This window comes from Artibeus jamaicensis, unplaced genomic scaffold (genome assembly GCF_021234435.1).
Source record: "Artibeus jamaicensis isolate MK-2021 breed Jamaican fruit bat unplaced genomic scaffold, CSHL_Jam_final contig_264, whole genome shotgun sequence".
Taxonomy (NCBI): Eukaryota; Metazoa; Chordata; class Mammalia; order Chiroptera; family Phyllostomidae; genus Artibeus; species Artibeus jamaicensis.
Genome location: NW_026521576.1, coordinates 4,323,548 through 4,395,636, shown reverse-complemented (window position 1 = coordinate 4,395,636; position 72,089 = coordinate 4,323,548). Strand labels below are relative to the sequence as shown.

Below are 72,089 nucleotides of genomic sequence, written 5' to 3'. Positions count from 1 at the left end.
GAGAAGGGGCGCCTTGGATTCCCAGGTTGCTGGGTTGTGACGCTGTATGTGGGGGCGTGGCCAGAGCGGGGAAATGGCGACCCCCTCTGCCGCTTCTCACAGCTGGGTGCAGAGGAGCAGTGCCTTAGGTGGTTCACGTGGGCCGGGCCACTCAGAGTTGCTGGGGTATGTGGAGGTGGGGTCAGAGCAGGGAAATGGAGGCGCTCTCTGCTGCCTCTCGCCGCTGGGGCCTGCTGGGTCTCTTCTAACCACCCACTTCCTTGCTGGTCTATCTGTGCACGAATGTGCAACCACAGTCAAATCTCAGCCCTGCTCCTTCGCTGGTTCCCCGTGGTCACTCTGAGTCGCTCATCAGGTCCACCCATTGCAACCCTGTGCCTGGATTCCGCGCACCTGAGTCCATCTGACCGAATTTTCCTGTGTAACCCGCTCCACCAGCTGCTGGCTTCGCCCCTCTTACTGGTCAGGCTGAAGAATTTGTTGTTAACAGACTTCCGAAAAGTTCAATTTTCTGTGTTCTGGCTGTGTTTTCTGTTGCTAACATTTAGTTGTCTCTAAACTTGGTTGTGTGAGAAAGCAAGACGTCTCCATCTATGCCTCCATCTTGGCAGAAGTTCAACTTCATTTTTTAACCTCACGTATTTACTTTCATTTATTTTTGTGACAACATTTAAGTTCTATTCTCAGAAAACTTGATACCATAAGTCACCATGATATACAATAGATCCTCAGGTCTTTATCTTGTAACCGAAAGATTGTACCCTGTTACTAGCCTCTCCCCACTATTTTCACCAGTCTCAGCCCCTGCCAGTTACTTTTAACTCTATTAGTTCACTTTTATTTTAGATTTCTCATATAAGTGACAATATGCAGTATTCATCTTTTTCTGTCTGGTTTATTTACTTTAGTATAATGCCCTCCAGATTCATCCATGTTGTTGCAAATTTCAACTTACTTTTCCCTACATACTAAGTTTTTTATTTTCATCAGGAGGGGTAGAAATTACTAAATTTTGACTCTTTAATTTGTTACTGTTTTCATTAACCTTTGCCATCTTCATTCAGAAAGACTGACACAAACGTTTAAATCAATGATTTCTTATTTAAAATTTCCCAAAATATGTATAATAAAAGATATACTATAAAATACGTATAATAAAAATATACCAAAAAAACCTGTGAATGATGTTTTATGTTAGTAGCACTTATACTTCTGAGGTTAGAAAAAGCTTCATGGAAACTAATGGGACATGCTCTACACACACACACACACACACACACACACACACACACACACATACACACGCTCATATTCACATTCTGACAGACCATATTTTCTAATCCAAGAATTAAGCATTTCATCATTTTCTTTAAATCTTTTGTTTCTTCTTCATCCTGTCTTTTCTTACTCTACCCCTAATAGACATTCTCCATTCTCCAGAGGTTAGAAACCTGTGTGCTACTTCCAGAAGCCAGGAATGTGTTAGTGGAGCTAAGGTTCTGATCTTTGGAGTGGACATTAGGACTGGGCCACTAAGGCTTGGGTTTGAGTCTAGTCAACCAGTCTTTTTTGTTATTCCTAGTGCATTCTATGCCTATTCACTTTTTCAAAGCATGCTGTACTTTCCCTCTCATGCCCGAGGCAGACCTAGGACCTCCAGTTTTGCCTGTACCTTACAGAGAGAGATTTTTGAGTCCCATAGGTTAATTCCCTTGTGACATCACTGAATATCCCTTTGGACAGCAGGAACTGGGGTTTACTTAGGAAATGCACTTTTTAATCACTACATGGTTAATTTTTTTCTTAATAATTAGAATATAGGCTTGAAAATAATGTATATTCTCTGTTGGTCATAAATGTTTATACAACTTTAAGGAGAAAGAGTGAATTTACTTGGCTGACTATTGTGAATGTGCAGTTCAAGAGCACATCTTCAGCATCAATTGCTGTTTTCATCTGTCTTCAGTCTCTTCACCTTTTATGAAATTGTCAATAGGGCGTGACACCCCCTAGTCAGGACAACAAAGGCATCTAGGGAACATGGAGAGTCCTGATCTGGACAACTAGGATCAATAGGGAGCAGGGCAGGCCCTGATTTCTGCTTCATTTTCAGGCCACCTTATGACTAGAATGTGGGTCTCATCTTCACCTAGAAAATCAAGCTTGGGTATGTAAGGATTTACCATCCAATATGATCTGTGAGAATAAAATATATATACTCCTGGTTCTTGGCACAGAGCTCCTGAAACCCTTATAATTTTTTAAGTGATAAGAGCACTGGGAACATCTTTAATTCTAATATTTTGTCTTGGACACCAGTTCCTGACACAGAGCTCCTAAAACTCATGTAATTTCTTGGGTGACAGGAGTGTCTTTTCTTTTAATCAGGTGACTCTGTGGGCTCCTGGATGGGGGCTGGTCACCTGAAAGACCAGGCCATGAAAACTTGAAATTTTTCACATCATGAAGTTTAAGTTCTTGCAAATAAACCTCACATTGCATACACAAGAAATTCGTAGAACCTCAGTAGCACAGCTTCTCATAGTGCATGTGTGTCTATCCCATGAGAGACCCTGAGTTACATTTCATAGCTTACAGTCTTTATGAACCCCATGCCCATCCACCTTTTCTAACCTCATTGTAAGGAAGTAAAGTGGGGGGGCACTGTGGTCTACTAGGAGACTGCTGGGAGCATGAGTTCAGTGGGCAAGAAAAGAGCCATTAACATACAAGGCTCCTCCTTTGCACTTACCAACCTAGAAAGCCACTGGAAGAGCAGAGACATAATTTCCTGGCTGCAAATGATTGACTCTACGAACTCTTTGGTACATGGGAATGCGTAGATAGGTGATTTTATCATTATTACAAAATTGTACATACACACACTTAGAGCTTATAAGAAGAATATCTTTTACTTGATAAAAAGATAATCCTGGTTATACTATAAGAGGTTTGGTTAAGTTGTTTTTATTATACTAAGTTGGTAAATTTATTTTCAACTTAGCATGTTTTTATCTCAGAATAATTTGATGCATTGTTACCTCTCATGGTAATCATTAAAGCAATGTTTAATGTCTTTCTCAATGGATGAAATAATTTTATACTTAATACATCAAACAGGTCTTTTTCTGGAGCTGGGACTAAAATTTAAGTCTGCTACATTATTGACTCATATCACCAAATGCTGTAGGGACAAATTAAGAAATACATAGAAGCATATCAAGAAAGGTGGTAGGTACTGAGAAGTTATTTTATTTACTTTATATTTAAAAACCCTTTCATGGCAGTTATGAAGTATGAGAAATGGTTCCAAATATTCTTAAAATATTCTGTTCAATATTTTAATAGTTCCAGTGTGGCAAAAACTATGTATGTCTGTGAGACCTGAAGCAAAAGGGAGCACGATAAGCAGGTCCAGAGTTCCCATCAGCAATGAATCAAAGCAGAGCTATGCATTTTGTCTGGGTATCTTACTAGCACATTCCCAGGGCATCACTTTTCACCAAAAAGGTTTGTGTACTCACCACTTCTTGAAGGTGCAATGCATTTCAACTCTGTTTTGCTATTTTGATGAAGTCTTTCCTTTTCTCTGCATCTTTCCAATAGTTCTATAACATCTTTAGCATAATTCAAAGTCCAGTTCCATAAAAATATTCTTTAAAAGAATTTCACATAACCACACAAAGTAAAATTTCTCACACGCCTCATTCCTCTTCTATTAAACCACTTTATAGCATTTACTTGGTAGGAGAATCATCTATGGTGATGTCTTATTTTTTCATAGATAGCAAATTTCTGCAGAGCAGAAACTAATTTGGACAGGCTCAAGCAACATGGAGAAACCTTGAGATTCTGTGGGCCTAGGCATACCTCTTCCAGGTATAGTTTGAGCCTATTACACAGTCTCTTGACTGTGAGACTTGTATTTTTTGCACCACACACAGGTCAACACAATTTTGAATTGACTGTTCTGAGATAATAAGAATTACCTTACAGTAATAAGCCAATAAGTTAGCTAATGAGCACTAAAATATATCTAGCATAACAACATGGGACTAAGAAGAAAATAAGGAATAACTAAAACAATATTTTTATTAATTTTTCCCAGATAAAATATTTTCATCTTTATTCTTAAAACAAAGTACCATTGAGAGGAAATTTAGAGTACCTTTATTCATTTTTGAACTGAAAGTGATATACATTGTCATTGGACCTCAAAACAATGTATGTATTCACTTTAGTATCACAAATATTTTCATCTTCTTTGTGCTATATTTTGTATTTTGTTTATGATTTATTTATGAATTGCACATCTATGTTCATGAAAAAGACTTTGGCTTTTCTTGAAATGGAAGGTTCCCCATCTCAATAGCTATACCATGAACTCCACATTCTGCCAGTGAGTCCTTTTCCATGGTCTCAGCATTCTCTGCTGTGAAGTGTAGTGCTTGGGTTGTAATGCACGGTGAATTCCAGCAGGTGGAAGGAGTGAAAGAGAATGGTAGATACCTTCCACTACTACAGAAAAGAAATGAAAAATCTTAGGGAAACACAAATGGACACAAAAATCATTACAGAGTTTGATTGTATGAAGAAAATGTTTCCATATTGAAAAAATGTTACATATCACATTAACAGATTAAAGGAGAAAAATCCAATGATTACCTTAGATACAGAAAAAGAATTCTGTACCATTCAATATCTTAAGTGACTTATTTTTCCCATTGTATCATATTCTTCAAAATCCTAATTTAGCTTTCTTATGAAAAACAAACCCTATCTAAAACCTAATCCTATTCAGTGCTTGTTCTAGAGTTACAAGTTCATTTCTTATGAAGCTCTTAGGACTCTTTATTTATTTTTAAAAATTTATATATATATATATATATTTTTTTTACTGATTATGCTACTACAGTTGTTCCATTTTTTCTTTTTTATTCCCCTTCACCCTGCACCCTCCTGCCGACCTGCATTCCCACCCTACTTAGTTCATGTCCATCAGTTATACATATAATTTCTTTGACTTATACATTTCCTATACTGATCTTAACCCCCCACTGTCTATTTTCTACCTACTATTTATGCTTCCCTGTGCCTTTTCCCCCATTAACTCCCTTCCCCTCCCTTCTGATAAACCTACATGTGATCTCCATTTCTGTGATTCTGATCCTGTTCTAGTTGTTTGCTCAATTTGTTTTTGCTTTTGTTTTTGCTTTAGGTTCAGTTGTTGAGAGTTGTGAATTTGTTATCATTTTACTGTTCATAGTTTTGATCTTCTTTTTCTTAGATAAGTCCCTTTAACATTTCATATAATAAGGGTTTGGTGATGATGAACTCCTCGAATCTGACCTTATCTGGGAAGTACTTTATCTGCCCTTCTATTTTAAATGAGAGCTTTGCTGGATTGAGTAATCTTGGATGTAGGTCTTTGCCTTTCATGACTTGGAATACTTCTTTCCAGCCCCTTCTTGCCTGTAAGGTCTCTTTTGAGAAATCAGCTGAGAGTCTTATGGGAACCCCTTTGTAGGTAATTATCTCCTTATCTCTTACTGGTTTTAAGATTCTCTTCTTATCTTTAATCTGGGGTAACTTAATTATGATATGCCTTGGTGTGTGCTTCCTTGGATCCAACTTCTCTGGGACACTCTGAATTTCCTGGAAGTCTATTTGCTTTGCCAGATTGGAAAAGTTCTCCTTCATTATTTGTTCAAATAAGTTTTCTATTCCTTGCTCTTCTTCTCCTCCTTCTGGCACCCCTATGCTTAGGATGTTGGAACTTTAAAGTTGTCCCTAGGGTCCCTAAGCCTCTCATTTTTTAAAATTCTTGTTTCTTCATTCTGTTCTGGTTGAATATTTATGTCTTCCTTCTGCTCCAAATCATTCATTTGAATCCTGGTTTCCTTCCCTTCACTGTTAGTTTCCTGTATATTTTCCTTTATTTTACTTTGCCTAGCCTTCACTTTTTCCTCTGTTTTGATACCATACTCAACCGTTTCTGTGAGCATCTTGATTACCAGTGTTTTAAACTCTGTATCTGATAGGCTGGCTATCTCCTCATCGCTTAGTTCTATTTTTGGAGCTTTGATCTGTTCTTTTATTTGAGCCATATATATATATATTTTTGTCTCAACACTCCTGTTATGTTGTAATGGGCAGAGCCGTAGGTGTTCACCTGTGTGGGGCAACCCACTTTGTTGCATTGTGGTGCTGTATGTGGGGGAGGGGTGCAAGAGGCAACAGTGCAGCTTGCTCACTTCTTGGCCAGCTTTCAGTCACTTTCCCTGCTACCCATGTACAATTGAGCCATTCTGGTGCTGACTCCCAGGTGGGTGGGTTTATGTACATTCTAGGACCCTGTGGGTCTCTCCAATGATCTCTCCTTTGAGGCTGGGAGTTTCTCCTGATGTTGCAACCACCACAAATTTTTATGGCCAGAGTTTTTGAGGCTTTATTTCACCACACTGGAACCCTGGGTTGTGTGGTCTGTCTTGCTCCCCAGTTGTTCCTCCCCGTTTATCTGTGCATGAATGTGGGTTCGCCCATCATCACCTTGCCCTCCCAGTCCTGCAGCCACTGCCTTGCCAGGCATCCTCCCCACCCTGGCTGCCTGTGTCTATCCTCTTTCCAGTCTGAATGAATGTCTATTCTTTAACTCCTTTGGACTTCCATACAGTTCAAATTTCTGGCAGTTCTAGTTATTTTTTGTTTTTAAATTTGTTATTGTCCTTTCAGTTGTGCAAGGAGGCAAAGTGTATCTACCTATGCATTCATCTTGGCTGGAAGTTCCAGAATAACTTAATTTGAATCCTTGTCCTTTAAAACTGCATTTCTATGTCTATGCCTTCTGTTACTAAAACTGTACACTTTCTTTAAACTTAATCTGAACTTTTGACTCTTAACCTCAATTTCCAATGATAAACAAAAAGTAAGCAGCCAGCATTCCTTAGGTTCACTTTTATGAACACATTTTATGACCAATTAAAAACATAGGTTCCTCTACTGGTGAACACACTTTTACTTTAATTGAAGGTCTTTTCCAGGTAGTGGGGCCGGGCACTCTGGGATTCATGAGAAAAGAACGAATGAAATAAATTTTGGTGAAGTTTTTAGTGGTGGGCTTTCCTGCCATACCTAGGACAGTGCAAGTTTTGGAGGAAAGGTGTCCACAGAAGGAGATAAGGACGGAGTAGGCAGCCCGAGTATCTAACACGATGGTTATTGTCTTAACTGCCATATCCATGCATATCATAGGCTCCAGTTCAGTAATGATGACCTTGTGAAGTGGCGATGACTGGGGCAGGCAGCTTCAGTCCCAAGTACCATCTCAGGGCAGTGTGGCAGCCTCAGGCTTGAGGACCCTTTGGCCCAACAGACAGAGAGCTACCTAATGGCTTGCAGCCTTGCATTGGTAGCAGGAAACTTGAGCAGGCTTATTATGATTAGGATACTTCTTTGCCCAATGCCCCACATTTAGGCACACATCAGTCACACTTAGTGTCTTTTTTTAAAATTATTTTTCAAGTACATTTTTTTTGTCTATTTCTCCCATCCCAAACTCCCCTGCCCGTCTCCCCACCTCCCTCCCATCCCCCCCCCGTCCTCATCCCTGTGTCTTTCATACTTGTTCCTCAAAATCCCTCCCCATTTTTCCCCTTAAACTCCCTTCCTTCTCCCCTCTGGTCACTGCCCACTTGTTCTCTATATCAGTGTCTTTCTTTTTATTCTGTTTGCTTGTTTGTTTTATTGTTTAGCTTCCTGTCAAAGGTGAGATCATATGGTATTTGTCCTTCATTGCCTGGCCTATTTCACTCAGCATAATGCTTTCCAGTTCCATCCATGTTGTTGCAGAGAGTAGTAGCTCCTTCTTTCTCTCTGCTGCATAGAATTCCATTGTGTATATGTACCACAATTTTTGGATCCATTCATTTACTGATGGGCACCTAGGTTGCTTCCAACTCTTGGCTATTGTAAATTGTGCTGCTATGAACATTGTGGTGCATAGGTTCTTTGAAATTGATGTTTTAGGATTTTTAGGATATAATCCCAGCAGTGGAATTGCTGGGTCAAAAGGCAGGTCGATTTTTATTTTTCTGAGAAAATTCCATACTGTTTTCCATAATGGTTGTACCAGTCTGCAATCCCACCAACAGTGAACTAAGGTCCCCTTTTCCCCACAACCTCTCCAACATTTGTTGTTTGTTGCTTTGTTTATTATAGCCATCCTGACTGGTGTAAAGTGGTATCTCATTGTGGATTTAATTTGCATCTCTCTCACAGCTAACGATATTGAGCATCTCTTCATGTGTCTCTGGATATTCTGTATGTCCTCTTTAGAGAAGTGTCTGTTCAAGTCCTTTTCCCATTTTTTAATTGGGTTCGATGTCTTCCTAGAGTGGAGTCGTGTAAGTTCTTTGTATATTTTTGAGATTAAACCTTTGTCTGAGGTATCATTGGCAAATATGTTTTCCCATACAGTTGGTTGTCTTGCTAATTTAATACTGTTTTCTTTAGCCCTGCAGAAGCTTTTTATTTTGATGAGATCCCATTTGTTTATTCTTTCCTTTATATTCCTTGCTCTAGGGCACATATCCGTAAAAATGTTGCTGTGTGGAATATCTGAGATTTTCTTGCCAATGTTCTCCTCTAGGACTTTAATGGTGTCACGGATTATATTTAAGTCTTTTATCCACCTTGAATTTATGTTGGTGTATGGTGTAAGTTGGTGCTCAAGTTTCATTTTTTTGCACGTAGCTGTCCAGTTCTCCCAACACCATTTGCTGAAGAGGCTATCTTTACTCCATTTTATGTTATTGCCCCCTTTGTCAAATATTAATTGACTGTAGAGAGTTGGGTTGATTTCTGGGCTCTCTGTTCTGTTCCATTGGTCTATGTGCCTGTTTTTATGCCAGTATCAGGCTGTTTTGATTACAGTGGCTTTGTAATACAGTTTGATATCAGGTATTGTGATCCCTCCTACTTTGTTCTTCTTTCTCAAAAGTGCAGCTGCTATTCGGGCTCGTTTATGATTCCATATAAATTTTTGAAGTGTTTGTTCTATGTCTGTGAAATATGCCATTGGTACTTTAATAGGTATTGCATTGAATGTGTATATTGCTTTGGGTAGTATGGACATTTTGATGATGTTAATTCTTCCAATCCATGGGCAAGGTATATGTTTCCATTTGTTTGTGTCTTCCTTGATTTCTTTCTTCAGTGATGTGTAGTTTTCTGCATACAGGTCTTTTACCTCCTTGGTTAAGTTTATTCCTTGATATTTTATTTTTGTTTTTGCTATATCAAATGGGATTTTTTCCTTGATTTCTGCTTCTGCTGATTCATTGTTAGTATACAAAAATGCCTTTGATTTCTGGATATTGACTTTGTATCCTGCTGTTTTGCCAAATTCATTAATTAGTTTGAGCAGTTTTTGGGTAGAGTCTATAGGATTTTCCATGTATACTATCATGTCATCTGCAAACAGTGACAGTTTTGTTTCCTCCTTTCTTATTTGGATGCCTTTTATTTCCTTTTCCTGCCTGATTGCTGTGGCCAAAACTTCTAATACTATATTGAATAGAAGTTGTAAAAGTGGACATCCTTGTCTTGTTCCTGATCTTAGTGGAAAAGCTTTTAGTTTTTGCCCATTGAGTATGATATTGGCTGTATGTCTCTCATAAATGGCCTTTATTATATTGAGGAATGCTCCCTCTATTCCCACTTTGCTGAGTGTTTTTATCATAAATGGATGCTGTACCTTATCAAAAGCTTTTTCCGCATCTATTGATATGATCAAGTGGTTTTTGTCTTTGCTTTTGTTTTTGTGATGAATTACATTTACTGATTTGTGAATGTTGAACCATCCTTGCATCCCTGGGATGAATCCCACTTGGTCATGGTGTATAATCTTTTGGATACATTGTTGGATGCGATTTGCCAATATTTTGTTGAGGATTTTAGCATCTATGTTCATCAGCGATATTGGCCTGAAGTTTTCTTTCTTTGTTGTATCTCTATCTGGTTTTGGAATTAGGATGATGCTGGCTTCATAAAAGGAGTTAGGGAGTTTTCCATCCTTTTGGATTTTTTGGAATAGTCTGTGAAGAATGGGGGTTAGCTCTTCCTTAAATGCTTTGTAGAATTCTCCTGTGAACCCATCTGGTCCCGGGCTTTTGTGTGACGGGAGTTTTTTTGATTACTGCTTCAATTTCTTTTGCTGTTATTGGTCTATTCAGGTGTTCTACTTCTTTTTCATTGAGTTTTGGGAGATTATATTTTTCTAGAAATGTGTCCATTTCCCCTAGGTTCTCAAGTTTCTTGGCATACAGTTCTTCATAGTAATTTCTTACAATCCTTTCTATTTCTGTGGTATCAGTTGTAATCTCTCCTCTTTCATTTCTGATTGTGTTTATTTGTGTCTGTTCCCTTCTTTTCTTGATGAGCCTACTTAAAGGCTTGTCTATTTTGTTTATCTTTTCAAAGAACCAACTCCTGGATTCATTGATCCTTAGAACTGTGGTTTTAGTCTCTATGTCATTCAGTTCTGCTCTGATCTTAGTTATTTCCTTCCTTCTACTTGCTTTGGGCTGTCTTTGTTGTTGTTCCTCGAGTTCTTGTAGGCATAAAGTAAGGTTGTTTGTTTGAAATGTTTCTATCTTCTTTAGGTAGGCCTGTATTGCTATAAACTTCCCTCTCAGGACTACCTTCGCTGTGTCCCGTAAGTTTTGGGTTGTTGTGAGATCATTTTCATTTGTTTCCAGAAACTTGTTGATTTCTTCCCTAATTTCATTCTTGACCCATTCATTGTTTAATAGCATACCATTCAGTCTCCATGATTTTGGGTGTTTTGGGTTTTTTCCTTTGGGGTTGGTTTCCAGTTTCAGTCCCTTGTGGTCAGAGAAAATGCTTGGTATGATTTCAATATTCTTGAATTTGTTGAGGCTTGTTTTGTGCCCTATCATGTGGTCTATCTTTGAGAATGTTCCATGTGCATTTGAAAAGAATGTGTATTTAGCTTCTTTGGGGTGAAGAGCTCTGTATATATCAGTTAGGTCCATTTCATCAAGGATGTTGTTTAATGCCGCAGTGTCTTTGTTGATGTTTTGTTTGGAAGATCTGTCCATTTTTGATAGTGGGGTGTTAAAATCCCCCACTATAATTGTGTTGCTGTCTATATCTTTCTTGAATTCCTCTAAGATTTTCTTGATATATTTGGGTGCTCCTATGTTGGGTGCATATATATTTATGATGTTAGTGTCTTCTTGGTGGATTCTTCCCTTGAGTATTATGAAATGCCCTTCTGGGTTACTTTTTATGGCTCTTTTTTTGAAGTCTATTTTGTCTGATATGAGAATTGCTACCCCAGCTTTTTTTTCTTGTCCGTTTGCTTGGAAATTTGTTTCCAGCCTTTCACTTTTAGTCTGGGATGGTCTTTTGTCCTGAGGTGGGTCTCTTGTAGGCAGCATATATGTGGGTCATACTTTTTTATCCATGCAGCTATTCTGTGTCTTTTGATTGAAGCATTTAATCCATTTACATTTAAGGTTATTATTGATAGGTACTTATTCATTGCCATTTTTGTACCTGTGTTCCTCTCTGTCTCCCTCTTTTCTTTCCCTTCCTTAAAGCAGACCTTTTAGTATTTCTTGTAGAGCTTGGTTGGTGGCAGCAAATTCTTTTAGACTTCTTTAGTCTTGGAAGCTCTTTATTTGGCCTTCTATCTTATTTAAGAGCCTTGCTGGGTAAAGTAGCCTTGGTTGTAGGCCTCTGTTTCTCATTACTTGGAATATTTCTTGCCATTCTCTTCTTGCTTGGAGTGTTTCCATTGAGAAGTCAGTGGCTAACCTTATTGGGACTCCCTTGTGTGTTATTTCCTTTTTCTTCCTTGCTGCCTTTAAGATTCTCTCTTTGTCTTGGAATTTTGCCATTTTAATAATGATGTGTCTTGAAGTGGGCATCCTTGGGTTCCTCTTGAATGGGACTCTGTGTGATTCCTGGATTTGTGTGACTTTTTCTTTTATCAAATTAGGGAAATTTTCTCTCATTACTCTTTCAAATATGTTTTCTATCCCTTGTTCTTCTTCTTCTCCTTCTGGTATTCCTATTATTCGGATATTATTACGTTTCATATTGTCTTGCATTTCTTTTAATACCTCTTCATTTTTTCTGAGCCTCTTTTCCCTTTCCTGTTCTTTCTGTGAAATGCTTTCTTTTTTATCCTCCAACTCACTAATCTGATCTTCTGTCTCACCTCCCCTATTTTTAATGCTTTCCACTGTGTTTTTTAATTCAGAAATTGTATTCTTCATTTCAGCTTGGTCCTTGCTAATAATTTCCATTTCCTTTTTCATGTTGATATAGTTCACGGTGAGATCATTGTAGCTCCCCTGTAGTTTCTGGTAGCTGATTGTGAGCTCTTTGAACTTCCTGATAACCAGTGCTTTGAATTCAGTATCTGATAGTTGACTTGCCTCTATTTCATCTAATATTCTTTTTGAGGGTTCCTCTTTTCCTTTCATTTGGGGATTGTTCCTTTGTCTTCCCATTGTTTGTGAGACTCTTCTTGTTAGCCTCAGCTTCTTAGATTAATCTGTTTTGACACCCTGGATTTATGGTGTGAACTTTTGTGGTGGAATGCCTGTAAATTTCAGTGATGCAGTGTCTTTTGGTTATCCTGTCGTTCTCTGCTTCCACCTACTCAAATATGCAGCAACTTTTGGCTTCTCTCCTACAACAATGTGTAATTTGTCTCTCTGACTCTACTATTGGGAGGCCTCTTCTATGCGTCCAGCTCTGGTCTTTTCATATTTTCAAGTTGATTGTGATTCTTGTGGGTAAAAGAAAGAAATGACAAGGAAAGAAATAAAAGGAAGAAGAAAAAAAATGGTAGGGGAATGGAAGAAAGAGCAATAAGTTTAGAAAGAAAAGAAAAAGAAATAAAACAGAAAATCCGGGAAAAGAGGACAAATTATGGAAAGATGAAACAGTAATAAAATTTAAAAGAAATAATGGATTACTTTAAAAAAGCAAAAAGATAAAGAAAAGGAATGGAGAAGGAAGAAAAGTAAAAAGAAAAAAAAGAAAGAATAAAAATAAAATAACGTAAAAAAGAACAAAAACAAAAAAAATGCACGTACAAAAATAATCCCTCAAAAACATCAGAAAAGGAAATGTCACTTGTTGGCTTCAAACTAGCCAAACCGGTTTTTATGGTTGCAGTTGGCTGAGGGTCGGATTGTTGTGATTTTTTCAGCCAGCCCCTCTCAGGAGCCAGACACTTGGCACCTCTCCCCAGCTCCCTACAATGGGGAACTAGGACTTCCTCACAGTGCTCCCCTCCCAGGGGTTACCGCCATGGTCTGGTTTGCTGTGTTTGAAGGCACCTGCACTGGCCTAGTTGCCTGGTTCCCTCGGGATTGAGCACAGACCTGCCCCCATTTTGTTGGGAAGCCCCAGGCCCTCTGCCCAATCCTGGGCTTGCTGCCAAGCTGGGTGTGAAGCCGACCAGACTGCCGTGTCTACTGGCTTCTGAGCCCCAGGTTGCACCTCTCAGTTCTCCTGGGCTGGCAACCACAGAGTCCTTGGTTGGGGCCCTTTGTCCTCTGCACCCTCTCCACAAACTCTATCAAACAAGTCTCTCCTGGCACCCCACCTTGCTTGGCCAGAAAGGACTTAGTGTCTTCTGTAGCAAGCCATTCAGGGCCTCTGAGATGTGACTGTGAATGTTCTACAAGCACACTAAAACTTGGGTGTGCCTAGTCTACTTCTGTTTTTCCCACTCCTGAGCCCTGGCCTCCCATTCCTGGTTGTGATTGTAAAAGACTGCATTGGCTATGGTCACCATTTCATTCAAGGAAACACCAGATCCCTGCAAAAGCTTTTGCAATTTTTCCCTGATGTTAGAAGCTGATTGGGTTAAAAATTTATTCTTCAGTATAACTTGTCTCTCATAAGACTCTAGATCTAGATTAGTGTGTTTAATCAGCCTTTTTAGGAAAGTGGGCCTTAGCTAATGGCAGACACTTTGGAGTAATTAATCGCTTTTTGGTGGCCCACCTTGAGTCCTTAATAAGTGGTGTCTCTCCCACTTTTATGAATTGCTATTATAACCCCTCTCAGGGTCCAGGGATGGGATAACTGTTTTTCCTAATGGGTATTTGTCATCAAACAGTTGTAAATTGTTTGAATACTCTCTGGCCTCTGTGATTATTTTTTCTCATTCAATATCTGATAAAGTTTATCTCAGGACTACCACCTCATGTTTCCAGGGAAGTTCATATACTAATGTATATGTACTGTAGAGCATCTGTATATCTGTCTAGCTTGTCCAAATAGTTCCCAAGGTCAGCTTTGCTTTGCCTGAACTCAGTGAGTGAGAAAGGTTGGTATATTACATGGGGACCAAATTCTCTTGCCATTTCTATCATGGGCAAGAGCATAGTTGTTGGAGCAGTTTTAGGGACTAGAGAAGCAGGGACCTGGTTGTTCTGGTACCCCCAGGTATGGGGTACTGAAGAAGGCAGTGAAAGGGATCTCTGGGGCTGTGCTTGATACCATGAGGGTTTGGGGATTGGAGGATGAATCAGTAAACACTGCACTAATCAGGCGAAGTCTTCACTTTTTACATAAATTTCCAAGGCCTCTCAAATTAAAAAATGCTTGTGTCTAAGGAATTTTTGACAATTTTCTAAGACATTTACAAAAAGTTTGGGTTGTAGAACTGTGTTATAATTTAGGGTTACATTAAGTGGCCAAACCTCCTCATTACCTAATTGATATTGGGACTAAGCTTTTATAAAAAGAGATTGGTTGGTTTTTCTTTAAATTTTAAGGATCAAACTGTGACCAACTAGAAAGGATACTTCTTAAGAGGGTATAAGCAGAAATGGACTCTAGAGTTCCCATCCAGAAAACAGAAAAACGCCATAAAATTAGAGAGCTCATAGTCCTGGGGTCTAATCCTGCCAGTTCTCATGTCCCAAAAACCTGGAGTACAGGGGCAAAGGTGAGTCTCCTTTGGGGGTGGGGGATGGGTAGTGGCAAGATTGGTCCTCTAGGGAGTTATCAGAAACAGTGGCAACACTACTCCTCTCTCTTTCTGGGGGTTGCTTGCCAATAGTAGGAAGAGTCTTGGTAGTTCCTACATTCTTCTGGAAGCCAAAAAGTCTTGACCAGAAGAAGGAGCCAAAAAAGGCTCAACCAGGAGCTGGGAGGATATTATAGGAGGCTAAAAGGGAAAATAGAAAGAGTGGAGTCATACGCAGCCTAGATATAAACATAGCATAGCAGAGGCAAAAACTCCGGTCCAATTGAATCCAGACTGCTTGCTGGAAGGAGTTCTATGAGCTGGATTCCTCCTAGGATCTATAATGCTGGGACCAAGTGAGTCATTAACCATATGTCCTGATAAGATTTTAGGCCTAGATTAAATTCACTAATCCAGTAACAGTGAGTGAAGAACCAGAGGGGCAGGTTGCAAACCTGACTGTCCCTTCAGTCTCTCAAAGGCACACAAAGAATAACTTGTCTGCCCTTTTGAGACACTTTAGAAAGTGGATATGATTTGAAAAAGTGTGCCGAAGGCCCCTAAGGAAAACAACTTTATGAGATTTTTGAAGTTAATTACTACCATTTTATTGACAGATTTTGTAATAAAGATAAATAAATGAAACTATTCCTATTACAGAATGGACCCATGGGGGGATCTCTCTGCACTGATTCTTTACCTGCCACCCTTAGGAATTGTGGCTCTCAATGCCAAAGTTTGGTGATAAAGAAAATAACTATTTATTCAAAAGTTATACAGGTTTAGGGTAATGACAGAATGTCACCATTAACTCCAAAGTCCCTTGAAACACCTACAAACACACAGTCCCTCCTTCCCCACTTTGTCCTAGTTGGCCAGTCTCAGAATATGCCAATCAGAAGTACCACCCTCCAGAAGAACAAGAACAGAATGCCGCACGCAGCTCACTTCTCCAGGTTCCTGTCAGTCATCCATACTCAACTGAGCTGGTTTTCTGCTGCCCCCAGCACTATCAGCTGTGTCACTGCAATCCCCAGTTCTTAATCTAAAATCACATGGCACTTTCTCATGGCCCACCAGTGAGAGTATTTTCATTCCTTTCCTTCCCTTCATGGTCTCACATTGTCCTCTCTCATTGTCCTCTCTCATTGTCCTGCATTGTCTCTACTCCCTTGTGGGGCCCCACCTTTAGTTTAAATCCCAGCCTGGAACCTCCTCTGTAACCCCATTTCCAAGTCCTCCCACAATTAGATATACCCACCAGCATTTCCACAGTGTTCAGCCTTTCTGGGCTGCCATTGTAAGTCTGGGCAGGCGTGGACCCAAGGTGTGGATTGAATCATCTCCAAGCTCTCACCCAGGTGCTGTAAGTAGGGGGAGCTGCTACCCAGTTATGTCATGAGTCAAAGTTATACATACCTTCTGACTCCATTTTGGCCGGAAGACTAGTCTGCTGTTATTGATGTACAAAATAACAGTTTTTGTATATCATGTATGAATTTGGCCTGCAAAATATCTCTCAATGGTCCTGCTCCTTATGTCCCTTCCCCCAGCTATAAAAATATCCTATATTTTTATATTTCCTGGACCCCACTAAAAACCCTCTTTGGGGGGCCCTGGCTGTACCCCATTACATTCCTAAAAACCCAGGCAAAACAAACATATTCTATGTTAATAACTTTAAAAGATTATAGGGAACCAGTTGACATGGCAATGGTGAATGTAGTTCAGCCCTGGTTCGCAAAACCAACAGTACAAGGCAGCGCACAGGAGTCAGGCCCACAGATTGGCTTTCCCATGGGGGACCAGGCCTGTATTATATCTAGGCTGCTTTGAGGCTTGCTTTTGCTAAGACTCCCTCACGCTGAGTTAAGACAGCAGATATTTAATATGTATCTTTGAAGTAACTCCTTAAAGTCTGTGCTAAGCCATTCCAAGGAAGGAATGTAACCAGATCAATTACTTTTATCTTTCCCTTGCATTTGCAATATTCTTTTCTTTGTTATGTTACCTATAAGAAGTAATCACTTAAAGCAAACCTGAGCATGATGAATGAGGACCTTTTTTGATGTTATGTTCCTGGAGAAAGTAATAAAAGCTTGTCCAGGCAAGGGTTAGCACATGCTCTCAACTTAGAGTGGCCATGCCATCCCTTTTCTCCACAGTACTTCTGCAGTCCATGTGAATTTGTTCATTGCAGCCATAACACCATGAACACTGCTAGCTAGAATTCGCATCAAAAGATATTAAACCAGCTTTAATTAATATCAAGTATTTTTCCGGACCACATGATCCTAAAAAAGCATTTGAGATAATTCTTATTTTTGCCCTTGACAACTTTAAGGGGGCTAAAGGACAGGCAGCAGAGATAACAGGTTTGGGAAGAAAAGCAGCTTGGATTTCAAAGTGCCCTTTTTTCCCCCTCCACTTTGAAGAGAGGCAGAAACCCCTGCTGCTTCCACAATCTGCAGAGTTTTGGAGTCACCTTAATTGGCCTATTGCTCCCAGGACTTCAGTGGCTCCCAGGCCTCCAGGGAGTAATAGTTATCTACTCACTTAGTTTTTAATTTTACAGTCAGGGAGGAGAGTGAGATCTCCCTTTTTGTACATGCAGAGGTCTCTTGTTCCCACTTAACATGCACACAGTGGAGTGAGTCCAATTCAAAATGGAAATTGAATGCAGGGCTCAGATTAGGCAGGTAAAGAGTCTAAGAACCTTAGATTCAATATGATGAAGCAACATTAGGTGGGGCCGTAACTAGCCACAGAGTATGAGGAGTCATCTATTGATAGCTTCTGGTCAATAGTGATCCAAGTAATGTTTGTAGAAACAAGAGGGGAGAAATAATGGTACCCATTGCTGGGTAATTGTGGTTAAAAGAGCAAGGTTTTAGGGGATTACAGTGCTGCCCAGCTGGAAAACAAACACAATTACCCTTTCTGCGGGGTAGAGGACCCTTTTTGCAGGATAGAAGACCCTTTATACAGGATAGACTGCAGTGGGGGGGCAGTAAAAAGATGTAAACTAAGCAGACAGAACACTGTTTGAGGAGCTATATATAAAAAGGAAAGTTGAAGACATATAAGCAAGGCAATTTGAACGAGAAGGCATGGTTAGAATAAAGATCCTAGAAAGGCCAGGATTTTCTGCTGAAGCCAGGTTAAAAACTTGTCTCCTTTTCTCAAGGAATAAACCTAAGTGGGGGATGTATGTGGTGGTGACTGGTTTTACAATGTGCCTCACTGCATGGATTTTTGCTTGTGGCTGGCAGGGGGCCTAGCGTCTTTTCCCCTGGTCCTCCATGACCATCTTATCCTGTCACAGGTTTATTCTAGTGGTGAGTGCCTAGTGGCTTTTAAATGCTTGAAGCATGCCTGCAGAGAGCAAGATATTCACCTGGTATATACAACATTGTCCCTTTTTGCAGCTTCTACAGCTAGGGGTATTCAGATGCAGAGTAAGTTTTCAGAAGCCACCTGGGGTGGAGAGATGCAGAAGACTTACAACAGGCCGATGATTTAAACTTATTGTTCCATTTGCCATGTTTTAGAGGCAGAAAAACAAAAAACCTAGGGAATTTGTGCAGTAGGTCTAATTATGACGCTTGTGAGTAGGGCTCCCAAAGGCTGTTACATCTTTGGTCATTCCCAACTTTCTTATGTGTTTTGGTTTCTCCCCTGACTGTGTAAAACAGCCAGGGTGGGGCTCAAAGTGCTGGGTGACCAACCCTTATGTTGCAAATACCTGGATGAGCCAAATTTATATTACAGTGATGGGTTACCTATGAGTTAATCCCTTTGTGAGATGGGCTCCCATGAGTTACCCCTTTGAGTTATTCCATTGTGAGATGGGCTCCCATGAGTTACCTATGAGGCTCCTATGTGTCTTAGAGATTAAACCACAGACACCTCTGTGAGTCCCCACTCACAAAGGGAGGCCACAGAACTTAACAAGAGAAAAGAAATATAGTTTCAATCTTCAGAGCCCCAGGGAACCCAAGCACTCATTTTAGAGTTTATCCTTGTTTTGGCCTCCAAACACAGGCTTAGCATGTTTGAATAAACCTTGCCCACAATGCTGCATCTCCCATTTAACCCCAAAGATGAAAAAGGCAAGAAAACATTGCCAATTGAGACCATACTCACTGTGTTCCAAATGGCTGGAGATAAAGGGTTCAATCTGGGTCATGGCCCCAGAAAGGTTGTCAGAAAACTCGATTCTTCCTGCTGACACAGTAAAGATTTGCAGTTCAGGAAGTTGATTAATATGCAAGCAGAATTTATTGGTAATATGTTTTCAAGGAAGAGAACCAGTCTTGCCAGCCTTGCTGGGGTGGCAAGAGAGGCATAGACATACACAAAGGTAAAGATAGTCCTGAGGTCCCTTGTCCTGAGGATTAAAGATAGTTTGTGGGGTGGGGTGAGTATGATATTAGGAAATGGGAGTTACATACTGATTGGCAGATAAAGGTGGTGCTGACTAAGCATGCTTTCCCACAGAGGACATGACCACCTAAACAAAGGCACATATAGGGGTGCGTTCCCAGGGTCATTTTGCTTCAGACCACACCTGGTTATCTGTTGCAAAATAGCTGTGTGATTAGAGCAGTTAATTAACATTACTAACGGACTTTTTCTTTAAGTATTATGGACCTTTTCCTACCCCCTTCCACATTTTCTAACTTTTACCTAACAATACCAACGTAATTTCTTAGTATTAAGAGATGTACCATAATTACATAAGATGGTAAGATTAAGTGAAGAGTCTTCCAGAAGTCATCACTCCTATACTTACAATAAGATAGGTCAGGACAAATTGAACATCAACAGCTTTTCTTGGACTCATAATAGAACTAAGGTTGCAAGGCTGTTACTCTAAAATTTGGAGATACAGACACATCCAGAGACATATAGAACATATAGCAACTGAGATCTGCTTACCTGTCATAGGAGCCACAGGACAGTATGAAGACTTAAATGGTAATTTTGACAAATTGCTGGAGTCTGAGTGTGACTAGTTGAGTGAGGACATCCTAGAGGCCACAGACTTATAAGCTTTTCCTCCAGAAACCACTGAAAGTTCTCATGTGAGGATGAAGAAAGGTACCCTGGTGGCTGGAAGGGTTGGGAAAGGGGCCATTGGAAGATATGAACCATTTTGAAACATGTCCAGAGTTTTCTAATGACAGAAGGTTACTCTCTAGGAAAAAGAACTGGGCTAGAGTGCAATCCTGAAATCTTATCTCAGCTAAGAGAATAAGCCCTCTACATCCTTGGTTTCTTATGTAAGAGGGTGAGTGGGGGAACATATATATCAAAAAAGAATAGGGCTTCAAGGAACTATGTTGGCAATGCTGCACCCACAGAAAGGAGTATGAAGAGCTGAGAGAAGCATATCCCTGGAGGAGAGTTAGAAACACTTGTGAAGGCCACAACCCTAGGGTCCACTAAAGATTAAGACTTCCCGAGAGATTACAGAATGTAATCTGTAATCTTCCACATTTTACCATCACATCAACACTTACAGTCTAGTACCACAAGTGTGGGTCACAATCCAAAGAAATACAAGACACAGACTCTCTCTGAGGAATGCTTAGGAAAAGGCCAAAGTGAAGAGGAGAGACTAAGAACACTAAATATATTTGAAGTTTATAGCATTTTTGATACCACAAACATTAAACATGGTCCTATTGATAAAGATCAGAAAGTTGGATCTTCATAAAACGGGGGCTTCCAAGAAATAATAAATGATAAAACCACTTGCTGGGCTCTAAATCACACATTAAAACAATAAATAGAGAGGGCAGAGAAACTTTTCATTATGCAGTCCTTAGAAGACTATAAGAACTATTAGTTATACCAGCCAGGCCTTCAGGAGGCAGAAGAACATTTAGCCTAAAAAACTAGATGAATTTTGATTCAACTGTTGTTTTATTTTGTTTTTCTATATTAATTACCTAATATCATCTAATAGTTGCTGTGAAATAAAAAGAGAGAATGTTTGAACAAGTAATCACATTTATAATCAGAAAGGCTGATGAAAGAGCTAAAAGAATATTTCCATCTTTGAAAACTTGAATGTGAGACTTTTATAAAAAAGAAACAATAAATTTTTTTTGCTGTCTGTCAAGTATTTTATTTTATTTTATTTTATTTTATTTTATTTTTTAATTGTCTTCTTAGTGTCTCTTTCCTTCAAGTATTTTTTTAAATTTTTTTATTGATTATGCTGTTACAGTTGTTCTATTCCCCCCTTCATGCCCCTCCACCCTACCCCCCCGTCCCCACCATTACCCCCCCTTTAGTTTATGACCATGTGTCTCATTTCCTTTAGATTCTATATTTCCCATGCTATTCTTGCCCCCCATCTATTTTCTATCTACTGTCTATGCTACTTATTTTCTGTACCTTCTCCCCCCTTCTCCTCCTCCCACTCCCCTGTTGCTAACCCTCCTTGAGATCTTCATTTCTATGTTTCCACTCCTGGTCTAGCTGTCCTTTTAGTTTGCTTTTGTTTTAGGTGTGGTTGTTAATAGCTGTGAGTTTGTTGTCCTTTCACTGTTCATGTTTCTTTAACTTTTTTTTCTTAGATAAGTCCCTTTAACATTTCATATAATAAGGGCTTGGTGATGATGAACTCCTTGAATTTGATCTTATCTGAGAAGCACCTTATCTGTCCTTCCATTCTAAATGAAAGTTTTGCTGGATAGAGCAATCTTGATTGTAGATCTTTGGATTTCATGACTTGGAATACCTCTTTCCATCCCCTTCTTGCCTGTAAGGTCTCTTTTGAGAAATCAGCTGACAGTCTGATGGGGACTCCTTTGTAGGTGACTGTCCCCTTAGCTCTTGCTGCTTCTAGGATTCTCTTCTTCATTTTAATTTTGGCTAATGTAATGATGATGTGCCTTGGTGTGTTTCTTCTTGGGTCCAACTTCTTTGGGACTCTCTGAGCTTCCTGGATTTCTTGAAAGTCTATTTCCTTTGCCAGATTGGGGAAATTCTCCTTTAATATTTGTTCAAATAAGTTTTCCACTGGTAGCTGTGCCTTTCCCCCTTCTGGTACCCCTATAATTCGGATGTTGGAGCATTTAAAGATGTCCTGGAGGTTCCTAAGACTCTCCTCATTTCTTTGAATTCTTGCTTCTTGACTCTTTTCTGTTTGGCCATTATTTGCTTTCTTCTGGTCCACTCCATTGATTTGAGTCCCAGTTTCCTTTTCATTGCTATTGGTTTCCTGTGCAATTCCATTCATTTCAATTAGTTTCGCCTTCATATATTTGTCTAATTTGTCGTATAATCAACCAGTTCTGTGAGGATCCTGATGACCAGTGTTTTAAACTGTGCCTCTGAGAGTTTTGCTATTTCTTCATCGCTTAGATCTATGGGCTCTGGGGCTTTGAGATCTTGCGACATTTTTGGTCTGTTCTGGCCCTTTAAGTGTGAGAAGCGGTGCCTTGGACTCCCAGGTCCCTGGGTTGTGACGCTGTATGTGGGGGCGTGGTCAGAGTGGGGGAAAATGGCGGCACCCTCTGCTGTTTCTCACAGCTAGGTGAGGATTAGCATCTTAGGTGGTTCACCAGGGCCGGGCCACTCAGAGTCACTGGGTTATGATGCTGTATGTGGAGGTTGGGTCAGAGCGGGGAAATGGCGGCGCCCTCCTCTGCCACTTGCCGCGGGGACCCGCAGGGCCCTGGTCCAATTGTCCACTCCCTCGCCTGTCCGCCCGCGCACAAATGTGCGACCACAGTCAACACGCAGCACCGCTCCCCCGCTGTCTCCCCCGTGGTCGCTGGCCTGGTGGCTCGCTCGGTGGCTCACTAGGTCCAACCCTGCGCCTGGATTCCGCGCGTCTGGATTAAGAAGTAGGTTAGAATTCCAAAATGGATAGAGGGCAAGTCTTTGTTTTGATTTTAAAATTCACTTAAGAAAGAATAGCTAAATAAAGTACCTCAGAAAAACTCTGGGGTAAGATAACTATGGAGAAAATACAAAAAGACCAAGATCAAAGGCAGGAGTAGGCAGAGCAAGTTACAATCTTACAGTGTTGTGGTTTAAAAAGAAATGTTATCTGTAGGGAGCCACTAAAAGAATAAGGGGGACATGTACTCAATTGCTAAAGTTAATGGTGAAATACTATTCACCAGAAATTCCTCCCTGTACCCCCATTTTTTTACAGGAAATAGAGTGGCCAACTCCACAGGCGTGTGCACCCGAGTATGGCTGGGACAGGAGGTGGCATCCCGACAGACAGCCCATATCCTTGGCTGACAAACACCAGCTATGGCCATGCTTCAGAAACACAGGGCCAAGCTACAGGTCACGGGCAATGACAGCGTTGTAAGACCAGTTGACTCTGACACAACCAGGCTCTTTTAACTAAAGGCAACCATAAGAATAGGATGGACTGAGCTTACCAGGAAGCACAGCCCAGTGTAAGGAAAAGGACTGTGCCTGCAACTTATTCTGGTTACACATGTGCACTGGTCTGGAAGCTGGACTGTTCTTGGAAATGCACTGTGACCAGAAAAGACTGAGGAACTGCTCTCATCAATATGTTTAAAAAGAACTGGTTTTCTATGAGGAAAAAAAGATGCTGGAAAACCAGAGAAGGAAATGAATGACAAGTTCAAGTAAAGTCAGAAAAGCAGATTCAAAATTCACAGATGGCAAGATGACTCAGTGAAAAGAACATGGGTTGTAGAATCAGTCAGACATCCCATTGGCCTTGAGGCTACTGATGGCTTCCGAAACTTGTGTATGTTACCTGAGCTTTGTGAGCTTCAGTTTCCTCACCTATAAAGTGGGAAGAGAACTTTTTCTCAAGGTAACTGTCATTATAAATGGGCCTGGCCCAAAGAGAGGCTCTCTAAATAGTTTCTTCCTTCTTCCCTATGGCTTCAAGGGCTTCTTCTCTTTTCACCTACTGTGATTCATCCTTCTCAGGGCTTCTTAAAGTTTCCCCAGTCCTCTCTGGTGTGGAGGTTCTGGCACTCACAAAAAGATTAAGAAGCAAAACACCTGCCCCAGCCGGCATCCTGCACCGGCCGGTATATCTCAGTGGATTGGGCGCAGGCTGCAAACCATCCAAAGGGTTGCCGGCTCAAGTCCCGGTCAGGACACAGGCCTGGGTTGTGGGCCAGGTCCCCAGTAAGGGGTGAGTGAGAGGCAACCACACATTGATGTTTCTCTCCCTCTCTTTCTCCTTCCCTTCTCCTCTAAAAATAAATAATAAAATCTTTTTTTAAAAAAGAAACAAAACACCTATATAGACAAACCTGTAGTAATGGTTGCTGCTGTGCAAGTTGAGGCCATTCACCAAAAACTGCAACACAGAGAGAAGTCAAACTATTGTGAATACGCACACCCAGAAGTCCCTGACCACAGTCAAGAGGCAGCACGTCACGGGGATGCCGATGCCGGGATCTGATTTTTGCCCAGCACTTGGGACAAGGAAGAAAAACAGTTTCCAGTGAGATATGGAAGGCTCAGACCTGCGCTCCACGTGGGTATGTACCTAACACAGCCTGGAGCATAATACCCTTCAAGGTCACCTTGCACCAGCAGACAAAACCAATCCAGAAACACACCTCCACAATCAAGGACTCAGAGAATGGGAAGGAGCAAAAATATTGTAAAACCCTTCCCAACCAAAACAACAACCTCATTAGTGACAGACAGAAATTACATGGATGAATAAAGCTTCCCAAATGGCTATGTGACTTAGACAGAATGGTGCTTTACCAGAAAGAAACAAATGTTATGACCCCATTAATATCGTTTGGTGCTGGTATGAGAATAGACAAGTAGACCAAAGAAAGAATCTAGAACTCAAGACAATGGTGTATATACATAAGGAACTGGCAGATAATAGCATCTGTCCCACAAACGGCTAAGTTGTACACAGATATTTCTCGATGGAGAAAAATAAAGTTGCATAACCACAAACAAAGATAAATTCCAGGCATGTTACAAACCCAAAAGATATTTTGGAAAAGGCAATAAAACAAAATGTAGAAAAAATGTTTTTGTGACCTTGGGAGTAGGAAATGTTCTCTTAAACAAGTCTGGAAACACACAAACCATGAGGCCAACATGAATGAATGTGATCATGTCAAAATTAAAAATTTTGGTTTAATGAAGACACCAAAGACACTGTAAACAGATGGGTAATAAAGAGATTGTATTGTATTTCACCGAATCTAAGAAAGCACCAACTGTATTATTACCTACCATTAAGAAAGAAAACACTATCGCCTAAAAGGTCACAATGTTTTCCTGTCATCTAGAATTTCATAGATTATATTGAATGAAAAGACCAGCTGGGCATTCTTAGAGAGAGGTTTTTGTTATAATCTTTTGTACTTATAAAGAGAACAATACAAAGCAATTAAATCAGCCAAGACATTCCTAACCTCTTTACCCATGTTCCAACAGTGTGCTCTCCTCTGCTAAGTCACAGACACCACAGACAGTCACACATCGGTCTGCTCCCTGCCACCTAACACCCAGGCCTGGCTCAGCAGGATGCTCCCCTGCTGGCTCTGAGATTACCTGACAAGGCGGTGTCACCCATTCTCTACGTTTTTAATGCTGGAACTTTGCTATTGGACTAAACTCCTAGTTTCATCTTTTGCCATTTGAGCCACATTTGCTACAAAACAGGCTGGTATTATCCCAAGGCAGCAGAAGTCTGACAAAGGGATGTTCAAAGCCTCTGTCACAGCAGCCTCTGTTCATCTGCTCAGAGTCTCCCGCCATCAGCTGATTTCCTTACCAGCAGCGCACATAACTCAGCTGAAGTGCTGGCAGTGAACATAGTCATGACCAAGTTCACTGGTACACAGTTGAGGAACACCTCCATTAGTGACAGACAGAAATTACACACCTCCAACCACCGTGCCCCCTGGCTGACAATGATTTACAGCAGCTGTAAGATTCACCTCCAATTCAGAGATCTTACAACAGAGGGGGAAAGTACATCGGGGAATAAGTGCATTAAATCAAAGGCTGACCAAGGGTTAGAATCTACATGGTTTCTTGCTAATCAGTAGACAAGCTGGTGACAAGAGAAGGATATAAAAGACATGAAGAGGCATTCACAGAAAGGCAAAACCCCACTGGCTAATAAGGAGATGAAATGATATTCACAGGCTCATATAATCAGAGAAATGCAAACTAAAACAATGTAACCAACCCAGGCAGTGAGGGGACTGGGACCCCAATAAACAAACTCAGGGGAGCCCCCACAGGGCAATCATGATAAAGGAAAATCCCACAGGAAAATCAGATGGCCATATAATACCCCACTGCTGGCTGTATGAACCCAGAAGGACTCAAACAGCTGTGCAAGGGGCAATTAACTGCAGGAGTAGTTATAGCGTCTTTCTCCTCAAGATGGCATTTTTCCATCTGGAGGAAAACAGCTAGGTAAAACTCAGTGACTATATACAAGAAAATAGGCAGCAGTGAGAAGACATGACAAGAAGTCCATCTAGCATTCCCACCCCTCTGTATGCCCTGCTCAATATTTCCTCATACCACCCAACACCAGCTAATGTTATATTTATTTCATTGTTGGTCTGTCTGCCCCAAAGAAACTAAGATTTTTATTCATTGCTACAAAAGCCAACGTACATCCCTTAAACATAGCAGGTGCTCAAATATTTGTTGAGAAAAATGTGTTGAGTAAAAATCTTGTAAAAATCAGAATGCAGTCTAGAGCACAAAATTTAAAATATCCATTCACAAAACATTAAAATTATGTGGTTTCAATCATACAGTATAAAAATGAAATATATCACTTTAATAACACAAAAATACATGACACACAAAATGATGATGGAAAGCATAAAGAAACATTACAGTGAGACGAGAGTGGATGTGGGCACCAGGGGCAAAGAAAACAAAGAACAAAGCTAACGAGTGCTGCCTCATGTGGGTGCTGACAAGAGTGAAGCTGAGCAGAGGGTTAATGCCTGTGTCTCCCTCCAAAGGCTCAAAACAGACAAAATAAACCAGAAAATCAACTAAACCAGAAGTCAAGCCTCTGGAGAATCTGAGCGGGAAAGGAGACACAAATGACTCTTGCAAAGGGAACACAAGCCCCACTGATGTGGCATTATATCCATCTGTATAACAAAGTTTTACGCATGTATTTCAAAAATGCATTCTCAGGATAAACCTATAAATTACACACCAGTACATTTGAAAACAGAAGAAATGGACAATGACTAAATAATGGTAAGTAAACCTTAAGAAGGAAAACTGATTAGCTTTACAAACTCATTGAAGGCAATGAATTCATGAAAAAAAATCTATGCTCAATGGAGTACCACAGGAAATACACACTGTTGCTAAGAAAATGGTAAGACTAATATATCTTTGTTATCAAAACTGGACTAGCACAGAAAGTGAGAAGAAGAGACTATAAGTCAATTTTCAACACAGGTGTTAAACTCCCGAATATTAGCAAAACACACCCTGCAGTGTATAAAAACCCAATAGTCATTTCTTAAGCAGGGTTTATTCTAGGAATGTAAGGATTATTTACTAATAGGAAAACCTACCAGTGACTCCTAGTAAGCAAAACAGAATGAAATAAAATTGAAAAACAAACAAACAAACAAACAAAAAAACCACTTCAACCTCTGGTCCCTTCTGACAGCTCACAAAAAGGCCTACAAAGTCTAAAATGTCTAACTTTATCAGAAGCAGGACACAGAAGGAGATGACAGTAACAAAAAGTTGGAAACTGGAAAGTAAATGAAGAAGCTGTATTTGGTAAGGCAAAGAGATCAGCAAGAAAGCTGAATGCAGGCTGGCAGGGAAAAGCCTAGCAGCAAACCCAAAAATGCTCTCAGGCTGGGGGCAAAGCTCCCTGTGAGAGTAGGGGGCAGGCAGGGTGGGCTCAAGAGGATGGCTTCAAAATCTTCAACAGGAGTGACTTCCTCAGATCCCCGTCCAGCCCTGCACAAAGGTGGGAGATTCACTCTGGAAAGGCTGGATATGAACTGAAAGTCCTAAGGGCCAGTGATGGGACCTGTGCCACTGTGGAAACAGAAATCAAGTATAAATCTGCATAATCAAAAATGGGACACTAAGCCCTTGTCTGTCTTCCAACTCAGCTCTCACAGGCTGGAAACCAGGTTTATTAAGGGCACCCCCAAGACTACCCCACCCCTACCCCAACATTCTGAAGGATTTCTTTAGGTAAAACTCAAAATCAAGAGGAGAAAAGCAGAAAATACTGAGTTGGGGGGGGTCCCCTCAAACAAACAGACAGATCCTTGTCTAGTGATGCCACTACCAGTCAGGAAGCCAAGCCTATTTACACAGGGCTTCCAATTAGCATTTCAGAGTCTCATTCTTAAAAACAGATTTTTAACAGAGAGCCAAGACAATTCAACAGGGAAAGCATAGTCCTTTCAACAGATGTTGCTGGACTGGGTATACCCATGTAAAAGAATGAAGATGAATCTTCATTATTATGCCTCACAGCATTATAAAAATTAAAGTGAATCAGAGTTAAATTTGAGAGCAAAAATGATAAACTCTTAAAAGAAAACAGAAGAGTAAATCTTCATAAGCTTGAATGAGGCAAAGATTTTAGATATACAAAAACACAGTAACAAATGTAAAAATAGATAAATTGGACTTCATTAAAATTAAAAAGATTTGGCCCTGGCCAGGTTGCTCAGTCGGTTAGAGCATCATCTGACACATGAAACTTGCAGGTTCAAAACCGAGTCACAGGGCACATGTAAGAATTAACCAATGAACGCAAAGTAAGTGGAACGACAAATTGATTTTTCTCTCCCTTCTTTTCTCTCTCAAATCAATCAATAAAAAAATTACATCTTAAATAAATTTAAAGCCTTAGTGTTTCAAAGTACACGGTGAGGAAAAAAAAAGATACAATAACTCACACAACGGGAGAAAATATTCACAAGTCAAATATTTTATAAGGGCCTACTATCCAAAATATATAAAGAAATCTTAGCACTCAATTAAAAGACAACCAAATTAAAAAACAGGCAAAATCCTTAAGTACTGACTGTTCACCAAAGAAGATCCACAATTGGCCGACAAGCACATAAAAAGATGCTCAATTTACTAGCCATTTGCGAAGTGAAATCAAAACCACAATGAGATGCCACTTCCCACCTACTAGGATGGCTGTAATCAAAAAGTGCTGGCCAGGACATGGAGATGTTAGAGTTCTCATTCATGGCCTGTAGGATGTAAAATGATTCAGCCAGTTTGGAAAACAGTGTGGTGATTCCTGAAAGTGAGTTACTGTATGACTTACAATTCCACTACTCTCAGGTACATGCCCAAGAGAAATGAAAACATGTGTTCACACAATTGTGTGGATATTTGTCCACTCCTGTTCATGTATTCCCAAGTGGAAACAACACAAACGGCCATCAGCTGATGCATGTGCAAACAGCTCATGATCTACCTACAGAGTGGAGTTATCATTCATCCATCAGGATGAAACCAAACACTGACACATGTGGGACACAAGGTCCAACATGGATGGACCTTGAAAATATTAGGCTAAGGGAAAGAAGGCAGACACAAAAGGCCAAGTACTGCATATGTGACTCCTTTTATATGAAACATCCAAAATAGACAAATCCACAGTGGAAGTAAATGAATAGCTGCTGAGGGCTGCAGAGTGGGCGGAAGGGAGAGTGACTGCTAATGGGTGTGTGCTTTCTTTTTGGGTTGATGAAAATATTCTGGAATTGGATGGTGGAAATGGTTGTACAGCTCTGTGACTATACTGAAAGTCACTTAACTGGGTGCCTTAACAGGGTCAGTATTGTGGTATATGGGTTATATTTCAACAAGGCTGTTATTTAAAGGGGAAAAATCCATCCAAGTTAAGTAAATTCACTTACTCTTGTGTTAACTCAGTATTGAATGTAAAGAGGTACTTCATAAACTGAAGAGTAACTCTAAGTATATCAATATCAACAAAACATCATTTTTTCTGTTTTTTGCACACTATTTACATTATGCGGTTGATTACTATGAAACTATTCTGCATATTGGAAAAAATGTATGTAAGTTCACAAGGCATTTGGAGTGTGTCTAAGAAAGTGATAAAAACAGATAAAGTAATCACTCTAGTGTAAAAGATTAAATGAAAAGCAATTTTAAGATGTATAAGGCTTCAAAAAACTTACCTTCCATAGCCTTCCTCAGGAGTCCACCTTTACTCTACTCATACATGGGCGTAAACTCAAACAGAGGACACTGCCAACGCAGGAAAGAGACAAAGGGACTCCTGAGCTAAAGCAGAGGTTGAGATCCCAGGGCCACCCTGGGCAGCAGCTCTATTTAGCAACCAGTCAGGACTGGAGCAAGAAGACAATGGCTCCAGGAAGAAAAATGAAAATGGACCCAAGAAATAACTCTGGAGGAAGACAATGGGATAAAGTAGGCTAATACGTAAAACCAAGCAAGCAAGTGGGCAAAGATATGAAAACAAGAAAGAAAATGTAATTAAAATATTCTCCATATTGAAAAAAAATGGATGCTAACCTTGACTAATGAATACTATTAATGCAGCTATAAAGATGTAAGCACAAAATAATCTAAGAACACATAATGCAAAAACAGAACTCTGCTGGGAGAAGGGATGAACAGGGCAGCTGCAGGTGGTATGCAGCCAAGGTCCAGAGCAGGTTGTTGTGTCTGCCAAAGGAAGAGGGGCTTTTCCAGTCCACACTAAGGCACTAGAGGGGCTACCATGGCCCTGGAGACAGCAAGTGCGCATGTGTTTTCAGACAGCCAATCTTTCTGTCCTACCACTAATGAGTATAATTACAGCTGGGAAAGAAAGGAAAAAAAATTCAAGAAATAACAGCATAAGCAAGTTCCTTAGGAAAACAGAAGGAAATACCGGGGGGGGGAGCTTAAAGAAGCAGAAAGGAATTACTTCCAGAGAGTGGGAATCGGGGGTGAGGATGGGAGGCACCAGGGACTGCAGTTTCTCTAATAAGAATTTATGTATAGACATAACCAATTTAAAAACTAATCAGTATAATTTAACATGGCAATTGATTGGAGGAGAAAAGTCATGAGCATTTCAATAGACACAGAAACAAATTTGATAAATTTTAATATTCTCATTTGAAAACCAAAACATTCCCTTTGCAAACCAGGAAGAGAATGGCAGGCCCATAACTTAATACAGGTTATCTCTTACAAGCCGCCAGGGACACGGAGGTGCTTGTTACCTCTCTTATCAACACTGCATGGAAGGTGCCCTGGCCAGTGAAATAACACAGGAACAGAAGGAAAAGACGCTTCTCATTGACAGAAAGTAAAACTCTGGAACCTAGAGACAAGTCCATTAGAAGATACAACATCAGTTTCCTGGTTGTGATAGTGTACTATGGTTGCGCAAAACATTACCCTTGGGGAAAACTTACAAAGGATCTCTGTACTATTTCTTACACTTGCATGTGAACCCACAATTATTTCAAAAGGAAAGTAGAAACAAAAAAGATAAGCCAAGCCTTTAATGAAGAAAGTCATGTTACTTTACTGTGCGACATAAACGACCCAAGTATACAGGTGACAACCCAGGTACAGGGTGATGAGATTCATTACTGGCCAGATTCCAATTCTCTCCAAATCAATCTATGAATTCAATGCACTGCTAGTCACAAACCTAAACCCATTTTTTGGTCCTATTTGATCAACTGAATCTAAACTCTCAGTGAAGAACAGAGTCAAGACTAAGTCTAGACTATTCTCAAGAACAGAAGGGCTCACTCTTGTCAAGGCCTATTCTCAAGCTGTGTTATTTATAAGAGTGAGGTTCTGGAACAGGGAGAGACAAGCGCACCTAAAAACAATAGAAACAAAGCAAGCAGCACACCTTTTATAAGGGTACTTGGTACATAAAAGAAGGGGAATTTCTAATCAGTAGGTGAAAAAATGAACCATTCAGCTAATAATGCTGGGACAACTGACCATCACATGGAAAACAGGCAAAGTAGACCTTTGGGGTAGGGAAGGATTTCTTCCATAAGATTAATGGTTAGTTAAGTCTGACTTCAGAACATGCAAAATTTTTGTAAGATCAAAGAATCCACGGAAGTGAAGAATACAAGCCTCTCTTAGATCAAAGCAGAAGGACACAATCAAGACCATACCCTGCATCATGATTTTAAACAAAATACTAAATATTTCATGATGACAGGCATATATTGTAAAAGTATAAACATAAGCAAAGGAAAACACCCACCAACTTCAAGACAGTGGTGATCTTGTGTGGGAGGCAAGAGTAAGTGATATGGGTTTCTTTGGCTATATTTGTAATGTTTTTTCTTTCTTTTAAAAAACATATTTCAAGCAAAGATAACAAAGCGGTACTGCCTATACTTTGTTAGATGCTGGATAAAATTTGTCAGGTAAAATTCTAGACATTTGATACCCACGTGTCTGGTATTATCTGTATTTTTCAAATACTTCTTAGTTAATAAAGGCACATATAATGCCCTGATTGATGTGGCTCAGTGGGTTGCGCATCATCATGCAAACTGAAAGGTTGCTGGCTATAAGGCCAGGTCCCTGGGTGGGGTCATATGGCAAGCAAGCGACCGATGTTTCTCTTGCACATCACGGTCTCTCTTCTTCTCCTCCCTCCCTTACCCTCTCTTTAAGAACAGTAAGTAAAATCTTCAAAAAGTAAAAGCACACACAAAATGCAAAGATAACCAACAGGAGAACTAAAAATAGAAAGAGAACAGACCCTGGAAACAAGAAAGGTAGGATAAGTGAGCTGAAGTTTCATGAATCATACTGTGAGAGTCATTAGGTGTTTCCCATCATTAATCAATCAAGTAGTAATAGTGTCAGCATACTGTTAATATCTAGTTATGAAGGCAACCTGCAACAGATCTAACAGTCATAAAAAAACAGGTGGGAAAAAGCAGAAGTGTTGCTTTTCATTTTAAGTGCTTCTAACTATTTGACATATTATATCTAGTGTGTGTGTATTACTTTGAAAAAGATTTTTTTGAGAAAAGGGTACAAACTGCAATGCCTAAATTAGAAAGTATCAAAAAAAAAATCCCAGCCCTAGCTGGTGTGGCTCAGTGGACCAAGTGCTGGCCTGCTAACCAAAGGATTGCTGGTTCGATTCCCTGTCAGGGCACATGCCTGGGTTATAGGCCAGGTCCCCAGTGGAGGGCGCATGAGAGGCAACCACACACTGATGTGTCTCTCCCTCTCTTTCTATCTCCCTTCTCTTCTCTCTGAAAATAAGTAAATAAAAACTTTAAAAAATGTCCATATAATTTCTAAAGGAAATTTTTATACTGGAAACTAAAGCAGATAGTTTCTGACCTGCAGAAATGTCTAAAGCTTTTACTTCAGGTGAAAAAGGAACACCATTAAACCACCATTCACTTTGGCAATTTTATCCACAGGAAACTGAGTACAAGTCCTTTGAGTAGCAAAGTGATTTACCCTGATATGATGTTGTAGTTGAGAGCAGGATGGTCTTTCGATATAGGAGGAACAAGAGGTTCTGGTTGCCACTCTTCAATCAATTCTTCCTTTTCCTATGGGGGGAAAAGGTGTTAAAACACAGCACAAAGCTAATCACTGGACAGTGACTCCAGCAGCATCTAAATTGTTGTAGTGGAACCATCATAACGAACACACTGCAAGAAACAGGTCTACTTGTGGCTAGAAATGAAACAGAATCACTTCTGAGTTTTGGACACTTACCCTCCTCACCTCTTACCACAGGCTAAAGGCTCTTTTCCATGTAGTTTTGCGGGTGACTGGAAAAATTAAGAAAATTTTATTGCTAGGTAAGAATTTTTTCACTGTGTGAAGTATGAAGCACACCTTATAAATTGTAAAACAAAAAGAAAGTCTACAATACAAAGGTGAGAAGCATGACTTCTGGTAAGTCAGCTCAGCCTCTATTCCCAGACAACACAGGAAGCCACACCCAAAGCACTTATGGAGGTGACCACTATGAGAAGAGATCGACTGGGTCATGAAGCACTGTTTCTACAAGCCATCACAGAAATTCGGGTGCAGCTGAGATACAGGAAGAAAAGCTCTCACGATTCCTGCAATGGGATCTGGCTCAGAAATTGTCATAAAAAGCGATTTTATTCACTTTTATCTGTTATAACTATATTGACTAGTCTGAGTTTCTTATCCTGTCTCATATCAGAAAAACAGGTAATTTCGAAAATGTAGTCTGGAGGTACAGGATAAGATGAGGCACCTAAATTAACATGATGGCCACAGCAATTCTTGCCTTGCAAATAGACTGTCTCTCAATAATTCTAGTCTCATGCTTCTTTTTTTAAACTTTTTTTATTGTTGTTCAAGTATAGTTGTCTCCATTTTACCACCCCCAATCTCCTCCACCCTAGCCATCCCCACTTCCCACCCTTGATCTTATCCCTCTTTGGTTTTGTCCATGTGTTCTTCATAGATGTTCCTGAAAACCCTTCCCCCCTTTTCCCCCATTATCCCCTCTCACCTCCCCCTCTGGTTACTATCAGTTTGTTCTTAATTACAAGTACATTATGACTTCACCTCTAAGTGGTATCTAATCAACAAAACAAACAAGCAAGCAAAATATATCCAGAGACATTGAAATCTATCCTCGTATTTCTGATAAATGCTTTTGTGCATTCTTCTACTGATGGGCAACTCCAGAGCAGGATCAATGGCACATTCACCTGATTTTCAGGCACTCAGAAACACTGACGAAATAAATCAACCACTAAATTTCTCATGTGTTTCTGCCAATGACCTCACAGAAGAGTACAGCAATCCGAACAAGCCTGGAGTACATACACGTCATGCACACTGTGCACCGCTACCGTGAAGACACATGTTAGAATCCAGTCAGGATGCCCTGCTGTTGAAGAGCTTCTGTAGACCCATCTAACTGACAAGGGCACTTCCCACTCACAACACTCACAGTTCCTTTTTCTTCCACTGTGGTTAGGGTAAGGTGTCAGTGATTACTAACTCCTGTTCTAGCAAAGTTTCCTTTCAGAGGATCATTCTAAACTAGATTTACATATCACTTTTAAAAATATTTTTTATTGATTATGCTGTTAATTGCTGTGGCCATCATGTACACTTGCCCCACCTCCCTCCTTCATTCCCCTCCACCCTGCACACCCCCTCCCACCCACATTCCCCCCTTTAGTTCATGCTTCTACATTTCCCATACTATTCTTGCCTTCCCCCTGTCTATTTCCTACCTACCATCTATGCTACTTATTCTCTGTACCTTTTCCCCCTTTCTCCTCCTCCCACTCCCCTGTTGCTAACCCTCCATGTGGCCTCCATTTCTGTGTTTCTGTTCCTGTTCTAGTTGTTTGCTTAGTTTGCTTTTGTTTTAGGTGTGGTTGTTAATACCTGTGAGTTTGCTATCTTTTTACTGTTTTTATATTTTTTATCTTCTTTTTCTTAGATAAGTCCCTTTAACATTTCATATAAGAAAGGCTTGGTGATGATGAACTCCCTGAACTTGACCTTATCTGAGAAGTGCTTTATCTGCCCTTCCATCCTAAATGAAAGCTTTGCTGGATAGAGCAATCTTGGATGTAGGTCTTTGGATTTCATGACTTGGAATACTTCTTTCTAGCCCCTTCTTGCCTGTAAGGTCTCTTTTGAGAAATCAGCTGACAGTTACTCTTTTGAAAATGTATATATGTGTGGGTTGATATGCTTAAATGAAAACTAAGAATGTTTGGACTAATTTGTGTCATGGCCACATAATTATCCACAAAAAATTCCTAAACACCAAGGGAAAAATATAGGCAGGATTTCTGACTTGGAGGGCTCAGCCTTACTACAATGCTACAGAAATAGTATTTGTTCAGTGGCAAGATAATTCCACAAAGTATTCGTTAAAAGGAGCAGGGGGAGAGGGAGAGATCTATGGTCAAGTTTAGGGCATTCCTCCAAAGAGAGATCAAATATGCACCAGCATACTAAAGGTTATAAGAAATCATGCAATGAGACGTCTCTTTCTTCTGCTTTATCCGGGTTGCCAAAACTTCCTGCCCTCAGAACCACACGCTTCATGTTCTCTAGGAGACAGTGCCTGAAGGTTTCATGATTAACATTAACAACCAGGACAGCAGCAGCAGAAGAGAAACCAGGGAAGCAATCGTACATGGCTATGGTGATTCCACTTGCATTTCTTTCTTTGAATGCTCCAGGAAGTAAAGAAAAGCCCACTGCTTTATCTTTCTGCTGCACCCCATACTGCCCTGTGAACCAATGTTTTCGAGATTTTTGCAGGAAAACATCTCTCACAATCCCTGCCTCTCTAAGTACCTGGCACAGCAACCTGAGTGACAGAAACTGTCCTACAGTCAAAATTGTTCTTCTTCTCTCCCACTGAGGCGGTCACTAAGTGCTCCTACATTGATGCTATGGGCACTTCTAATTCTTAAGGTTCACCTGGCTTGGGGTGGGAAGGTGGGGTCTGTGGGCTGGGAAGGAGTCTTACTACAGGGAAAACTTCCACTCAGACTTCAGAAAGAGTGGGGCTTTTATCAAGCAAGTCATAAAATCTTGCACTTGGACATTGGAAATCCAGTAGCTGCCCATGCTTCTCTTTTATCACTTACTTGTAAGACTGCAGTTTGCCCCTAGCAAAGCAGAGAAGCTACGGCATGGAACTCCTCTGGGTAGGTACTTCATCCTGGCTTTCCCATGTTCTTCCTACACTGTATTTCATTCCCCTTGATTTCCTTACGTTCCAGAAAAATATTTTAGCATACAGTTGGCCACTACAACAGGTTTTTTGAAGATGAAGCAACTATCATCACACACCAAATAATAACACTGGACTTTAATTTCTTACCTTGACTGTAAGATCAGATCGTTCTTGCAGTTTGTAAGTTTTAGAGAAAAGAAGTCTGATTATCCAGAGTATCAGAATTCCTTCCAAGATAAGATGGTAAGCGGGAGCCTAAAAGTGAGTTGAAAACAAAACAGAAAGTGAAATAAACACTTCTAAAACCTGCATGTGAAATTTAATGCACATGTCAATACTGTTTGCAATTACTGTTAACCTATTACTTCTTATAATTTACTTTCAAAGTTCCTTGCATTTCTCCTGATTCCCTTTCCCATTTCTAATGGTAGGCAATTTCCTTTACACATTAAAAAATCTCTAATATTGCAGATATAAAACATCTTTAGGTTAAAAAAATCTTTAAAATGACATCCCATACAAAATCCCAACATGTCAAACAACATCAACTATGAGATCCTACTGGTAATTTAAACTTTTACTGCTGGGAGAAGACCGGAACAAAGACTTCACAGCTTCACAAGCCTTCTATAACCCTGTCTACCATAGATGAGTTAAGAAAGTTATTTGGAAACCAGTTTCCATAATTCTTAGAGTTTTGCATGTCTTACACACTTTCTCTGTTTTTCTAGTAAGCCTTTTAAAATCCTTCTTGCAACATGGCTGAGGAAAAAGACTTTATAAATGCTTAAAGGGGAGAGCAGGTCTGTTTTTCTACTGTAGTTCCCCAAAAGTGTGTAGCGATTTCCAGGTCAACAGCATAAAGATGCCTTTGATTAAATATTCTATGTCGCATCTTCTTTTTAGCTGTACATTTCCAGGATAAAGACCAAGGTGACTTCTAATTTTTGTTCAACTGGACATACAAAGAGCATGTGGAAGATTCCACACCATCAACTAAACACCAGTCAGTTACAAGGCGCTCTAGTCCCAATAGTTGATTATTGAAAATTTAAAAGAGGTATTTAGAAATGTAAACACAAGTTATTTTCAAACACTATACGGAAAGAAAGTGATGATGATTCACCACATTAAAAAAATATTTTGAATGTGGAGACAGGCAAACTGCTGAAAAATTCCTATGTAAACTTCCAGGTTAATGTACAAATAACTTTTAAACTATATATATATGGTGCATACACACACTATTACACATTTCTTTTTAGGGTACATGACACAAGACTTCTCAAATTCTATACATGAAATGTATAGAAATTGAGAGCAAGAGATCTTTCTTTAAGATGACTTTTTAATCTGCGGCTCCTCCTTGAATATAATTCATTTCAAAATAAGGACTCTAGTCTAAACATCCGTTTGGTTTTCTTAATAATTGGATTCTAGTAGGCAAACATCTGCCCAAGTCACTAAACATCCCCACTAAACAAAGGATCCTAAGAAAAACTGAGATACTCTGTAATGAATTAATGAAAATGATAAATGAGGTTTCTTTTCCTGTAAATGTTACAGCCAGAAGTACTTCTCCCAAGAGTTACTCTTTGTCAATTATGCAGTTTACCAAAAGGGAGCAACAACAGAAAAAAGAAAGTTATTCACTTATTTTAAAAACCATTAAATTTAAATGGCTTGGGTTTTTTTGTTTTTTTGTTTTTTACTATTAACCTAATGTTGGACATCACCTAGGCCACACTGGCTCTGTCAAGGCACATCTGCTCTTGCTGTTTTTCAGCAAGTCCTTCCTCATAAGCTTTGCAATGGCAGACACCATCACCAGCAATGCCAGAAGCAGCAATATTAAGTTTTTAAAAATTGTCCACAGAACTGAGATTCACTCAAAATGATTGTGAGCTCTATAAGCACAGGGACTTCTTGTTTGTTCATCGCACTAATCCCTGCGTCTTGACCTGTGCTGTCCAATGCCATAACCACTGTCACCAGGTGATTATTGAAATCTACATCTAAACTAAATTAAATAGAAAATGTAGCCCCTCAGTCGCACTAGACACATTTCAAGTGCCTCACTGGTTAGTGGACATTATTTATATTGAATAGCCCAAACAGAGAATAGAAAGTTCTATCGGACACTGTGGTGAAGCTCAGTAAATACATGTAAAATGAAGAAACATTCTCTATGACTGACATTTGGTTTCATGTTATCTAGCATACTTGAAATAGCTAGACTTTCAACACACTCTTGACCACCCTTCCTTTAAAGTCTACCAAAAGAGTTGTCTCTTTACAAGGTGGAAAATGGGGCATATGCAAAAGAATGACAAACGACTGTATTTCATATACCTAAATCCTAAATAACTCAGCTTCTTTTCTAACATGACGTCTCCACAAAAACGGACAAACCACTTCATCACAATTCTTCCCCCGTCTCCTGCTGCACAGTTCCGAGGACCCGACTTCCCTTGCACCTCCCCAGACTCAGTTCTTCCACTGAATCTTCACCACCCGTTTTACCAGCAGTCCCAACTCTGGTTTTTGAGGAACAACCTCTCTCCTGTGCCCCCTCCCACATGTTCCCCTCCAGAGCAACAACAGGACCATCAGCGGGCTCCATGCCAGATGGAGCTCAAAGCTAGACGTTCGGTTTGCGCTCCTGCCGGTCCCTCCCTACCCTCCACCTCGGGGGCTGGCGCGCCCCCGCGAGCCATTCCAGTCAAGGACGCAGAGGATCCGAGCGTGACTGAGCCAATCCCGCCCAGGCTCTGACCACAAATCCGCACGAGTCGTCCCACTTCCCCAGGGCCGGGGGTGGTCGTGGGCCGCTGGGCTGCCGAGCTCACCTCGTACAGCGCCTGAACCATCTCCACCAGCACCCACTGCTCCGCGGCTGTTGCCATAATTAGCCACTGGGGATTCCCTTGGGAGGGCAGTCTCAGGTACATCTAACAGTGTGCGACTTAGCCCAGTGACCCAGCCCTGCCCATCACCTGCTTGTGCACTGGGCAGCCTAGGCTGCGTGGGAATGAGAAGACCTAGGGCTCTGAGGGTTGGGTATAGACTTAGGCAGCCTGGAAGGAAGGCTTGGAAGGGCACGTTGTTTTATGGCATAAGTGTTCCTATGTGATAAAGCTGTGCCGGTCACCATGCTGGGCTTTTGAGATGGAGGAATTAAATAAATGATCTTGCTCTCTGCATTTATGCACAGGGAGAATTATTAATGTAATTGATAACTGTAGTCTTCACTTTTACTTTTTAATTTTTTTACTGTTATTTTTTCTTGTTGTTCAGTTACAGTTGTCCCAATTTTTCCCCCATTGCTCTCCCCTATACCCACTATTCCAGAGTCAATCCAGACCCTGTTGTCCATTACCATGAGTCTTTACCATGTACATGTTTCTTTTTCTCAGAAAACTAAAAATAGACCTGCCTTTTTGACCCAGCAATTCCACTGCTGGGATTATATCCTAAGAACCCTAAAACACCAATCCAAAAGAACCTATGTACCCCAGTGTTCATAGCAGCACAATTTACAATAGCCAAGAGCTGGAATCAACCTAGGTGCCTGCCAGTAAATGAATGAATCAAAAAATTATGGTACATATACACAGTGGAATTCTATGCAGCAGAAAGAAAGAAGGAGCTCCTACCCTTTGCAACAGCTTGGATGGAACTGGAAAGCATTATGCTGAGTGAAATAGGCCAGGTGTTGAAAGACAAATACCATATGATCTCACCTTTAACAGGAAGCTAAACAACAAAACAAACAAGCAAGCAAAATAAAAACAAAGACACTGAAATAGAAAACAGGGACAGTGACAAGAGGGGAGAGGGGAGGGAATTTCAGGGAAAAAAAGGGAAGGATTTACGGAACTAGTATAAAGAACACATGGACAACAACTAAGGGGGGTGGAAATGGGAGGGAGGTGAGGAGCACTGGGGTGGGGTGGGCTGGGATGGGAGTAAAAGACAGAAAACTGTACTTGAACAATAATTAAATTAAAAAATTAAAAAAACAAATAGAAAAAATTTTTATAATATGCCCAAATGAAAAATCTTTGCGATATGATTAAATGGAAGGAAAATTTACAATTAGTGGACAATGCTAAAAATAAATGAAAGAGCAAAAACAAACAACAAAAAATAAAGTACTTAATGCGTATGCCAGGAACTATTCTAACAGATTCACAAGTGTTAATTCAGTCACTCCTTTCAACTCCGATGGGAAAATATTATTATTCCCATTAATGGAGAACATGAGGATTAGAGAAGTCATACCTGAAGTCACAGAGAGAGTTGGTGGCAGCATAGGAATTCAGAGCCCTGACAGCCTGACAGTGAGCAGGCCTGGGCTCCTGTCCACTGGCTACCCAGCTCTACACCAGAGCTCCCCTTGGGACTGGCTACCATTCTGTCCTGGACAGTAACAAGGCTGGATACTGTCACACAACACTCAAGCCTCCCCCTTTTCTGACTTGAATTTTTTCCACACCTTTTCCCAGGTCACCTTTAGGTGTGGAGGAAAATTGAAAAGAAACATTTGGGGAAAATAGATGATCCATATATTGAAGATGTATTGTCAGTAAATGTTCCTGAAACAAACCAAAAAAAAAAAAAGATACATGTTTCTTAACTAGACCTTTCCCTTTCTTTCCCCATTATCCCTCTCCCCTTTCTCCTCCAGTTAGTCAGTTTGTTTCTTATTTCCTTGTGTCTGGTTCTATTTCACTCATTTGTGTTTTTTCATTAGATTCCTCTTATAGGTGAGACCATATGGTATTCATCTTTCACTGCCTGGCTTATTTCACTTAGCATAAAACTCTCCAACTCCATTCATGCTATCCCAAAAGGTAGGAGTTCTTTCTTTTTTCTTCTGTTGCATGGTATTCCATTGTGTAACTGTACCACAGTTTTTTGATTCACTCATTTACTGATGGGCATTTAGACTTTCCAGCATTTGGTTATTGTGAACAATGTTGCTGTGAACATTGGGGTGCATAGGTTCTTTGAAATGGTGTTTCAGAATTCTTAGGGTATAATCCCAGCAGTGGGACCACTGGATTGAAAGCAGTTTCATCTATAGTTTTTTGAGGAAATTCCATGCTATTTTTTGTGGACGTGACTTCTTCACAAGTCCCCCACCCCCGGTGCCACAGACACAAGTGAGTTAATAATGACCGAGATGTACTGGATCTGCTTAGGGGAAGAGGAGTGGGCTGTGGCCAGTTTCTCAGGGGAGACAAAGGCCAGCAGCAGCCAGTTTCTCCAAGGAGAAAAAGGCCCCGAGCCCCTCCTTCATAGCCTTTTATTGGGTTGTAATGCACAGGAATACAGGGCAGGGCGGCAAGGATCAAACAGCAGATAACATTTCAAAGATATCTGAGGATTTAGTATCAGTCAGTGTCTGTCAGAAAGAGAGTTGCAGAAATTTTGGGAGACATACTCATTTTTTCTCAGACCCTTATCATATGAATGAAAGCACTCTTAGAGCAGATTTCACAGGTTTATCAGTAAGTCTTTGTGATGCCAGATTTTTCCCCAGGACACGCTCTAGCAAGGCAAGGAGCTACACCCTCCCCCAACAGGTATTCAGGTTTAAGGGGATTAGAGCCAGGAAGTGCTCCCAGAGAACATGGGGACTTGGGCTATGTCAAAGCCGGGGGTGGGGTGGGGGGCGAGAGTCCATTGCTCTTTGTCGCAGCCCCCCCCCAGTCCTTCTATGAAGGCCTCCTAAGTGATCGAGTCTGGCTTAGGTTGCCCCCAGCTGTGAGTGGTCTTACCCATCATTGACTTCCGACCAAACTCTGGGAGCAGGGAGAGGAACTGAGGCAGTGTTTGCTACCAGACACAGGCTTTGTCTCCTGTGGCTGGCATTCCAAAGGTCGTCTCTCACCCTTAGCCACAAGGGGTAGAGATACAATTTCTAAAACTGGGCAGAGCAGTCTACAACAATTTTCTATAGTGGTTGCACCAGTCTGCATTTCCAGTGTACCAGGGTTCTCTTTTCCCCACATCCTGGCCAGCACTTGTTGTTTGTTGATTTATTAATGATAGCCATTCTGACTCGTGTAAAGTAGTATCTCATTGTGGTTTTAATTTGCAGCTGTCTGATGGCTAGTGGTATTAAGCAATCTTTCTTATGTCTATGGGCCCTGTGTATGTTCTCCCTGGAGAAGTGTCTGTTCAAGTCCTTTGCCCATTTCTTAATTAGATTGTTTGTCTTTCTGGTATTTAGTTATATGAGTTCTTTATGTATTTTTGAGATAAGCCCTTGTCCAAGGTATCATTGGCAAATATGTTTTCCCATACAGTTGGTTCTCTTTTCATTTTAATGTTGTTTTCTGTAGCTGTGCAGAAGCTTTTTTAATTGATGAAGTCCCATTTGTTTATTCTCTCCTTTATATCATTTGCCCTAAGAGATATATTGGTAAAGATATTGCTGTGTGGAGTATCATAATCTTTACTTTTAAATTATATAAGTAAATCCAGAATGTATTACCATTAAAAATACAGAAATATGAATAAAACTAGCCAACTCTTACACAATACTGTGTGTCATGTATGAGCTAAGGCTTTGCAGGTATTTTCACAGAGCAGGTAGGTTTGGAAACTTCAGTGTCTTCATAGTGTGAGATGAAAGAATGTGTAACCTAATGAACAATTTTTTTACAAGAGTTTATTTGAGCCAAAAGTTTGAGGACATGCCCAGGACTATCCCACATTAATATAATGCTCTGTAGAATGGCAGTTTTGAGCTCATTTTATACATTGGAATAAAAAAAGATAAGGTAAGGAGAGTTGTATGAAATCTACTGAGAGGAGAGAAAGCTGCAGGGGTGGAGTGGTTTATCTCTAGGATTTGATTAAAAGTAAAATGGAGAGATACATACCTCTTTTCCATTGGTGTAGGGTAGTTAACATTTAACATTAACAATAGAGATGGTATCTAAGCAACAAGATTTTTGGGAACAGCTCTGCCTGGTTTCAGGAATTGTAAATGCCTCCCATGGCTAAGACTGAGTGAGCAACCTCCAGAATGCAAGACACTTAGGAGACAAAGCTTGTCTCTGGCAGAAAGTGCTGCTTCTGCTTCTTCCCCTGCCCCTAAAGCATGGTCAATGTCCATGATGGGTAAGACTCCTCACAGAAGGGGCGACCTAAGCCAAACACAATCACTTGGGAGGCCATCATGGGAGGACTCAGGGGGCTGCGACAAAGAGGGAGCAATGAACCCTTGCTCCCCAGCTATTCTGACATAGCCCTAGTCCCCATTTTCATCTGGAAGAAGAGCTTCCTGGCTCTAATCCACTTAAGCCTAAACACCTATGATGGGGAAGGCAGTGTAGCCCTGTGTGGAAAGGGTGGTTCCCCGGGTGATCAGGCCTAAGAAAGAATATATAAAAGTCCTGTGAAACCTGCTTTGTTTAGAATGCTCTCATTTAAATGATAAGGGTCCAAGCAAGAAGTTTGTTCCTCAAAGTTTTATGGCTCTTTAGCTATCTGACCCTGACTGAGAGAGAATAAGCCCTCATAGTTCTTTGAATGCTCTCCATTGTTTGATTCTTACCTGTATTCTTGGGCAAATGAACCCAATAAAAGCCCCTTGAGAAAGGGGCTCTTGGCCCTTCTCCTTTTAGGTATCAGCCACCTTTCCTCACTGAGCAGATCATGTCTTGGCAGTATCACTTTTATCCGTGGTGGACAGGGAGACTTTGTGGGCAAAGTTGCCCCCACACAAGATAATAAGGAGTCTCTCGTGCTCTGGTGCCCATGGCTGTGCTTTCCAGAGGTCTGAAAAAGAAAATTACTCCAATGTTTCAAAGATATATTATCTTATGTGCACAAAGATCATAGACAAGGTTTACTTAAGGTTATAATACCATGACCTGCTTAGTTAGGAATTTTTTATTTTCATATTATACTGTGCGGTTACTTTGGGTCACTGAGTTTATAAGGTCTACCATGTACCCACCTCTGCTCCTCCCTTTGTCAGGCTTAGAGTACAGACCCTTCTGTGTTCACAGTTGGTATATGCAAATATGTTGTACACACACTTACTTACATTGGATTTATTTTAATTTTATTTTTGCTTATGCTATTACACTGGTCCTCACTTTTTCCCCTTTTGCTTAGAGCCACCCAGCCCCTCCCCCTGAGAAAATCTCCATACTGTTGTCCCTAGATGATGGCACAGGCAGGAAAACACTTTTTAAAAAAGGAGTACAGGAAATAGAAAATAGAAAAAGACACTCTGTTACTCTCCTCCCCAAAGAGTGGATTTGTTTCATGACCCTTCCAGCCACATGGCCCGTGTGAGGCTAGGCTCTGATGTATTTCTTTATGGCCTCAAACTCCCAACACAGGGCCTAAAGTAGGGTCAGCACATAGGCAGTTTAACATTTAAATCAGGTCACCCTGCAACCCACTTTACATCATCCACAGCTTTCCATCTCATTCAGAGAAAAGTTAAAGTCCTTGTTATGGTCAAGGCTCTGTCCCTTTCCTATACCAGCCATTGTTCCCTCTTCCCACCTCCCTTCTCCTACTCTCTCTCTGTGGGGCTGCTTCAGCCCTTGCTCTGCAGAGCCCTTTCCTGGTGAAACCCCTCTGTTCTTCATGACCTCATCCCCATTCCTTCTTTCTACAGGGGATCCTGCATACCCTCAACCCTTGTACTGCCTGGGTTTTCTCCAGATCACATAGGGCCACCTGCTGCAGTCCTGCTATCCTCAGTACTACTTTCCTTTCCTGAGGGAATACGGACATGCTCTTTTAGTCTAGAGCTTTGCTCTCTCTCTCTAGAGCCAACACCCTACATATAACAGGCTCTTCCTCAATGAGTGAATCACATCCCAGTTTGTCCCAGTCTGCCTCACTCATCTGCCTCCATTGCACTTATTTGAAAGCCTTTCAGGGTTTCCCAGGCCCTGGGAACAATAGTTACCTTTTTAGCCTGGCTCCCAAGCCACCTGCCATTAGTCTTGTCATTCCTCCTTCCCTTAGTCTCCACCCCCAGGACCCTCTGCTTCCCAAACAGGTAAGAACAGCTCTCCTTAGAGTCACTTTATTGTGTCTTCCTGTGTGGCTCTTAATCTTTCCAAGTTTTATCCATTTAAAACTCTGTCTGTGCTGTAAAATTACATCCAGAGGGTCTCCTCCATGAAGCCTCCTCAAACATCATAACCCTTGGAGATCTGCACATTCCTGTGCCCCTGGAGCAGTCTCACTGTGTCCTCCAGTCAGTGCTCAGTGCAGCAGCAGCAGCTCTTTCTGTATCTGTATTCCTGCTGTCCCCTGTGCTGGATCTCACTGGATCCTCTGTGCCTCACCACCAAAGGGACTGAGTTACCATTTTCATGATGGTAGATTATTCTTTGTTACTTTTCTGTCTAAAACATACTGAGTTCTTTTTGCCCTTTTCTCAAGTGATCACAAACCTATCATTAATCAGAGTTAATAAGGATTTTCTGTATTCTAGATTGTCTTATATCTGTTCCTGGGTCAGAGAACCCTTCTCTTTTATGTGAAATTGAAGAAAAGTTAAAGTGAGGTAGGAAGCAATGTGGGGACATGTGACAGTGTAGGCCCAATGAGGGTTCTGATGTCACACTGCCTGGGTTTTAGTCCCATCTGTCCCTATTCTTTCTGTGACTAGGCCATGTGCTCACCCTCTGTGTGTTTCAGACATCTCCATCTAGGAATAGTACCCACATTAGGAGTAAGACCATGATAAAATGGAATAAGCTATGGAAGGTGCTTATTATACTCCATGACACAGAGATAAACACAAAAAACAGTAACTATTAATGTTCTATTACAAAGCTGGCATCATCCTGCTTATGAAACTTGCTCTTTTACATGATATATTGTGACCCTCCTTCAGCATGAGTAAACATGCCCCCATGTGGTCACTTCTCTGTTCTGTAGCAATGGAGTGTTGATATCACTTCCTCATAGCTGACCTTAATTGATCTTATTATCTGTGGGTCCCAGAAAGCTGCAATCATCCATAGAATGTGGTGGTCAAGAGCCTTAAGATCAGTCTTTCTTATTAACTTCCCTGAAATCATCAGATAAGGATGCCATTTGGGATACAAGGGCTTGGCTTTTGTTTTTGCAGAAAATTAGCTAGTTTCTTATACAACCTGAAGTGCAATTTTGTCTTTACAGATACGAAGGGCTTTCCATAGTTTCCAGGACAGTCTGCCTGATATCCTCTATGTCTTCCTTCTGATCATTTTCAGTATGCTGGTGTTCTCCCTTTTATGGGCTTGAAGTTAGTTTTTTGGAGACCAGTGAACATACTGCTCCATGGGTTTCCACCTATGAATTCTCCCATGTTTTTTCAGTGTGTTGATGCAGAATCTGTCATCGAGCACTATCTTCCTCATTCAGACACTCCAGGGATGTGCTTGAAAGGGGAAAAGTGTATAAAAAACACATCACTTACTTTTAAGTATATTTTATTAATTATGCTGTTACAGTTTTTCAATTTTCCCTTTAATCCCCCCTCTGCACTGCACCCCTAACCCTCCAGCCTTCCCCTGCCCTGCTTAGTTCATGTCCATGAGTTGTACATATAAGTTCTTTGACTTCTCTATTTCCTATACCATTCTTAACCTCTCCCCATCTGTTTTATGCCTACCAATTATGCTTCTTATTCTCTTTAACTTTAAGCCCCATTCTTCCCCTCCCCTCCCCACTGAAAACCCTCCATGTGATTTCCACTTCTCTGATTCTGTTTTTGTTCTGGTTGTTTACTTAGTTTTTGTTTCCATTTTTTTAGGTTAAATTATTGATAAGTTGTGAGTTCATTGTCACTTTACTGTTCATAGTTTTTTATCTTCTTCTATTTCTTAGATAAGTCCTTTAACATTTCATATATAATAAGAGCTTGGTGATGATGAACTCCTTGAAGCTGACCTTATCTGGGAAGCATGTCATTTGCCCTTCCATTCTAAATGAGAGCTTTGCTAGATAGAGTCATCTTGGATGAAGGTCCTTGCCTTTCATGACTTTGAATACTTCTTTCCATCTCCTTCTTGCCTGTGAAGTTTCTTTTGAGAAATCAGCTGATGGTCTTATGGGAACTCCTTTGTAGGTAATTATCTCCTTTTCTCTTGCTGCTTTTAAGATTGTCTCCTTATCTTTAATCTTTGGTAAATTAATTAAGATGTGTCTTGAAGTTCCTCTTTGGGACCAATTTCTTTGGAAGTCTCTGGGCTTCCTGGACTTCCTAGAAGTCTATTTTCTTCACCAGACTGGAGAAGTTTTCCTTCATCATTTGTTCAAATAAGTTTTCAATTTCTTGCACTTGCTCTTCTCTTTCTGGCACCCCTATGATTCAGATATTGAAACGTTTAAAGTTGTCCCAGAGGTTCCTCAGCCTCTACTCAATTTTTTTGAATTCTGTATCTTCATTCTGTTGTGGTTGGATGTTTATTTCTTCCTTTTGTTCCAGATCATTGATTTGAGTCCTGATTTCCTTCCCTTCACTGCTGGTTCCCTGTATATTTTGCTTTATTTCACTTTGGGTAGCCTTCATTTGTTCTTTCACCTTGTGACCATTATTTCTATGAGCTCAATCATTTCTGTCAGCATCTTGATTACCAGTGTTTTGAATGCTGCATCAGATAGGTTGGCTATCTTCTTGTCACTTAGTTCTTTTTCTGGAGTTTTGATCTGCTCTTTCATTTGAGCCATATTTCTTTGTCTTGGAGCACTTTTTATGTTGTAGGGGACCAGGGCCTTAGGTGTTCACCCAGGGATGCAACCCTCTTTGCTGCATTGTGGTGCTGTCTGTGGGGGAGAGCTCTGAGAGGGTTACTCACTTGTTTGGCTCTAGCCCACACTTTCCAATGAACTCTGTTGTGTGAGACTGGGAGTTTCTCCTGCCATGGTAACCCCTGTGGTAGTTTATAGCTAGCTTGAGTCTTTAGTTTCCCATTCAGCCAGCCCCTCCTCCCTTGTGTGGTCCTCCACCTTGCTTGCATGGTCCACCACCTTGCCTTGGGTCTTCTCTGCCCCACCCAGCTGCCCATCTCTGTCCCTTCTGCCAGTCTGGTGAATATTTCTTTAATTCCTTGGTTATCAGAATTCCATGTAGTTTGATTTTCTGGCACTTCTTGTTATTTATTATTTTTAGATTGGTTGTTATCTTCCTTTTGGTTGTTTGAGGAAGTGGAAGGTTTCTACTTACACCTCCATCTTGGCCAGAACTCAGATCACAACATCACTTATTTGTGTGGTTTGTCTCATAGTGTTTTGGGGTCCTTTTTAGGGGTCTTAAAACAGTGGAAGTATTGTCCTACTTCACTAACATCCTGGAAATAGTGTTTGAGGTCTACCTGCTGGTCACTACAGTGAATAGCCCTGACATCATGTATGTGCATCCCCAATTCACGTGCATGGACATCTGTTACTGTAACAAATTTTGCTTTGTTAAAGGGGCTGAGAGAAGGAAAACCATAATTTTTTGTTTATTCATTATTCATTGTAAAAATTTTGAAGACTACAAAAATTTTTCAATAATAGTAGGCTAGCCTCTGTATTTAAATCTACATAAAGTTGAATTTTTTAAAAACTAAAAGCATCAGGAGACATTTCTTGGAATACAGCCCTTAAATATTTGAGATTTATTTCTATTCTGGGATTTTCTTTGAGTCTTGAGTCATGGTTTGTTCCCCTGGGCAACAGGAATGATTGGTAAAGATTCGTAGGTGTTGCCTTCCTTCCAAAATCCCATTTCTCTGCATGTGCACATTCTGGTGTCCTTTTTATTACAGGTCTACCTTATTCATGGAGGCAGCATTATTAAACACTGCCAAACTGTATGGGCAGCTACGCTGACCTAGAGTGTGGACAGAGCTCTCTCACTGCAAATGCCAATCCCATCTCATTCAATCCTGTACTCTGGGGGCAGAGTAGGTTACCCATCATCCAGCTCTTATAGGATCAGCACATTGACTTGTTTTTGTTTCTTGCTCACTATTGACCCTAGCTCTGGCCCAACACAAGCAAGCTGAAGCCCTGGCCATCCTTGTGTTCTTTTGGACCTCCCCTCAGACCTGGGCTACCTCATGCTATCACTCCAACATCCCCTCCTGTAGGAAAGTCAGTCTTCATCAAAGACAGAGTAAGCAGGCATTCTCATTTATCACTCTTGTCCTGGCATAATTATTAATGATGCCCCTTTCATTTTCATTGTCCCAATGTAAATAGAAAATTATTTGGAATCCCAGCAAGGCAGTCTGGTGTCCCTGAAGATCCTTGAGTATACACCTAAGCCACATGTCAGATTCCCTGTCATTCTGGGCAAGTCACTCTCCTTTCTAGACCTCAATTTCCTCATAATGAAGGGAGAGAGTGGGGTGGGGGATCTGTAAGGTCTTGCCTACCTTGAAAGTTGGGCAGCTCTATAAGGTGCTAAGAATTCAAAAGGCAGGATTAGAGTGAGCTTTTTAGCATGAGGGATGGTGTTGGCTTTGGGGCCCATTGTACCATGTGTGGGAGAAGGTTTTCCTGTACTTCATGTGCATGGCTTGTTTATGTGGGATGCTGGCTGAGTCTGTCTTTTATGCACTGTGAAACATAATTATTTCCTTTAGGATGCCTGCCTATTACCTCAATTGGCAAAATTCTCTGTACTTTATATCCTACACCATCATCAACACCTGCATCTTCATGTTCATTTTTCTGACTGTGGTTTACAACAATCATAGGAAGCACTTAAATGTAATATGCATGCTATGGGTGGGGGAAAGACACCTTGGCAGGGTGCAGTGGCAGGGAGGCTGGCAAAATGCACTTGCTAAATATTTTAAAGTGGCCTTTTATTTTCCTTCAGTGAATCTGTACACTTACTTGGTGTCTTGCTTTGTCCTGCTAGGCGAGAGGTTCCTTACCAGTTTCTGTGATGTGTCTGACAGTGTCTGAACACAGTGTGCATTGGCCAGTCCTGACTTTGCTTCTCATAATGCATTAGAGAGCTCATGGCTCCCTGAAATGTTTTGTGTTAAGATCAGGGATTGTGGGAATTCTCCAGGCTTGCTACTCCCTTTTTCCTAACAACAGAAGCAGGACAACAGAAGGAGGACCTTCTTACAGCCCGCAGTTGCTGCTCTGGCACCTGCATTTGATTATGGCTGGAGAATCCCTAGAGGTGTTGGGTGGGCAGAGGCTTCTGAATACTTGGGGTGAAGGATGTTTATTTGCAGCTGATATCCACTGAGACACCTCAGCCATATCACTTGTCTACCCTCCACTGCACCACTGCCACACGTCTCTGCCTAGGCTTTTTTCTCATATTCTAAAACCACAGAGAATCTTTCATTAAAGAATAATTTTCCTTAAGGAAAGACACAGCCTTTGGGATTTTGACCTTCTTGGTTCTTCCTGAAATTTTCATTGCTTAGGAATATTCCATCGAGGAGCAAGTGGAAAGTCAGGAAGAACTTAATGTTTGTAGCTAAGGAGAATTGGGTGATAGGCTTTAGTCTGAGATTTCTCCTGACCTTTGAAGGGGTCTGTCCTGTCCAGCTCCTGAGGAATCTATGTACTGTGGTCAGCTTAGCTGCTCCTGACCCCAAGACCAGGCTTCCCAGAGATCCTCTACTCTGACTTCCTCCTCCTGGGCAGGTAGAGGCTGTCTCAGAATCTGGTGTGCCTCTCCTCTCTGCTGAGTACAACTGTTGCTATGATCTGCCACTCTTGAGCTGTTTCTTTTGGCAATGTTCTACAACATGGATCATCAGCCAGCAAATATATCTGAAACATGCTTTTTTAAAAAATATATTTTTGTTTATTTTTAGAGAGAGGGGGAGGGAGGGAGAAATAGAGGGAGAGAAACATCAATGTGTGGTTGCTTCTTATTCACCCTCTACTGGGGGCCCACCTGGCCTGCAGCCCAGGCATGTGCCCTAACTGGGAATCGAACCTTTTGGTTCACAGGCCAGTGCTCTATCCACTGAGCCACACCAGCCAGGGCTGAAATGTGCTTTATGGCTCAGCATCACACAAAGTTCTGAGGAGTCAAAGATGATTAAAACATGGCCTATGTGCTTTAAGAACTGAAAGTCTGGCCATGTCATTAGTCAAGTGATGATGGTATTGAGTAATGGGCTTATGGATTTAAGTAGAGGTGGGCATAGGTGGCTTATGGTAACATGAGGAAGGTTTTCCAGCCTCCCCCTTCTGGAAGCTTCCCTGTGGTCAGCTAGATGGCGCCTCCTAGCAATCCACACTGTTCTTCCCGTCTGGCACCTCTTCTTTCCCCACCACTTCTAGCCTAGTTTTGCTTGCCAACTTTCCTCTTTCTCTTCCTCCTCCTCTCTGTCCTGATTGACTTAATGGAAAAATCTATCTTCTCTGTCTCCTGGTCTCCGTCTCAGCAGCATAACCAATTACCTTTTTTTTCTGGAATCTTCCAACCTCACAGACAGAGCATAGTGGTGACCTGTCTATCTCCTGCTGCTTTGTTTCTCACCGCATGGGTGGGTTCTCTCCTGTAAAGAGGGTAAGATGAATCTTTATAGAGACAGGGTTAGCAGCATAGACTTGAAGTCAAGAGGGACTGTGGACCTTGCTTATTGTCAGACCCATTAGTGACTTCCCTTCAGCACTTCCATTACCTTGAAATGTACAGAATAAAGATGAAAGACTTTTAAAAATATTTCTCTTTAAAAAACCCCACAATTCTGTTTTTTCAAAGAATGAGAATTGCAAACTAGCATACCTGAAACCTTACAAAAAGATACAGGCTTTCAACATTCTGAAACTCAAGGTGGGTAGAGTTTATGGTTGAGGAGGTCCAGTGGAGGCAGCTGGCCAAGGCTGGGGCACAGAACATCAGGACATATCACCTTGAGCTCCTTTTGACAACCTGCAACAAGGGACATAAAAGACATGTGAGTAAGAAGCTGGAACCTCTAATGTTCCTCTTCCCTGTGTATTCACTGACAGTGCTTCTAAAGTGAGGGGGTAGAAAAGTGTTTTCAGGAGCTCTTTCGCTATCAAACTTACCTCAAAAGTCACATTTGTGAAAGATACTTAAACAGAAGCACTAAAAAAAGTATGTATTATGACAGAAACCATGGCCTTTGTCTGCAAATAAAATGAGTGACTTGTCTTGTGCTTATATATACCAGAGGACGTGAATGCATAAAAGCCGCTCTGTAAAAAAAAACAGTCTCATTCAGGAATGATTTATAAGGGTTCAGATGATTCATTGCTATTTTATCATAGAGAAATGCACTCAGTGACAGAAAGAGAACTACTAGCCTCATATTCATTTGGACAGTCACAAAACTGCTTTTTCCAAAACATGTAGTAGGCTATCCCTGCAGGTCCTAGTGGTCCTAGTAACACTATATATTACCAGAGACACCATTCATTTCAACATCAATAGAAAAGAGTACATTGACCTAGCATTATAAACACTGAAGACAGAGTTTGCTTAAAACTCGCTGTGTAGAAAACAAGCTGATTTCAGGGGGGTTGGGAAGGGTTCAAACAATTGACTAGTCTTATTTCGAGAGAATTGCACTTTCTGGAAGAACCTGGACTATTAGATCCATATTCATTTTGACATTCACAAGACTGTTTTTTTCAAGTCTGGTACAACACAGTCCATGCATGTGTCCCCTTCCCTATGCTTTCATACAGATTAGAATACTTTGGAGGTAACTGTACTGAAGGAGCTTATTTTACTTTACAGATGCCATTGTTTTATACATCTGTTCACTGACTTGAGGACACAAAAATGTTTTGAGAAGATTTTTTGGTATCAAACATACAACAAAAGTCAAATTTCCCAAAGATACATCAACAGAAGTCCTAAAAAAGTATGTATTATGACAGAAACCATGAACTTTGTCTTCAAATCAAATGAGTACCTTGTCTTGTGGTTGGTTATATATATCACAAGATGTGAATGCATAAAAGCTGTTCAGTAAAAAACAGTCTGATTTGACAATGATTTATAAGTGTTGAAATGATTCATTGCTATTTTATCATAGGGAAATGTACTTAGTGACAGAAAGAGAACTACTAGCCTCGTATTCATTTGGACACTCACAAAACTGTTTTGTCCAAAACATGTAGTAGACTATACCTGCTCATCTTATTTGGGCTATGTTTCTCTGCTGGAAAAAGTACTTGAAAGAAAACTCTAGAAGCTCATTAATCTTCAAAGATCACATAGTCCTATGCCAAAGTTCACACATGTGCTGATACAAAATAATTTCACTAGATCTTTTGCCATCACAATTTTCTTGGAATTGATATTTAACAGAGATACTTCAACTGTATGCTGAAAACAGTACTTACTATCTGAGAAACCACTCATTTCATCCTCTACTGAAATGAGTGCACTCATAACATGCTAAACAGTGTAGAAGGCTTTTGCTGGAAACCAGCCTCAAATGAAATTTTTCCTTTCCTAGCAATTTTAAAAAGTGCAAACTCTTCTTTCCTCTATTCTCAGCATGGATGCTCCAGAAACCCCAAAAGTGTACATTTATGTGCCTATTCACTTAGACCATCACAATTCTGCACAAAGTTCCATAGTACAGTCTACATGCATTTCCTGGTTAGGCTACTATTTTCTCCAAGGGAAAATACACTGGGGGAAACTGAAGTAGAGTTGCCTAATGTATTTCCTGAATAACATAGTCCAAGGCGTGCGTTCACTCATTTGCTGACAGCAATGGAATTCAGTAGCACTTTGGCTGTCAACCCTACCACTAAAGTGACATTTCAGGAAACCACTTCATCATAAGGGCTGAAAAATTTATATATTTCCAGAGACACCATTCATTTCAACTTCTACTGAGAAGAGTACATTGACCTAGCATGATAAACACTGCAGACAGAGTTTGTTTAAAATTTGCTTTGTAGAAAACATTCTCATTCCCAAGGGGTTGGGAAGGGTTCAAGCAATCGATTAGTCTTTTATCGAGAGAATTCACTTGGTGGCCGAAACTGGACTGTTAGATTCATATTCATTTTGACATTCACAAAACTGTTGTTCTGAAGTCTAGTACTACACAGTCCATCGCGCCTCCACTTCCCTATGCTTTCATACAGGATACAAAACTTTGGAGGTAACTGTACTGCAGAAGCTCTTTTTACTTTAAAAGTGCCATAGTTTTATGCATCTTTTCTCTGATTTCAGAAGTACTGTTCAGTAGTACTGGTTTTTAATTTTCTTAAATTAGCAAATAAAAAATGTATACTCATCTTCATGGTGTCAACTGTTCAGTGGAATGAGGGTCCTCATTATGTTCTGACAGGACTGTCACTGTGCATGTGTTCAACATGTAGGGAGCCATCCAGAAGCCCTTACCTTGTAACATGGTCATTCCCCTCCTGGGACTTTTTTGAGAGAGATTCCCTACAGTATGGAAAAGTACTGTTTTAATCCATATCTAGCTTCCATTCATTATTTGAAAGTGACCTAAATGTTTGTGTGTGAGTGGTTGACAACTGTATTAATGCTTACTCTTGTGGCATGCTTGGTATGTGTGAAGCATTGTCATGATTTTTCCTATGCAATTTGTGCCCAATAGCTCCCAGACTTGTCAGGAGGGGTCATTTTTGTTATTTTTATTTATTGAAATGGAAACAGGGAATCAAAGTGGTTAAGTAGTGTGCTCAAAGCTGCTAGGCTTCCAAGTGGTAGTATGAACCATCTGACTCCAAGGTTTTTGCTTTTTATCACTATGCAAAATTGCCCAAATTCTTAAAATCACTTTGTGGGAAATTTTGATGATACTAAAAATGATCATGCAGATGACAGCAATGTGCAAGGTGACTAAAATATGCCCCAAATTCTAAATTACCTTCAACTCACCAGTTTGAAGAATTGTCTAGATGGAAACACACCAGAATGGAATGGCAGCTTTGATAGGATGGCAAGATTATAAGTAACTCTAAATTTAAATGATACGAGAACTCTCAAACTAGCCAATTAGAACCATAGATGTTATTTGGATTGTAAGCATGTGTAGGAAGAAGGAAATTACCATGATTCTCTGGAAGTTATGGAAGAGTCAAGCCAGTCTACAAAGAAACAAGAGAAATGTATGGCAAGGCCATGTTAAATCAGTGGTGCCAACTTCAGTGAGCTTTGGATTTGGGATGTTAGAAGACCTTTGCCTACCTGAGTGAGCAGGAAAGGAAAGGTATCTTCCCGTGAGCCCCAAGGGTGTTATGTGACATCCACCTAATATCATGGTACCAAGTGTGTGTTCAGGAGACAATACTTCTTAAATCCTGAACAGATGGCCTTGATGCCCCTGTTAGGAACTGGCAGTGATGCACTGTTCCATCTAGCATTTCTGTAGATGGTGCCGGGGGAGTTGCTGGTGTTCCACTGGGCAATCATTGAGCACGATGCTTCTCAAACTGTGCTCAGTAAACTTTTTCATTTCCCATCTGTCTGAAGCCCATATCTTGGTAAAATACAACAAAAATTAATAACCAGATAAATGAAATTTAAAAAAAAGACCTATGAAATACAGGTCCCAATTTTTCATTATTAGAATCATCAGACATGAATTGATCCTGTCAATTGCTCTACAAGCTTCTAAATTCTCAGAAGTTATCTCATGGAGGATGTAGTCCTCAAGGACAGGGCCAGTAGTCACCCACAGGCCACCCCTTGAAGAGCACTGATTCAGTACTTAGAGGAATGGGTCAGGACTTATGCCTCCTTGGATCTTCCATTCTAAGTACTGAGTGGTGTGGCTGCCCATGTCAGTCCAGTTGTCCCAAAACTTCAGCTCCTCTTTTTCTGAGAGTTCTCCTTTGATGATTTACTCTCTGCTGCTTCTAGATGATTGGGAATCTTCAGGGATTTACAAACTTGTTCTACAGTTTCTTCTATAAAGTGAATTCCTGGAATGCTGCTGAAAGGTGAGATATTCTAAACCTAGGGACAGGGGCTTTTAAGAGTCTTTGTCAGGCACAGTTAGGCCTTCACATGTGGATATCTCTTGCTCATCTAGAGAAGAGACACCTGGTCACCAGGACATACTCATATAAATAATGTTTTTTATGTTTATAAGGTCAGTCTAACTATTGACAGTTGTTTGCCAAGTTTGAAGGATGAAATGCTTTCCTTGTCCTGATAGCTTTTCTAATGTTCTGGGCTACAAATAAAGCTCTTAAAATAATGTTCAGTGTATTGGATAAATATGAAGCATACCTAGCACATTTAAGTTCTCCTGGCACCCATATTTGTTTGAACATACTCTTCCACAGATTACATGAGCAAGAGGAAGGAGAGTGCTTTAATGATACCACAAAACTTTGTAGAGAGTGCCAATGAAGATCTTGGTACAAAAGACATCTGCCTATCTTACAGAGGTTCTTTTCTGAGTGTGAGCCATGGTCCTGGGCTGGGTCACATCTGCAAGATTTACCAGAGGAGGCAAAGAGGAGTGGTCAGTGACAAAGAGGAGCAGAGGAGTCTCAGAATGAGGCATGACCAAAACCTTGGCAGTGCCATAGAACATTTTCACTCAGACCAGGAACAGCCACAGCAGGGCAATATGTAGATCAGGTGACACTTTAACTCTTTCAGAAGTGAGGGGCCTCAGACCTTCAGAGTGATCCATAGTCATCCCACAGGCAATGAAACTCAACATTAGTGTTGCAGACTTAAGAGAAATATAAGACTCTACTTGGGTGAGGCCTGCAAATCTAGCTCCCTGGGCAATATGCAAAGATAACTAAGATCAGCCTCTGTCCCTCACATGGAGAGCTGAGGGACCTGTTCTGGTTTTTCTCTATTAATGTTAATGTACTTTGTTACAGATACATGCACATATAATCATGCCAATCAGCATGCTTAATAACAATGTTATTTTAAGCTTGAAAATCAAGCTTTTTTAATTTTAATGTATTTTATTGATTATGCTATTACAGGTGTCCCATTTCCCCCTTTTATTCCTTTCCACCCTATATCCCCATTCCCACCATCATACCCCCATTTAGTGCATGCGCATGGGTTATACATATAAGTTCTTTGGCTTCTCCATTTCCCATACTATTCTTAACTTCCCCCTGTCTACTTTGTACCTACCTTTTATGCCTCTTTCCTCCCATACCTTTCCCCCCAATTCTCCTTCCTCCCCACTGATAACCCTCCATGTGGCCTCTATTTCTGTGAATCTGTTCCTTTTGCTTAGTTCATTTTTGGTTTTGTTTTTTTAGGTTTGGTTGTTGATAGTTGTGAGTATATTGTCATTTTACTGTTCATAGTTTTGATCTTCTTCCTTTTCTTAGACAAGTCCTTTTAACATTTTGTATGATAAGGACTCGGTGATGATGAACTCCTTGAACTTGATCTTATCTGGGAAACACTTTATCTGCCCTTTCATTCTAAACAATAGCTTTGCTGGATAGAGTCATCTTGGATGAAGGTCCTTGTCTTTCATGACTTTGAATACTTCTTTCCATCCCATTCTTGCCTGTAAGGTTTCTTTTGAGAAATCAGCTGAGAGTCTCATGGGAATTCTTTTGTAGGTGACTCTCTCCTTTTCTCTTGCTGCTTTTAAGATTGTGTTCTTATCTTTAATCTTTGACAACTTAATTCAGATGTGTTGTAATGTGCTCCTCCTTGGGTCCAATTTCTTTGGGATTCTTTTGAGCTTCCTAGACTCCCTGGAAGTCTATTTTATTCACCATATTGGGGAAATATTCCTTTGTTATTTTTTCAAGTTTTCAGTTTCTTGCTTCTTCTCTTCTCTTTCCAGCACTCCCATGATTCAGATGTTGGAATGCTTAAAGTTGTCCCAGAGGTTCCTCAGCCTCTCCTCGTTTCTCTGAATTCTTGTTTCTTCATTCTGTTCCAGATAGATGCTTATTTATTCTTTTTGTTTCAAATCATTGATTTGAGTCCTGGTTTCCTTTCCTTCATTGTTGGTTCCCTGTATATTTTGCTTTATTTCAGTTTGGGTAGCCTTCATTTCTTCCTTCATTTGGGACCAAGCTTAATCAATTCTGTGAGCATCCTGATTACCAGTGTTTCGGGTTGTCTATCTCCTTGTTGCTCCAGTTCTGTTTTTTGGAGTTTTGATCTGTTCTTTCATTTAGGCCATATTTCTTTGTCTGGGCACACCTGTTATGTGGTAAGGGATGGAGCCTTAAATGTTCACTGGGGCAGAGCTGTCCTATTTGCTGCATTGTGGCTCTGTCATCTGGTGAATGTTTCCTTAAATCCTTGGTTGTTGGACTTCCATTCAAATGTTTTTCTGGAAGTTCTTGTTGTTCTTTGTTTTTAAATTAGTTGTTATCCTTCTTTTGGTTGTGCAACGAAGTGAAGCATTTCTGCCTATACTTCCATCTCAGCCACAACTTATGTTATTTTAATTTGGGTGTCATGAAGAAAAAAAATTTTTATATAGAGACATAGCATTTTAATTTCTTTGAAAATCATAAGGTATATAAATACAGGTTATTGGCTGTTTATGTCAATATCCTTAGAGCAATGCCCCAAACTCAATTAATAATTTTAGAAAATATTTTTAAGAAATCACATGTAACTGAACCATTGTTGACACTAAGGACTTGTCAGATATGAATTAAACCCTAAATGCTTATCCACATAGTTTAAGCAAGCAACTATCTAGGTCTTATGATTTACACTGTCATGTGAGATTTATACAAGGCAATTGATAAAAGTCCAAGTTTTAAAATCACAACACAGTTTCAATCATGCCACTTGATTCTAGTTAGGTTTTGGTTTGTAGATGCCTAAATGTCACCTGAGATCATGTCACCAGGTGACATACAAGGGTGAAGAATGACAAATTCCAGCTATTTTAGCCTCTTTTGAGAAGACTCAAGACTCATTCTGTGTTGGCTTTGCTTTGCCCCTTGGACCTTGGAGTCACAGTAATCACATATTTTGGGTTCATTGTTCATTGCAGACAGAATGAACGTTCTACTCTTGGTAACCTCCTCAACACCCAGGTGGTCAGCATCAGCCTCAGGAGGCACCCATTGTAAGCATGGATGCCTTGGTTGTATCAGTCTTCTGCAAGCCTCTTGGTCCAGAAGATAGCTTGGGACAGGAAGTGAGACAGGGCCAGTTTTCGCTCAAGTTGCTTTCAAAAAAGAATAATCTGTTAATGCTGCTTAGACTGAAATTTTTTCATCATTGTAGTTATTAAACAGTCCCCATTCACTTACTGTGTTTGCTTTCTCAGGGAAGCATGAAAAAGGTTCTGGACATGTTATATTTTACCTTAGCCCAAAGTACGGGCCTCCAGATTATGCTGCTTTCTGTGGTGTTTCCTAAGAAGCTGAAGGCTCACAGACTAGATGTGCCCCCTGAACTGGAAAAGCTGAAGACTCTGATTCAAGAGGTCCTGGTGCCATCAAAGTCATTAGTAAGTTGATGTTAAATATGGTACTTTGTCCCTGTTAAGTAAATGGTAAGCACTCATGAGTTAGAGTTACTGCAATGAGTGTTAAGAAGGCCAATGAATTCCTTTATTCTCAAGCAGGTGGATTCCAGAGAGTCATTTATCCTGATTGGAGATATTTTTCATATCTGTGGGCTGGAATACCCCTATTATCAAAGGTTCATCCTCTCATTTTTTTTGAATTTAATGTTTCATGAAAGTGAGTGGTTCAGAGGTCCTTGAAAGCAGCTTGCGGAAGCTTTTTCCATAATTAAAAAGTTGAATCAGAGCCCAGCTATGATATTTTTCCACCCCAAACTTGAAGAAGCTGGAAATGCCAGTCCCTGTAAGGCTTATGTGCATAGGGGTAAAGATGTTTCCAGAAGCTTTTTCAGTTAAGAATGTTAATTTTCTAGGGAAGAGTAGTAGAAGTATAATAATCCTATGTTAAACCTTCTCCTTGCCCCCTGATTGTGCCTAAACTTTTCTCTGATCCAAGTACTATATCCCCAGAGGGAACCTGGGGAAAAATCATGCCTCTCTCCTCCCCCTCTTTTATCTTCTTTTTCTCCTTGACTGGAAGGACTACACCAATGTCAGTGGGAGGCAGATGAATTTCAGAGCCTTGGCCATGCCAGACCTTTTCTTACCTGTTGTGTGTGTGTATTATATGTGTGTGTGCATGCACAGGCATACTGGCAGGGTTGGTGGGGGTGTCTTCTACTCCTCATGTTCCTGGGGCACAAAGTGACAATGGGGGGCTCTGACACACTCCTTTCACAGAAATGCAAAATGATAGCATCTCTTCTACTTTCCTGCCAGGATTTTTGCCTGGGTTTATGATGTCATAATTCTAATAAATGCCATATTTATTGCTGTGGGTGAGAAAAATCTCTTCATTTTCTATGAGGAATGGCTTTTTTCCCTCCTTACATTGTTGAGATTTTGCTAAAACTGTACACATATGAGCCCAGAACCTATTTTGGAAGGAAGAAATTCTGGAACCGGTGAGCATGTGTGTTCTGGGGAGGTAGAGGAGGCTGTGGATAAGGAGAAGGTGATGCGGACTCCAGTGGTGTCCACAGTGTTGTGGATGTGATGAACCAATTCACACAGACTTCAGAAGTCCTGTGGAGAAAAGAGATGGCATGACCACTCTGAGTGAGAGAGCTCCCTGACCCTTACCTGGACAGGCTTTTATTGCTTTCTGGGAGCATTACATCAAAGGTTCTCATTCATTATGCTCAGGTTTGCTTTAGGTGATTACTTTTTACAGATAACAAAGAAAAGGATGTTGCTAGTTACTTCTTACAGATATCAAAGAAAAAGATATTGCAAATGCAAGGGGAAAAGTAATTGAACTGGTTACACTCCATCCTTAGAAGGTTTAGCACAGACTTTTGGAAGTTACATCACAGACTTTAGGAAGTTACTTCAAAGATATGCATTAAACATTTGCTGTCTTAACTCAGGGTGAGAAAGTTTTAGCAAAAACAAGCCTCTAAGTAGCCAAGGTACAATACAGGCCTGATTCTCTATGGAAAAGCCAATCTGTGGGCCTGGCTCCTGTGTGCCACCTCATGCCTGTTGGTTTTCCAAACCAGGGCTGAGCCACATTCGCCATTGCTACATGGACCAGTTCCCTATAAGAAGGGGCTTCTGTCACAGTTTGGAGAATGTGGTTGCTGTTTTCCAAAATCCATCTGCCTAGTTTTGAAATGCCTTAGAGTGGAATCCTGGGGGCAGGAGAACATATGCTCAGTAAATCTGTAATTCATTATGTCACTTTGAACTGAGCACAGAAAATTAGAATCACAGATCATGGCATATTGTATTTGGACAGGATCTTAGAATGTCACATGCAGTGAGGCATTGCTTCCATAGCTCACTGAACTACACCCTAGTGTTGATATCAGAATACTTTGCCAGCCTGGTGAGACAAGAAGGACTGTTAGCAAGCTTCTTCCTGGGCTGGACATGTCTCCTTGTGGCCTTCTCATCTTCATGCTTGTGCTCATTCAACCTTATTTCTGGTCTCAAACCATTGTCCACAGGCTGAAAACTAGCCCATTCATCATAAATGCAGCTGTATGTCAGGAACTGAAGACACAAGACACAAGGCACAGGCCTGACTGAAGTAGCTTGGCAGGGTTGGATGTCATCACTGCTCTCAGTGCCAGGAAACTTGCTGGATGTGCATGTGGCCAAAGAGGAACTGGTTAGCATTGTCCAATATTTTGGTGTCATTTGACACCATTATCAGAAAAAGTAGCAGTGTGATGAATTTTCTCTTTAATTAAAAAGTTATGATGCATTTAGTACAATTAATACCAAGAAAGATTATACTATGTATTCTGAAAGTGTGTCAACATATTCTTACAAGTATGATTACTTTGGGAGACAAAGTGCTATGAGATGGTGATTGCTATGAGATGGTAATTGCTATGAATTCCCTTAGGTGGTTCATTGGAGCAGCTTGTGAATGACTGGATTGCTCAAATGTAGTGTTCCTTGCTTCTTGACCACTGTCCCAACAATTATGAAAATCTGTTATGGCTGGATCATTGTTTTGTATAAGATATTGGATTAGAAGTGTTTTGGGGAGCCTGTTTCAGGCCCTTCCCTTGACTCTTCATTGCCCTTGCTTCTTCACTATTAGGTTTGATACACTGATCATTATTGCAGTTCTGGTGGCCACTGTGGCCAACATCACCATTTACTCAGGTCAGTGTCACCAGCTCTCAACTCATGTCCTACTGAGGTCCTGCTTTCAATGAGTACTCTTTATGGAACATCCACCCATACCATTAAGGTGTTTGGGGCAAGGCAGTGGGGACACAGAGAATTAGTAAAAAAAAAATTCCCTATTCTAGAAGGTAATGGTGGCTTTGCTTATGTTGAGCCGTATATCAGAGATTTCCCTTGTAGTTGTTCATCATACCCCCTGGTCCTCTTTCTGCCAAACTGCTCTTGGTCTCAGGGCTAACTTCCACATTTTTGACTGGCTGCCTCTCTTGGCCCCCACACAGGGTGCAGCATTGTCCTAGGCTCATCACCCTCTTCCTTCTGGCCTCCTGGTTCCAACCGCACTTCCTCCCATTGCCACCCACGCTTCTTTCTGTGGATAGCTGAGGTGGTTATTTGGAGAGAGTGGAGCTTTGTAACATAAATCTATGAAATGAGTGCTGGGAAGAAAGAGCATATTGAAATGTGCTCTTCTATAGAACTGGACCCACAATCCCTTCTTGATGATGGTCTGAAGTCTATACCTGTAATCGTAATTCCTTAGCTCTTGGGTGAAGGGGATGCTAAGGTTGTGCATTTACCTGCTAGGCTTTAAGTTGCTGGGGAAGTTATTGATTTGAGGCAGTACTCACTTCCTCTTGCTCAGAGCCATTGTCCTGTTCTTTAGTGCAGCCTCATCTTTCTCTAGTGCCCATAGGATCCCACCTCTCATTGATTAAAAGGATGAAGCAGAGGTGCTCAGAAAATGGATTTTTCACTGATATTTTTCCAGCAAAAACTACAATAGTCAGCAGGTCCTGAATATTGTCTTGATATTGATAATACTCTGGGTCTTAAGGATCATTGTCAGCATTCAGAGGTAAAGATGAAGCAACACAAAATTGCACACCCAGGTGGCTACCTACTTTGGGGCTTAGTAGTGACAACTCCTACCTCAGAGCTGTAAATGTGACAGAAGAGTAAAAAAAGCTAGAAAAATTCCTGGGTAAGTGGAAAGGGGAAACTGAGACAAGAAAATTAAACAAGGCCTAATAATTGGAACAACTTAACAGCCACTTGGTGAATTACAAGACCTTATCTTCTCCAACCAAGGACACTTGAGAGAAAGTTGTTCATACTTCTTCTCCCTAACCAAAGAATACATAGTTTAAATCACCCTGATCGGGGATATAGAGAATACAGACCCAGTTAATGCCATTTGTGCCAGCTAAACCCAAGGACAGATAAAGTCAGGGGAAAAAATAACAAACACCCCATTAAAAGACAGACCCAAGGTAAAAAGTAAAACATGCCCTGACTGGTATGGCTCAGTGGGTTAGGTGTTGTCTTGCAAACCAACAGCTCACTGGTTTGATTCCTGGTCAGTGCACATGCCTGGGTTGTGAGCCAGGTCCTTGGTTAGGTGAATGCAAGAGGCAACTGACCGATATTTCTCTTGTACATCAATAATTCTCTCCCTCTCTTTCTCCCTCCCTTACTCTCTCTCTAAAAATAAACAGTCATACCTTAGTACTTGTTGTCCTCAGAGCTTGTCACATTTTGATGAGGAAAATATGTTTCAGCACTCAGTGCTTGCTCAGAATTTGTGGCACTTGCCAGAACTTGTATGAGTCATGATGCTGCTCCACAAGAGAAAACCCTTCATCATTCATTGCTTGCTCACCACTCAGTACCCCTCTCATGAGGAAACAGAGGTCAATGCGTCAGTCTCACGGTAGCTTTCAAACAGTGCAGAACCCCCCACATATTTGTTGTTACTGTCTTGTACTTTTGTACATTTTAAGTGCTAATCATAGGTTGCATAACTTTAAGAGGGATACTATTAAGCCTAAAAGGGAGTTAATAAGAACCATAATTGAAAAGAAAGAAAGAGATTTTAGCTAAGTATGAAAGTGGCATAGGTGTGTCTGATATCACTGTCATTCAAGATGCCAAGAATGATGATCTCAACAATAGTGAGAAATAAGGAAGTGATAAAACCAGCAAGTGCTGCTAAAGATGTGAATTCACAGACATTGGAAGAAGTTGAAAAATTGCTTTTCATCTAGATTAATGAAAATAGTGGGTGACAGCATTTCTGAGGCAATAATTTGTGAGAAAGCTAGACAACTAATCTGTTAAAAGACAAGCCTGGAACAAGTGGTGCAAGCACTGAAGTGTTTAAAGCCAATCATGGAAAGTTCAATAAATTTAAAAAGAGAACTGGCATTCACAATGTGGTGAGGCCTGGTGAGGAAGCCAGTGCCAACAAGGAAGCTGCTGAAATCTATGTCACCAAGTTTAGGGAGCATGTAGTTTAGGGGCTGAGGGTTTTGTCCCCCAATAAGTGTTTAACTGCAACAAGACTGATTTGTTTTAGAAGAAACCTACATCACCCAAGAGGAGAAGGCATTGCCAAGGCGTAAGCTGATGAAGGACAGGCTAACTCTACTGTTGCATGGGAATGTTAGTGGGGATTTAAAACTTAAGCCTCTACTAGTGTATCACAGTGAAAACCTGAAAGATTTCAAGAAAGAGAATGTGATATGAGTGGGCCAGTACTAAAGCTTCGGTAACAAGGCAGTTCTTTATAGAGTGGATGAACAAAGTTTTGACTCCAGCGTTAAACACTATTTGTAGGAGACCAAACTGCCTCTGAGGACTTAGTTAGTTACAGACGGTGCTCCTGTTCACCCTCAGGCTGAGAGGACAACTTCCTAGAGTTCAGTTTCATAACCGTAAGGTTCTCTGCTAACACAGCTCCTCTGCTCCAGCCCATGGATCAGCAGGTCATTTCCAATTTCAAAAATCTCTATACGAAAGTCATTTTCCAGAGGTGTTTGAAGTAACCTCAGATACACAGTTAACACTCAGAGTTGTGAAAGGACCATTTCAATATCCTCTACCATGTTACTCTCATACATGAGGCCTGGTGTGAAGTCTCTTACAAGACCATGAGCTCTGCCTGGAAGAAATTATGACCAGAAGCAGTAAGTCCAAGGGACTTTAAAGGCTTTGAGGATGATCCAGCTAACCCAATAGTGGAGCATATTTTGTCTCTGGGCAAGTCCATGAACCTGAAAGTCAATGATGAAGATGTCGAAGAGTTAGTGGAGGAGCACAGAGCAGAGCTCAACACTGAGGAGCTGCAGGAACTTCAAAAGGAGCAGCTACAAGTAGTGGCTGAGGACATTTCTTCAGATGAGCAGGAGGGAAGGGAGGAAGTGTCTACTACACTGGTAAAAGAAATAAGAAATGTGTGGTAAATGGGTTGAAGTTCAAAACTTTGCAGAAAAGTATCACCCAGAAAAAGCACTAGCAAGCTGAAATGTGGACCTGTTTAATGAACAGACAATGTCACACTTTAGAAACATTTGGAAACATAGACAGAAACAAGCTTCTCTTGATAGCTTTTTAGTGAAACTCCCTAAATCTGAGTCTCCAACAGTATTCAGTGAAACCAAGAGACATAAAACAAAAGAAACCCCTGAGAAATCCTCTGAAATTTTCTTGGAAGCAGACTCTTCCTCCAACAATTAACCTCTCTCCTCCTCCTCCTCTACTGTGCCACTATCCTGTTAAGATAGGAACTCCTCTCAGCATAGGTAGAGTAAAATTAAATTTTATTTTATTTTTATGTAATTAATTGCTTTTTATCCATGTCTGTTTAGTTTTAAGGTTCTGTATCACAAAATAACCTCATTATTTAATATTGTGAATTATTTCTAATTACATTATTTCTCATGGGAAAAATTAATTCAGTACTCTTCAGTTTTGGCATTTGTCATGAGTTCTGTAATGCATTAATGATGAATACTGAGGTATTGCTGTAAATATTTTTTAAGTAAAACAGTATAATAAACCAAAGAATAATCACACACACCCATATGCTCATTTTGATGCATCAGTATATTATTTCTATAAAAATACACCTGAAAAGTTAACATATATTCTACTGAAACCCTCTCCTAAGATTCTCACCCACAGAAGAAAGATAAAAAGCCCCCAAGACAAAGACTCAGGGAGAGTTTACTCTAAAGCAGGCTCATGTCCTTTCCCTAGAATAAACATTTTCTTTTCTTCTAGACTCTAAGGTTCTCACAAGATTTGCAACCAGGGAAACTGTGGGCAGTGGTGTCTCAACCCAGGCTTACCCCCTGAACCTGTCTCTAGGGCCCCCTTTCCTTTGACTTCCAGTGAGCTAAAAGCAGCCCTGCCTTGGCTCACTCCTTTCCTGTAACATTTTTAGAGAGCCTAAGCAGAGCACTGCCTAGGTTCTGTCCTGTTGCTTCTTCCAACCTGTCCTTCCTTTGTTCCCTAGCTTTAATAAACGTACTCTCAAAATAACCTAGACTTGCATTGTGAAATCTTTCCTACACAAAGTCAAGAACCCATACATTGCAGTCCAACCTGAGGCAGACTTGCTCTGGACTAGTCCTTGTCTGGTCACATAAACACACCCAACCATGAACCAAGAATGCAACTCGCATGGAGGATGGGGTTCTCTGGGGAGGTAGGGAGTGAAGGGAAGCCTGAAGGATGGTGAAAAACACATACATTGCTGCAAGAACAAGGATTCTGTAGGTCACCTTCTTTCTTGTAACCAGGCCCCTCAACTGTGCCTGCTGCACTGACTGAATAACAGTGGCCATGATGGCAGCTCCTGTTAACCTGAGTGTGCTTATCATTGTCTTTTTACATCCCACCAATGATCCTGCATATAATGGCTTTTATTATCCCCAGTGGCTTTGTCCTCTTTACTCATCAAGTGTCAAAGTTGTACTTCATTACCTTCCATTTGGTGGTTGTCATTCTCATAGTTGAGTGAGTTTGCTGCCATGTTGGCAAGTCCAGATCTCCTCTTTGAATGTGTAACTTCTTGTACCTCTCTCTTCCTACTCCACCCAAGTGTCATTTTCTTACTACATGCTAAGGCGCTGGAAGGGAGGAAGGATTTTTACCTTTTGTTCACATTTGTGTTCATCAAAGTGTCCACCAGTGCCATGCACATCAGTGTATAACACACATCTTGCAGCCTTACAGTTGTTTGGGTTGGAAGGACTCTGGGCCCTGGCCAGTCTTCCCACCATTCCCCACTAGGGTCAAATCACCTTTAAAACACCCCTGTGAACTGCTGACTACCCTCTGCTTAAACCCACCCATCTGCTGGGACTGTTAGAACTAAGAGAGTTGGTTTCTTGTTTAGCTCTGCCCACCCCCTCAATCTTTCATGGGAAGAAAGAAAATGTTCCCCCTGGAAAATTCCCTTCACTGGTTCCAGCTTTACCCTGATCTTCTTCCATGGGGACATTGTCACTGCTTGAAAGCTGTGGTGACATCTCATTATTTCAATGGGCTTTCATTCCCACTTAAGAATCTCTGGTTTCACCTCCCCAGTTCCTTGTGGACATGAATCTGAGTTGCCTATATTCCCTCTGGAATTCTCCCCCAGAAATGTGTTCTGGTTGTGTCCCCCTCTTAGGGCCTCTCATTCTTGGGATGTCTCCCTTGTCACCTCAGGAATGCTTTGAGTGCCCCTCAACCCTGCTGATGGTTTTGATGATGTCCTAGCAGAGGGATGGGAGGAAGAACCCTGTGGTAGCTCTGATGAGGCCTACTTGTCCTCAGCCTGAAGGGAATATTTAGTAGGAACAAGAGAGAAATGCCTACCCGAATGGCTCTTAGAGAAGCAGCCAGAAGCTGGGATGACCAAGGTAACAATGTGAAAAGCTGTAGGGACTTATCTCTTCTTTTCTCAAAAGTGTATGGTTGCTGTGACAGCTCTGGGCAGCTTCATTGTTGTTACATCAGGAATGGTGAAAGGTCTGGATTCTCCCTCTTGGCAAGCTGACAGGTTAGTCTGCCTGAGTGTGTTATAAGCATGCACTGACAACGGCATGACACCTTGTGAAGAGGCAAAGACAGCTTATTACTCATGGCAGCAAGCCACAGCAAAGCAGACTGTGTGTCAGTCTCTTGAACTCTAATCCCCACTGAACAATGTTGTGAGGACCAGCTGGAGTGGGCTACACTGCCAGAGAACTCTGATCTTATGTAGGGCTTCTGGGGAAATGTCCACCCTCCCATCCCAAGAGGAAGAGAGACAGAGACTTGATTTTCACTTTAAAATATGAGCAGATCTCTGGGGAGGTCAAGGAGAGGATTTCATCTTTGCTGCCCTGAACTGTCTGGTGAGGGAGGTGTCATTGAACTTTATTGTTCTGGAATGTCTCCTGAGACAGATTCCTAAATTGGCTTCCAGGGCCTATGCTCAGTAAACCCATACTTTGCAGAAACCTCAGATATTCCTGAAGAATTTCATGTCAGAAAATACTTGGCACAAGCTTCCCCTTAAAAACACTATTTCTTCTTAATATTAATTATTTAAATGGGATTTAGAGGAAGATGGTTTTCTACAGGGACAAAAGGTATGTCCAATACTTGAGAGAGGGTTTGTGTGTTTTTCACCCCCTCCCCTTCCATGTGCATATTCTTTGTAACAAAAGGCTGCCTTTTAATTTGGGCTGGGACAGTCCTTGGAGCCAGGATTGCCCATCCTGTGACCAAGGCTGACTCCATCTTGTATCCTCTACCTCTTAATTTTTCTCAGCATCTTCATAGCATTCATCTTGGAGGTGTTTTGTGGTATTTATTAGGAAAAAGTGAAGTAGAAATTGCTATTGAGAAGAAGATTAAAAAACTCGGTGTAGGAATCCAACAGTGAGTAGCATATGTCTCTTGACATTCACAGACATTGAGATATGAAACATACACAAAAGGTCCCGACCATGTTTAACCCCTGCATGCCACATGTCACCAGTGGTCCTTTGTGCCACTTCTGAGGGACCCTCACTGACTGGATGAGAGCCCTTGATGTGACTGGACTATTTCATGGACCATGGCTAGGAGGACATGTGAGGGACTTGACTCAGGGACCTGGCCATGTTCTTGTTGTCTCTTTCTCCCCGAAGGGAAGAAGTTCAGGACAGGAAACTCATTGATGATACCAAGTATAGTGGCTTTAGCAGGGGTGATGGAGACAACAAAGTGAAGTCATTGAAAGGATTTTACTTTGAATTGAACCCAAAAGTAAGTTTTAATTCAATGCAAAACTTTTTCTAATCCAGCCTCCTTATAGCAGCCAGTGAGATGTGTCTTGAATGCAAATCTAACCTTCCCTGGCCCCACCGCTTAGGGTTAAAGACCTCTGAGGCACATACCTGCTTTCTCTCAGATCTCAGTCTCTCTCCCTCCCACAGTGACCCACCATGAGCCTGCTGACCTTATTTATTTATTGGCTCTGCTGTTTGGTCCTGCCATGGGGCTTTGCAGATTCTATTTCTCCCCTGGCCCACTTTTACTCCTTCCCCTCCTTTCAGTGCATGTCAGGTGCACATTCATCGTTGAGTGGCTATTTGGTTGCCATTTGTCTTTCTTGCTGACTTGAAGCTCAGCATGTGCCTTTTTTCTTCTCTGTTGTATGTCTAGACCCAAGTATGTGCCTGGGACATAGGGCATTCACAACTATTTGTTTAATTACTTTGTTAAATCTCAGTGAGTTAACCCAAACCAGTCTGAATGTCAGTTTGGGTGTTGGCTGCGGTTCCCTACAATAAACTTAGAAGAATGCAGCATTGATGGCAGATGGAGTGGTATTAGCATGCAGCCCCTATGAGGTGGCCTTGTAGGGGCTGCATGCTCATAGTAGAACCTCCATTCCTCAAGTAGGACCCCCATTCCTCATAGTAGGACCTCCATTCCTCAGGTAGAACCTTCTCCTTGGTCTCCAGAGCTTGTAGTGGCTGGGAGTTCTGGAATTAGTACTAGGAGAGATGGGTAATACTTTCCCAACTTTTTCATTCCTTAAGAGTGTTTAACCACCTTACCCAGGGTGTTGTCTTTTGCTTAGAGCTCATCTTTCAGGAAGGCCTAGCTCTGCCCAAGCTGGATGCTCCCCTCAGACCCCACACATGCAGGTTCCACATGTCTCTTTCTCCTTACTCCCAGAGTACGACACTGTGGACACCTGCTGCAGCAGAAGTTTGAGCCTGAAATTGCTCCAGAGGATGAGGTCACCACCACCTTGAATAAGATTCTGAACTTCTCCCCCTGTGACATTTATCCCAAGAGTCCCAACTTTAAAAACAGTGCATGATACTGGGCTTGTAAAGGTCCATGACTGAAAACCAAGATAAGTTGTCACCTGGGCAGAGATTATTTTTTCTGCCCAGGTTCCCGTCTGTGTTCTGATAAGCCTGTGAGAGAGCCTCATCTGTCCTGAGTCAGCTGAAAAGCATGGAAAGGCTGCTTCTGTGTGCCCCTGCTGGGGTCATTCTTAGGTCTCATCATGGAAGAAAAAAGGAGAAAAATTATTAAGAGACTGTGAAATGCACTTATCATACACATGCATGTACATGTGTAAAGTCTTTTCAGTATGGATATAAAAGCTTTTCATTTGTTCTTATATGGTATTTTGCCATTCTGTTAAATCAATACTGTGCTGAAGCATTACATGAATGAACTTTGAATATCTAAACATGGTAAAGGAATACATTCTAGTAAAGTGGCTTTTAGATGCAGTGTTTATTCAAGTCAAAGAATATTCTGAGACTTCCGCCAAGATGGAGGCGTAGGTAGAAGCACTGCACCTTCTCGCAAAACGAAGTTTAAAAACAACAAAGTTTTAGCAACAAAAAAGCAGCCAAACCACAGAAAATTGAACTACACAAAAGTCTGACAACAACGAACCCTTAATCCAAACTGGTAAGAGGGGCAGAGCCAGCAGCAGAGCGGGGTTGGGCAAGAAAGATCCACCAGACTGACCCAGGTGCACCAGCAGCCATGGGCAGATCCCAGGTGTGGAGAAGCGGGCAGACTCACTGAGGGCACAAGGCAGTGGACCCACTGAGGGCTGATCGTGGTCACACATTCACGCACAGATAAACCGGTGAAGGAGCTAGCAGGGAGATGGACTGCGCAGGCCCCAGCAGCAGGAAGCAGCAGAGGGAACCACTATTGTCCCTCTCTGACCCGGCCCCCACATACAGCATCACAAACCTGCAACCTGGGTAGCCCTGCCCTGGTGAACACCTAAGGCTCCACTTCTCATACATAACAGCGAACAGATCAAAACATGGCTCAAGAACAACTCAGAGCCCCAGAGCTAATAAATCTAAGCAATGAAGAA

At 41.0% G+C, this 72,089-nt stretch overlaps 1 protein-coding gene and 1 pseudogene across 1 annotated transcript; one reads left to right on the top strand and one right to left on the bottom strand.

Annotated features, from left to right (window-relative positions):
- Window positions 1–33,513: 33,513 nt before the first annotated feature.
- LOC128626986 (serine palmitoyltransferase 1-like) lies at window positions 33,514–39,667 on the bottom strand. Its single transcript, XM_053662645.1, has 3 exons — window positions 39,611–39,667; window positions 36,909–37,016; window positions 33,514–33,612 (listed from the first exon to the last, which is right to left on the bottom strand). The coding sequence occupies exons 1-3, from the start codon at window positions 39,665–39,667 to the stop codon at window positions 33,514–33,516; spliced, it is 264 nt and encodes an 87-aa protein (XP_053518620.1).
- A 1,356-nt stretch (window positions 39,668–41,023) lies between these two features.
- Window positions 41,024–71,057, top strand: LOC119041953 (two pore channel protein 2-like; annotated as a pseudogene).
- Window positions 71,058–72,089: the final 1,032 nt, after the last annotated feature.

What these genes read in the sequence shown, in the direction of transcription:
- LOC128626986 (XM_053662645.1), bottom strand. Translation starts at nt 39,667, where the DNA reads ATGGCAACAGCCGCGGAGCAGTGGGTGCTGGTGGAGATGGTTCAGGCG. An exon ending in TGGTTCAGGCGCTGTACGAG is followed by an intron (nt 37,017 to 39,610) that starts GTGAGCTCGGCA and finishes ACTCACTTTTAG; the next exon opens with GCTCCCGCTTACCATCTTAT. An exon ending in GATCTGATCTTACAGTCAAG is followed by an intron (nt 33,613 to 36,908) that starts GTAAGAAATTAA and finishes TTCCCCCCATAG; the next exon opens with GAAAAGGAAGAATTGATTGA.